This window comes from Diabrotica virgifera, chromosome 5, assembly GCF_917563875.1.
Source record: "Diabrotica virgifera virgifera chromosome 5, PGI_DIABVI_V3a".
Lineage (NCBI taxonomy): Eukaryota > Metazoa > Arthropoda > Insecta > Coleoptera > Chrysomelidae > Diabrotica > Diabrotica virgifera.
This window is the reverse complement of record NC_065447.1, coordinates 123,523,701-123,595,789: the sequence shown is the minus strand read 5'-3', so window position 1 is coordinate 123,595,789 and position 72,089 is coordinate 123,523,701. Positions and strand designations below refer to the sequence as shown.

General features: G+C 32.4%; 3 protein-coding genes and 1 long non-coding RNA gene across 5 annotated transcripts; 3 read left to right on the top strand and 1 right to left on the bottom strand.

Moving 5' to 3' along the window:
- The first annotated feature begins 20,432 nt into the window (after positions 1–20,432).
- LOC126884368 (uncharacterized) lies at positions 20,433–29,880 on the top strand. Its single transcript, XR_007697987.1, has 4 exons — positions 20,433–20,645; positions 20,805–21,289; positions 25,430–29,345; positions 29,455–29,880. It is a non-coding gene; the product is annotated as an uncharacterized LOC126884368 (long non-coding RNA).
- On the top strand, positions 22,825–25,417 carry LOC126884362 (uncharacterized). The gene is made up of 2 exons (XM_050650292.1): positions 22,825–24,595; positions 24,677–25,417. The coding sequence occupies exons 1-2, from the start codon at positions 22,825–22,827 to the stop codon at positions 25,102–25,104; spliced, it is 2,199 nt and encodes a 732-aa protein (XP_050506249.1). The 3' UTR covers positions 25,105–25,417.
- A 27,321-nt stretch (positions 29,881–57,201) lies between the features above and the next one.
- On the top strand, positions 57,202–61,195 carry LOC126884363 (uncharacterized). Of its 2 annotated transcripts, XM_050650294.1 has the most exons (4): positions 57,202–57,868; positions 57,952–59,134; positions 59,931–60,003; positions 60,057–61,195. In XM_050650294.1, exons 2-4 carry the CDS (start codon positions 58,236–58,238, stop codon positions 61,167–61,169), a joined length of 2,085 nt encoding a protein of 694 aa, XP_050506251.1. In that variant the 5' UTR covers positions 57,202–57,868; positions 57,952–58,235; the 3' UTR covers positions 61,170–61,195. The 2 variants fall into 2 exon arrangements, with proteins under 2 accessions (XP_050506251.1, XP_050506250.1); XM_050650293.1 differs by having other exon boundaries at positions 57,202–59,134.
- A 6,082-nt stretch (positions 61,196–67,277) lies between these two features.
- Positions 67,278–68,657, bottom strand: LOC126885462 (matrix metalloproteinase-16-like). The gene has a single exon (XM_050652034.1). It carries the CDS (start codon positions 68,655–68,657, stop codon positions 67,278–67,280), a length of 1,380 nt encoding a protein of 459 aa, XP_050507991.1.
- Positions 68,658–72,089: the final 3,432 nt, after the last annotated feature.

Here is a 72,089-nt window from a genome sequence, read left to right as displayed (position 1 = left end):
AAATGTCACTTACGTTACTTTGCCAAAAATGTATCGATATGAGGATGTGTCCACAAATGTGTTAATACAATACATATTTACAATAAAATTATATTATAGAATATTTACAATATTCTATATATAATTTTAATTAAAATATATAATAATTAAATTTTACCTGGAAAGTAGTTCTGGACATACGAAAATGTCCTCTAAATTGGATATTGAATTATGGTTTATATATATTTAAAGTAATTTTAATTCCTTGTTATTATTTCATGTCATCCTTCTGGAATAATTTGAGGTAGGTACATCGGCTAAATGTATAACGGCATTTGCAAATTTCGGGAGGGATAATTTCGTCCCCAAACAAAAATTCTTCAAGAATATTATCCATTTTGATTCAGACACAGTTTTATGGATTTGTTGAAAAACGTCAAATAGCGAATAGTTGACAGTTTTTACTTTTTGATAAAAAAACCTCATCAAACCTAATTTAATTTGAAAATAGTTGTTAAATTTGTTAATTTTTTATTTAACGCTGATAAGAAGTCGAGGTCCGCTGGGATGAACAGCCTCGGCTTCTTTTCGCAGTGAATTATCTCTTGTGATTTTTGTTGTGTTTGACGTTTGATTTTTTGGAAGAAAACTTGAAATAGACAAATCTGTGACTATCGTTCGAGGTGAACGGACGACTTTTGAAACTCATCCAAAGGGTAAGGGCCAAAACTACCTATATTTTCCTGTTAATTTCTAATTTGCATCGCCTAGTATAGATTTTAAATTCGTCAATCCGCCGCATAAGATGGAAGAAGAAGTTTCTCCCGATCCTCCTCCACCACCTGACCCTCCTAATAAAATCAACCAATATGAATGTCAATCTCAACGTTTAAGTATTCAAAAAAGTCTTACAATAAAAAAACAAATACTATATTCGGAGACCGACATAGGTCCTTACGAAGTGTTTGTCCAAGGTCAGAATAGCAATATTGGAGATTATCACGTGTTAAGCATAGCTAAATCTATTTCTGTTTTAAAAATTAAAGACATCACGAAAATCAGTAGAAAGGGTAAAAACAGGTTAGGTGTATTATTTGCTACTAGAAAAGCAGCCAACGATTTCGTTGTGAGAAAAGATTGGGAAGCCCTAGGGTATGAGGTGTTCATTCCATTTCATCAGGTTTCTTGTAGGGGTATAGTAAGGGGAGTTAATAAAAAATTCACAGAGGAAGAAATAAAGGAGGCATCAGAAACAAACTTGGCTTTATGTAAGATATTAAGTGTTAAGCGAATGAATCGAAGAGTACAAGTAGATTCAAAGATTGAATTTGTCTCCACGGGAACTATTAGCATAACTTTTTCAGGAAAAACTATTCCTAAAGAAATTTCCATATATCAACTACCAATGAGGGTCACACCATTCATCAGCCCTGTTCTTCAATGTGGGAATTGCTTACTTTATGGCCATTCTACGAACCAATGTAGAGGAAAAAAGAAATGTGCTAGATGCGGAACTTCTCATGAGGATTCTTCATCTAATACGTGTACAAAATATTGCATTTTCTGCAAATCTTCTGACCATGAATCAAGTAGTCGTAATTGTAGAGAGAGAGTCAGACAAAAAGATATTAAGGATCTAATGTCCTTTTCTAATCTATCTTTTTATGAGGCAAGTCAGCAGGTTCCTAGGATCTCTAATATTTCATCTTTCAACATAAACGATTTCCCCCCTTACATAACGAACAGAATAATTCTAATGGCATCTTACCACAGGAGAGGAGGTCTGCAGCCTCAGCTCAATATTCAAAACCTTTTAGTCAAGTTACTCAATCTCCACAAAAAAGAAGAAGACCTTCAATACAAGAAAATACAGGTTATGATAAAATCTCCCACCAAGGACTACTTATTAATCCATCAGGTAGAAGAATAAATGAGCCATCAACTTCAAAATTCAATCCTGCTCATGATTCTCAAATCACTAACTCACAATTTTTATCCCAACTTCATTTGGATTTCAATCAGGCCATGTCTATGCTGAACCAATCTCACAGGGAGCTCGTCATGACCTTCATTGGGGACTTAATAAACTCAAAATCATACTCCATTCCTTACAATATGGTAGATCTAAAGACCAGCATAACTAAAAATGTATCACCTTTCAATACAAATGTAAAACAGAGTCGGAGGGGAATAGAGGATCTCGAGCCTGAGGATTCGAGATCTTCTGACTCCTTGGTCTAGCAAACATACTCTATATAATGAATCCTAACACTCCGATAACTATTATTCAGTGGAATATACGTTCATATAACACTAATTCTGACAATCTAAAAATCCTTATAAAAAATCTTAACCCAGATATAATCCTTATTAGCGAATCTTGGCTCTTAAACCAACATGTTATAAGATGTAGAGGGTATCAAATAATCAGAAAAGATCGAGAGGATGGCTATGGCGGATTAATTACTCTTATCAAAAACAATATTGATTATAGGGAAATTCAAATTGCCAATCCAGGCTTCAATCATGATGTCCAATTCCAACTCACATTTTTCCCTAACTTTAATTTGAATATTCTTAATACATATGTCCACAAGACAACTCTATCTCCAAATCCAACTGGTCTTCCCTTGTGAAATCACTTAATAAGCCATTTTTAATCATGGGTGATCTAAATTGTAATCATAAGGCATGGGGTAGTTCTAGAGACAGTCACAATGGTAGGATTATTTTTGATTCTTTGGAGGAACTTGAGCTAGTATTTCTCAATGATGGGTCTCCAACTAGATTGGTGGCCCCAGGAGGCAGTAAGTCGGTAGTAGATCTAACAATGGCATCAGTCGATGTGGCAGCCAGGGTGGGCAAGTGGTCCACTATTTCAGATACTGGAACTAGTGACCACTTCCCCATAATATGTCAGTTAGGTGTATGTCCTCAATCTCCCCCGCATTCATGTAAAAGAAGAAATCTAAAGAAAGCTGATTGGTCTATTTATCACAACAATTTAAACAGCATTTTCTCAGCTTCTCCCAGGGAAGATTACGAATTTTTTACTAACTCCATATCATCGGTAGCTGATGAAACAATTCCTTGGCTTCACCCTGCTAATAATTCCAAATACCACATTCCATGGTGGGATGACTCATGTGCTGAAGTCTCTGCGAGAGTGTCTGCCTTAAAAAAATTTAAAAATATCCCCTCAATGGAAGACTATATCGAGGCTAAAAAGAATATAGCCAAATCAAGAAAATTCCTAAAATCAAAACGTAAAAATAGTTTCAGGCTATTTTGCAGTAAATTAAATAGAAACACTCCTCTAAAAGTTGTGTGGGAGAAAATTAATAAGGTATCGGCTTCGAAACCTTGAATATATACTCAATTGCCTTCTACTCCTATATCCCACGAAATTCTATGTTGCTTAATCCCTCTTTCCGCTGTCAATAAAGTATTGGTTAGATCTCCTCAAGCCCTAGAACCGCCATTTGCTCTCGACGAGTATCAGAACTCCCTCTCAATTAAATCTGACTCGGCTCCTGGTTTGGATCAGATTTCCTACTCCATGTTAAAAAATCTTCCCGTTGTTGGATCTTTGTTATTAATTCAACTTTTCAATGAAAGTCTTAGAACGGGTATAGTTCCTGTTCAGTGAAAACAATCAGTAATTTTACCTATAATCAAAAAAGATAAAGATTGTAATAATCCGTTAAACTTTAGACCAATAGCTCTTTCTTCATGTGTAGGCAAAATGCTCGAAACTCTTATAAAGAATAGAATAGAGTGGACTGTGGAACAAAATAAGATTTTTAATCCACTACAACTAGGATTTAGAAGGGGTAGAGGTTGTACGGAATGCCTTACATACCTCACCTCAACAATTCAAATAGGCTTCGCTCTAAACCAATACACTATTGGCATCTTTCTAGATATCTCTTCTGCTTATGATAATGTCAATATATCACTCCTGTATTCCAAATTATTAAAGTATATCATTCCAACCCAACTGGCTAATTTGATTTTCTGCCTTCTAAATGACAGAGAGCTATTTGTCAAAGACAAACTGGGACAAACCCATGGCCCAAGAAAATCAAGTCTGGGACTACCGCAAGGTTCCCCATTAAGCCCTATCCTCTTCAACCTATATTGTCTTTCCCTGTATAATATAATCCCCTCTTCATGCAAACTAATTCAGTATGCAGACGATTTAGTTCTTCTTATTAGAGGGAGTGATATTAATGAATTGGTAATTAATGTAAATAAATTCTTGATTCAGATGGAATCATGGTTGCTAGACCACAATTTAAATCTATCTCAGAACAAATCTTCTGCAATATTATTTACAAAAGGAAACACGAACATCTCTCCCCCCAACGTAATATTTTGTAACCAGAATATTGGTTGGGTGGATTCAGTCAAATACCTGGGGGTAAATATTCAAAAAAACTTAAAGTGGAATTCATATGTAAACTCAATAGAACTAAAAGTAAATCGTGGCCTGAATGTGATGAGAGCTCTTTGTGGGACTTATTGGGGAAGTGATCCAAAAACCTTACAAATTGTACACAATGGTCTGATTCAGAGCCATCTGGACTATGGCTGCCAGGTAATTTTTAATTGCCCAACTTCCTTAATTAAAAGATTGGAGAAACTAAAATACAAAAGTATCCGAATTATAACTGGATGCATGAAATCTACCCCAATCCATGCTCTCTTAAGTGAAAGTGGTCAGATCTCGCTTAAATCTAGATGGGAATGGCTTAGCTCTAAATTTATATTAAAAAATTTAATGTTAATTGGCAACCCAATTATTTCCGCTCTCGACCTGTTAGACTTGGCAATTCAAAAGAACCAAAATCATTGGAAAAACAGAAATATTCCATTTCTAGTGCTTTTAAAAAACAAATTTAAAAGTACTTATCCCAACTTATATTTAAGTGACTTATACCCATGCCATAACTTTGAACTAGACCATCAATTATCAACAATTCCAATCATAAATATCTAATCTAATCGTTCAGATGAACTTGCCTCAGTTCAACTCCAAAAAATAATTCTAAATAAACCTAGTCACATCAAATTCTTCACGGATGGCTCGGTTGATGGTGAAGGATCAGCAGGCTTTGGTGTCTTTAGCCCAGAGATCAACTATTCTTATACCAGTAAACTACCTAAGTATACCCAAATATGTACGGCTGAGATTGTCGCAATTAATCATGCCCTCCAAATTATTTTGAAAAATGGGATTAAACAAGCAATCATCTGCTCGGACTCTAAAAGTGCCATACAGAAAATAGTCAGATCAACCTATTCTATGGAAACAGAACACTCATCGTTCATGACCAAAAGAGGCATCATTGAAGCGAAAGAAAATAACATTAATATTAGTCTGGCATGGATTCCAGGACACTCGAATATTAAAGGGAACATGGTGGCTGATAAACTAGCTAATATAGGTAGAACCTTAAATGTAGCTGCTGGTATCACTCTTCACTATTCCAACTTTCTACCAGACATCAAGCATTCCATCTGGAATCGGTGGAAGCAAGAATGGCAGGGGAAAAATCGAAATAATTCATTTTACTCTAAAATTGTAGGTCAGATAGATAAACTCCCCTGGTACCACAATTTTGCATACCAAGACAGAAGACATAATATGTATATAACCACCATTATTAGAATGAGGACAGGTCATTGTGCTACTCCAGTTCACCTATTCAGGATAGGAGTAAAAGACAACCCATATTGTGACTGTGGCCGGGTTGGGTCCTTGAATCAACTGATTTTTGAGTGCCCTATAAATATGTCACCCAATTTTGACCTATATAAAGAATTAGCTAAAACAAATATCCCTACCCCCATTGAAATTTGCCTACTTATGTCCAACCTTAATCCCCGTAGGATTAACTTGATCCTTAAATTCCTTAACTTAGCTAAACTTAACTTATAAATTAATCAATTCCCAACTTTGAATTAAAAAAATTAAGAAGATAAAGATATAAAAAGATATTAGACCTCCAAACGATAATAGTTGTAACCCTTATGTTATAATATTGACTTTCCTGTAGGGACTGTCTGGCCCTATAAGAAGATGTTTCTACTTATATTTAAAAAAATTGAGGCTTTAGCATATATATAGTATTTTTACTACAACTACAAAAGCGATATTACCTAGGTCAAAATTTTTGACGTAAGAGAACTGTCAAAACATGTGACTTTTCATTATTGCCATGGTTATTAATAAACATATTGGGGGCTATGATGTATCTTTACATAAGCTGATTACCATAGATGAGGGGGTGGGGTAGATAGGGAACTCTATAGGCCAAATTGGTCCCGTATTCCAACGCCGTCGATATTTTTGGAAGCCAACTAAGCTTTTACAGTTGGAAGATTTCTGTAACGATTTGGAAGATCTCTGTAACATTTTGGAAGATATCTGTACCGTTTTGGAAGCTTCGCTAGGCATACCAAATTCTATAATGTGCACGTTATTAATTTTTAGTTTTTGCAATAAAAATATTTTTATTACAGAAACCATAAAAATAAAAATAATTATTGCAAAAACAAAAAATTAATAACATACACAAACATAGAATTTAGCATGAGCAGCGATTATATTTAAAAAATGATAAGTATGTATGTAAGAACAATAATGAAACCAACAAATGACAGTAATAATTATTATTTATATAAATTTTGACATGAATTCATTGTTTTCATAACATATAATGTAAAATAATTGTCTTTCTACCTTAGGAATTATTAACATTACCTGGAAACAACTAGGTACAGTTGAGGGAAGAAAAATAATTTATACACTGAAAAAATGTCTATTAATAACTAAAATATGAAACATTCACTTCACTAATCACTTGGGTACGGGATAAAAACTTAATACACAAATATAAAATTAATATAAAACGCATACACAACACAACAATTACAAAATGACGCACTCAATTCAATACAAGACAACGTTGCCGTATTTTATTTAGGAAATATATTGCATGTTTGGCTAAAATCTACTAAATCAAGAATTAAAACTTTATTAACTTATTTGAATATAATATAATTTAGGTTTTTTTTATAATAAAAACAGCAGCTAACTTAACTAGAAATAAATAAGTATAACGTGAATGTAAAAAAACCAAACTTTTTTTACATTTTAACAGGGAAACAAAATGACCTAGGCACTTAATTAATTTTTATCAGTTTTATATTTAATATTTTTATATAATATTTTGTCATCCATTGATTTTAACATATGCATGTCTGGATCAAATTTGGTACAATTCCCAACCTCATTCATACCTTCTTTGACAAATAATCATGAAAATACATTTTTTTCTACAACCGTGTTAAAAATGCAATTTTTAGCACTCCATACGAGCGTTAAAAATGCTACTTCAAGAAACTAGTGCTTTAAAAAATTTAAGGCACTGCAGTTCGTATTGACCGTATAGGCAATTTGATGTAATGTCAAAAAAATATAAAAATGGAATGTCAGTCAAGTGCAAGTAAAAGTTTTTGTAGATATTGTCCTGTAATTATGTTTGTAGAAAAAATATTGTATGATATGCGTGTTAAAAAGTACATGTTTAAGGCACTCATGTGAATTTGCAGAACTCGCTTCGCTCATTCTGCAAACTTTCACATGCGTGCCTTAAACGTGTACTTTTAACACTTATATAATAAATAACTATTTATTCAAAAGTTTATTGCAATCATCAGTTGTAATACGATTAAAACCGGAAAAAAATCTTTCTCATTTTACGTTAATAGAAACGGGTAAACATATTATTTTTGCAAAGTTACATTTTACATACATATTTTAGTTTTCCGTCGTTAGCGTAATTTTAATAGCCTCACCGATTGTCAAAACTCTTCGTTATATAAATATTATCCGAAACACTACTGCACTGCTGCTTGAAAGGGAGAGATTAAATATCCAGCACGCAACCGCGCTGTTGCCAGATTTACATAGCGGGAATTTTAAAATTTCTAATGCGAATTGGTTTAAAATTTGACATCCGAATCTTAACCTTACTTTTGTGATTATTTATTTACAAATATTATGTAAATAAATTGAAACAAGTATTGTATGTACTGTGTTATAATTTAAAACGCTTAATTATGTTAGTCTTAAAAAAATTAAGCTCAAAAGAGATATACTTGTTTACAGTGCAAATTAATGGCAATAGGGATTTACGATTTCATTTGCAGGAAAAACATGGGCAACCTACCCAGTTGGTAAAATTTCAATTCAAAAACTCTTTAGGTAGGTATGGAATAACTTCCACATTATTATTTATTTTTTAAGTATTAAGGTTGATGTTGATATCAAAGGTAGTTTTATGTAGGTAGATACTAGATAAAAGTAAGCTATAAGTAGTATAACCACAGTATAGGAGGAATTCCTCCTATACTGTGATATAACCAAGGAATATAGACTGGTATAACTTCCCATGTAATAATCTGTTGTTTTTGTAGATTTTACTGTGTGGATGGCACAGGAAGAGAAACAAAATAATATTCAGTACTGCAGTCACAGGAGTACAAAAACATGAAGCATCTTATTATGTATGTATGCCATTCTCAAACAATAATTATTGTACAAAACAAGATAAAGATAGAGACACAGCTTTAAAATCCCAAGGATCCTGCGAAAAGAAAAGTGAAAATGTTGTCTCAATTAATGTAGTATAGATAGACATTTTTCTTTATTTTAGTATTAAATAATTATTTAAAATATTAGTATGTAATAGTTTTAATAGTATTAATATGTATTGTATGAATAATTCCCATCATGTATCTGCTAGCTACAGCAACAAAATAAATAAAAATGAAAAAACATTTCAGTGACGTAGCACCTTTACTTTACCTGGCGGCGAGGTGAGTTATTAGGTAAATTCTATTTTCTTACATAATATACTTAAAAATTAATGGTGGTATTATTATGGTTTATATTGAAAGCCAAAGCAATTAAAATAATTTTTTGTGTTAATTATTTAACACATTCACAGACACGACTGCATATTAAGTCATTTACTCCATAAGAAGACGTGGCTACAGGCGAAGCGTGTCCGTAAAGGTGTTAATAATAATATTTTTACATCTATTGTGTTACACATACATTTTACTATTAAAGACAATTATGAAAATGTCAAAAACGCCCACAAAGTGGCTTTAAGTTTTATTACACAGTATGTGGACTTCAAATAGGACGATTATGTTAAGTATGAGCAGAACAAAGACTAACAATTAATGTTTTATTGTCATAGGTTGTCTTTTTTCATTATATTTAATGCATCTTTCTTTAAAATTCAGTAATCTATATATTTCAAATCCTCTAACTGACCAGCCAACAGAGTGAAGTCTAAATGACATGTTTTTTTTTAGTCTTAATTGGTAGGAGACGTAAACATGACCAAAATATGATGTCAGGTTTAATGACCAATTTGCCATCAATACATCACATCTAACTTGAATGACATTAAATTGAGCAATTAGTGACAACGTTTTATTGTGGTAATTTTGTGACGTAAGACATATAAATGACGTCTTTAGGATGACATTTTGAACATAGAAAGACATCTTTATGACATGTATTTACGTCATATTCAATTGACATCTGTATTACATCAAGCTAGTTTTTGGGTGTACACAACTAAACAACAGTTTTTTGATTGATAGGTTTATTTCGTTAAATCAAAACTTAAATGAATATAATTAAAATAAGATAAGAATAACAAATATGATTTGCTACCTACAAATGTGTTAGGGTTAAAAAATACGTAAAACATGACATTACACACTTTGACCTAAATCTAAACTAAGAAGTTATTATTGTTATAATCGGACTTAAAAATATAGTAACAAAATTTATGAACAGGTTTAAGACTGTTCAATAAAGTAATTCCTAGCTATAAAAATAGTTTTTACTTATTATATATCGATACATTTTTGGCAAAGTAACGTAAGTGACATTTTTGGGGAAAAACATGTTTTTCCATTAAACTAACACTATTATTGTTTAGAAGTTACTGCCAAAGTGTAGTAGGCCTAGAATTACTTTAAACATAATATATATGTATAGGCTTACTACACTTTGGCAGTACCTTCTGAACAATAATAGCGTTAGTTTAATGGAAAAACATGATTTTCAAAAATGTCACTTACGCTACTTTGCCAAAAATGTATCGATATGTCGTATACAAAAGAAGTAATTAAATTCTTATAAATATATTTCCGAAAACATTTGTATCCTGTGCCGCATATGGTTGATTTATTAATTTTCATTATAAAAATAAAATAAGTACATAATTAAGATATTTAATACAAACAAGACAGTTCGAGAATTAATTACTAGACTAGATTACCTAGAGAAAGAGGAGAGAAATATGATTATGTCATCATAACAGGTTTGGATATAGACACTGAGGAACCGGAAGTGTTAAAATTGTCTATGGGAAAAATGATAAACTTTACAGATACAAGTAGAGATTAAATCAGCTCTTAAGATAGAAGAGAGAACATCTCTGCATTTCGTGTACTAATCAAATACATACTAATATATCTAAAAATATTTAAACTGATTGTTGTGCAGGAATATTACAATACATACAAGTAAAATATTTTAAAACACATTATGGGCATATTCAAAAATGTAAGTAAAATATTTACATATATACAATATAATTTAAAACAAAAATGTTACCACTAATCCATTTTTTAAATATTATTGAGAGTTGATTTACTTACAAGAAAAGAAAACACGATCATTAAACACTCCTATGACGTTGATTTGAAAGATGAAGTGAATGCTTACAGACCGGGTTATGTCCAATATTATTTTACAAACAACGGGGCATACTAATTGAATCGTTTATTTCAGAAAGAGGTCAAGTGACAAATCTTGACAAAATGATTGCAAAAAATTAATTTTTTTTCTTAAACAATTTAACAAGATACATTTTTAAAAAATACAACATTTTTTGACAAATACTCCAGGTTGCTAGGTAGAATTTTTATTTTATAAAGTGATTGTTTGTTGAATGTAAACAGTGTGTAAACTTGATTTTCTCAAAAGTGGATACTTGTGACTTGACCCCTTTCTGAAATAAACGATTCAATTATTGATAATCCTCCCGAATTAAACAATAATGATTTTTGTCTTATGTGTTTCCATGAATGCTGTGCAAAAGGAAATATTAATTAAGTTTGGTAAATCGCTTATCGCAATTGATGAAACTCATGGGCTCATTTCTTATGACATTGAACTTATGATAGTATGGATTTCCCATTGCTTTCTTATGTTCAAATACAAAAGATACTTTTATTTACCAACTTTTTTTGAAAAAATACATGAGTGTGCTGGTATTATATAGTCAAATGTTTTCATATCAGACATAACTAACACTTTTTACAATGCCTGAATGTAATGGGTTCTGTTCCTAATAGACTGTTATGTCCCTGGTACATAGACAGGGCATGGCAAGTAAATCTTAATGAAATATCTGATTCTGAAAAAATCCTATGTATACCAGACATTGAAAGAGCTGCAATACATGTTAGATTTAGATATGAGTATTAATAGGTGTTTGGGTAAAATTCTAAATGATGCAGATACATACAATTTTGGTAAGTATTGTAATACTGTAATAACTTCCAACAATGCACCTATTGTTATAGGAAGGGTTATGGAATTAAAATACCAATAATATGGCCATTGAAAATCAGTTGTTATTGTTTTTAAGGAATAAAACTGTTGAAAGGGTTATAAAGCTTAAAAAAGGTAAACCTGTTGAATGCTCCATAACATCTAGATACCGAGCTGTATTAGCTTGCTATTTTACAAGATAATAATGTGTTTATACTAAAAGAAAAAAAACTGAATACCTTGTTCAAACACAAAAATACTTGCTGCTCTAAAAAACTAAATGCAATGTCTGCAATATATGTATACATTCATTTAGTTGTTCCTGTATAGATTATTCAATAAAAAATAGCATATATAAACACATTCATTATATAGCAATGCAAGATACTGCAGATCGCATTCAACCTAAAGACTTTTCATTTTCTAAAAACTAAACGATGTCAGGTGATGTTGAACAGCTGTTTTCTTATATCTCTACTATGTACTCCTGTGACTGCAGTACTGAATATTATTTTGTGTCTCTTCCTGTGCCATCCAGACAGTAAAATCTACAAAAACATAACAGGTGACTACATGGGAAGTTATACTACTCATAGCTTACTTGTATGCGCCATTCCACAAATATACGTCTGTTCCAGACCATCGCAACAACGAATATTTTAATGTGCAACATAAGAAGTATGAAGGTAAATGGCTCTAAAAATTATTCCAATAAACAAGAATGGAATTTGCAATTTAGTTTAGTACTTCTTATGTTGCACACTAAAATATTCGTTGTCGTGATGGTCTGGAACAGACGTATGTTCGTGGAATGGCCTCTATCTAGTATCTACCTACATAAAACTACCTTTGAAATCTAACTTTTTGATATCAACATCAACCTTAATACTTAAAAAATAAATAATAATGCGGAAGTTACCCATACTTGCCTAAAGAGTTTCTGAATTGCAATTTTACCAACTGGGTAGGTTGCCCATGTTTTTCCTGCAAATGAAATCCTAAATCCCTATTTCCATTAAAAAAATCATTTGCACTGTAAACAAGTGTATTTTTTGAGCTTAATTTTTTTTAAAGACTAACATAATTAAGAGTTTTAAATTATAGCACAGTAGGTACATACAATACTTGTTTGAATTTATTTACATATTTGTAAATAAATAATCACAAAAGTAAGGTTAAGATTCGGATTCGAGAAAACACAACTATCAAATTTTAAACCAACTCGCATTAGAAATTTTAAAATTCCCGCTAAAAGAAAAGATGTAAATCTGGCAACAGCGCGGTTGCGTGCTGGATATTTAATCTCTCCCTGCTTGAAACAAGAAAGTTTGGTATCAGACTCCAGTTTCATTTCTCTAATCTCTGTATTCATACCTACGTCCTGAATCTTATTTTCGGTAATGACATTAGGAAATTGTAACAAAATGTCAAATGTAAATACTATTAAAGAGTTAATTTCATTTTAGTCATAATGCATAGCACAGAAAATGTTGATATACAGTGATGAGCGCGCTAATAACCGGCAAAATAGCTCAAAAGAGGGAAAACATAATACATTGCGAAACAAAAAGAGATGAAACTAGTGGAGGTGGAAATTATCGTTATAAACGTCTAAAATACCATTACATTACATAGTTTCCCACCTTTAGACGTATCAGAGGTATGACAACTGTCACTGTGAGAGTAGAATTTTATAAAATACTCCTGTCACAGACGTCTACAGGTGGAAAACTATGTAATGTAATGTTAATTAATACGTTTATAACGATAATTTCCACCTCCACTAGTTTCATCTCTTTTTGTTTCGCAATGTATTATGTTTTCCATCTTTTGAGCTTTTTTGCCGGTTATTAGCGTGCTCGTCACTATATACCAAAAACCTACTAAAAAATATTGCCTACTAGAATTAAAAAAAAAATATATCAAAAATCTATCCAAAAAGTAGAAATCTGCTGAATGTGGCAACGCTGTTACAAAATAAACACAACTGTCCAACTCAAAATTCAATTAAAATATAAAGGAAAAGATTCCTCTCATTGGCTGTATACCATAATAAAAACTTACTAATGAAGTAAAAACCTCAAATGTAGGTAGGTGGTATATAATTTATTAAAAATTTTTTTCTAAAAATGATCCAAGATGGATAAAATCACAAACGTTTTCGGACCAATCAGTCCATCATCAGGTGGTAGAAACCTAAAATAAGCAAACCACTGTATTAAAAAAGCCAAGATGAAATTTGACTGTCTGAAAGTTAGGAAAATTACAACATGTGGTTACTTACTTCAGATCCAAAGTAGTTGGAACTAGCTACATATTTAGGTCAAAAGACCTTAATGTAATAATAATTATGCCATAAAAATGTATACCATTTTTATTCAGTTGCAATGCGAAGGTAAAACAATCTTACTTTTCAATTAGAATACGGAGTGCAGTCCAGTCCCTTGAATCGCGATTTTCGGCTCTTATTGGAGCCTTCATCGGAAAGAACGTAGGCACTGTTCTCCATATTTTAACTGATTCGCATCGAGAGGTTCTCCCACCCATTGCAACTGAAGTGATGATAGTAGGTGGCTAGCGCCATCTGGCATTGAAAGACTAAGTAGTTTTCAATCCAATAGTAAATTATTAATATTGAAAATATTAAAAATATTACTAAAAGATTTTTAAATTGAAAACTTATATAAATAATTATGCCATTTAGGCTACAAAAATGTCGACAATAAGTCGATGTCACAAGAAATTAAATTGCAACGGTATTACAAAGGCGAGATTTCAGTTTCTCCAGGACTTGTGTTATGGAAGAATTTGGACCAATCACGGGTCACAGATTTTCGATTTGACACTTGACAGTTCGATCAACTTTTGAAAATATATCCATTTACCACAATAAAAACAAATTTGTTTTTAATACTGTGTGTTTACCTCTTTAATTTTGTTATTTTAGGTGAATTGGATTTTAGGTGAAGTATAATATTGGATTTACATTTATCAAAATGTAGTGAACTGGAAAAATGAATTCAAATTCAGAAGATGTAGTAATGATATGTAGATAATTAATATTAATGATAATAATTTTAATTCTATGAAGATGTAAAATAAATACACCTTAAATATAAATACAAGTGTTTTAATTTATTACCAAAACAAATTTTAAATAGTAATAGTAAATTTAAATAGTACACTTTTGTTAGATCCAAACCCCCAAAAATAGAAAAGTTACAATCAAAGAAATAAAATGATTGGGGTTTTTTAATTTCCTAATATGTAGGTATGTATTTTACCTTTCATTATAAGACTTTTTCTATGCTTGGAGTCACACAAAATAATAAGATAAATACTTGTGGATTTTCTATATTTTTTTTTATAGAAAAACAGCCAATATCATCTTGTTCTTATGGTATTCCCTACAGTACATCTATACTTATACAATACTTTTGCTTATATACCTATGCTTATATAAATAAAATATATAAAACTATAATGTAACCAAAAGTGCATTTATACTTTTAAATACATATACCTATACAATTTTATTTTAAGTATAATCATACAATCATACACATTACCCATTAAACTGTTAAACGTACACACAGTTAAAAAATGGACAGGAAAAAACCTACAATGAAATAAACACATAAGTAGGTATCATTCTAAAATTCTTTACCCAAATCCAAATTATTTATTAAGCTAGATTTATAGTTTGACGGACTGTAGACATAGACACTCTGAAAAAAGATCAACATAGAAGTTTGTGTACTCTTGTTTATAAAGCTTGCCACTTGCCACGCATGGGGAGCTATACTATAATAATATATATTATATCATATCGCTCACTATAACGATTCCTAACTAGGAACCTAATTAGTTTAGAAACTAATGGTTCCATGTGTGCAGGTTCACTCATCATTAGATACTATAGTATCGTATTGCTCACTACAGCGATTCCTAACTAGGAACGAATGGTTACATGTGTGCAGGCTCATTTATTTACTATAGTGAGCGATGTGATATATTATATGTAGTATAGCTCCCCGTGCGTGACAAGCTGTATAATCAAGAGTACACAAACTTCTATGTTTGACTTTTTCTGGCTATTTTTTAAATGTGTGTATGTTTAATGGGTAATGTGTGTTATTATATATCGTCGCTGATTTGCAAAAAGAGGCCAAGTAACATTTTTATATTTTTACTAAGTGGAACTTTAGCTCCCTTTTACACAACCAGTTTAAAACAAAATGTTACTTGGTATCAAAAATTATGAGGCTATCTCAACAACAATAAGTAATACACTTGGCCCCTTTTTACAGAATAGGTAGAACCTTCGTACCTACTTATACAATACTTTTGCTTATATATGCTTATATAAATAAAATATATAAAACTATAATGTAACCAAAAGTGCGTTTATACTTTTAAATACATACCTATACAATTTTACTTTAAGTATATAATCATACACATTACCCATTAAACTGTTGAAATGTGCACACAGTTAAAAAATGGACAGGAAAAAACCTAAAATGAAATAAACACAATATAAGTATCATTCTAAAATTCTTTACCAAAATCCAAATTATTTATTAAGCTGGATTTATAGTTTGACGGACTGTAGACATAGACACTGAAAAAAGATCAACATATAAGTTTGTGTACTCTTGTTTATAAAGCTTGCCACGCATGGGGAGCTATACTATAATATATTATATCATATCGCTCACTATAACGATTTTTAACTAGGAACCTAATTAGTTAGGAACTAATGGTCCCATGCGTGCAGATTCACTCATCATTACTATAGTATCATATCGCTCACTACAGCGATTCCTAACTAGGAACAAATGGTTAGGTGCGTGCAGGCTCACTCATTTACTATAGTGAGCGATATGATATAGTATAGCTCCCCGTACGTGATAAGCTTTATAATCAAGAGTACACAAACTTCTATGTTGATCTTTTTCTAGTACGTCTTCCTCTACAGTCCGTCAAACTATAAATCCAGCTTAATAATTAATTTGGATTTGGGTAAAGAATTTAGAATGGTACTTAATGTGTTTATTTCATTTTAGGCTTTTTCTGGCTATTTTTTAAATGTTTGTACGTTTAATGGGTAATGTGTGTGATTATATATTATTTAAAATAAAATTGTATATGCATTATGTATTTAAAAGTATCAAGGCACTTTTGATTACATTATAGTTTTATATATTTTAATTATATAAGCAAAAGTATTGTATAAGTTATAAGTAGATGTACTATGTACTGTAGTGAATACCATAAGAACAAGATGACATTGGTTGTTTTTGTATAAAGAAATTATAGAACATTCAAAAATATTTACCTTATTATTTTGTGTGACTCCAGCATAGAAAAAGTCTTATAATGAAAGGTAAAATACATACATACTATTTTTTTTATAGAAAATTAAAAAATCCCAGACATTTTATTTCTTTGATTGTACCTTGTCTAATTTTTACTGGTTTGGATCTATAATAACAAAAATATCTCATTTACTATTTAAAATTTGTTTTGGTAATAAATTAAAACACTTGTATTTATATTTAAGGTGTATTTTATTTTACATTTTCATAGTATTAAAATTATTATTATTATTTATCTACATATAATTACACTTACATCTTCTGATTTTGAATTCATTTTTAGAGTGCACTTTGATAAATACAAGTAAGTAAATCCAATTAAACTTTTAAATCATCCAATTAACCTACAAAGATCAATAAAAGTACAGAATACTACAGAACAAAATAAAAATGGATAAAAATAAAATTAAAGAGGTAAACACACAATTATTAAAAACAAATTTGTTTTTAGTTTTATTGTGGTAAATGGATCTATTTTCATTTTCGAAAGTTGACAATCGAACTGTCAAGTGTCAAAAAATCGAAAATCTGTGACTCGTGATTGGTCCAAATTCTCCCATAACACAAGTCCTGGAGAAACTGAAATCTCGCATTACAAAGTGGTCTTCATCTTGACCTCAAACTGACAGACTAAAATATGACATTGAACGGATATTGACAAGACCTAGGGAATTTTATGTGTATGTAGTTATATTGTATTTTAGAAATGCAAAAAATATAAAAAATATTTTTACTTAACTGAATGAATTTAATTAGATATTAAATAAATGAGTAAGAATAAACAATTTAAATTAATAGTCACATGAAATTATTTATGAAAATTTCATGGCGGTGAAAGCGAAAATTTTGCCAACAGGTAATGACGTCACTTGGTAAAAAGAAGAACAAAAAGAAAAATAAACTGAAGAAAAATAAAATAAAAAGAAAATTATTAGATAATAATTATAAGGTAAAAGAATTAGTGAATAAATCTGGAATTTGGCTATAATGAAATGTGATATAGTTGATATTCTTTTTCTCATGATCATCTTTCAGTGCGTCACAGTTTTTCGATTTCTCTCTAACGCATTAAATTGTATGTGACAGAAAAAAAGGCACGTCTGGGAATACTTCGGTAATTATTCTAGTTCGGTGATTATTCTAGTTGTCGATAGATGGCGCCATAATCAAAAAAGAATTATTTATTAAATAAAATAATAATATTATCAATATAATCTGTACAATTTATAAGACTATACAAATGAAAGAAAATACCATTTTATAAATGCAATAGACACAATTGATTTGGTTTTATTCCAAATTGAAAATAAAATTTGACAACTGTCAGATTTAACTAAAATGTCACGTTAGAATAAATGTCATAAATGTGTATTATCACGGACTTACCTTTTTTTCTATAATTTGTGACGCACTGAAAAATGTTCATGAAAAGGAGAATAGTCATAATGTAACAGTATAACTGGTTGTCTAATTTCAAGTAGATGTAATAGGGTGAATAAAACACAACTAAGTAAAATACTATGGTTTAACGGAATTGAGATTAAAGTACTAAATGGATGTATTATTTAAGAGAAAGTACTGTGAACTGTAAATAAGAAAACGATAAGTGAAAGTTAATATGGTGTGAAGTACATAATGATATGATGCCAAATTATTGTTTGAAAATTATGTGAAAATAAAATTAAAATTAAAAATAAAAATATAGAGGGAATAAAACGAGGGTGAAAATAAGGTAGAAATGATGCATTATAAAATAAAACAAAAATTGTAGGCCTTGAATTAATGGTTGTCTAACTTGAAGAGAGATTGAAAATAAAATTAGGTAAAGAAATTAAATTAAAGTTAAAAAGAAAATTAACATTTTATGTGGTTACTGGACCAACAGAGACATGAAAACCTAAGCCTACCTCCACAAAGGATAGGAGACACGCAAAGGCACACACATATCCGTCAGCTCAATGATCACATAATAATCATGACAAATTGGCAAAATAGTTCTCAGATTAACATTGTAGGTAATGGTGTGATAAATGTATAGTAAAAAGTAGAGGAAGGTCTTGCTTGTTGAATATAACAAAGCTAATAGAAAGCAAAATGAAAATGTTTGTGGTCAACAAACTGACAAGAGACAAACAGTCTTCTTATTTACAGTTCACAGTACTTTCTCTTAAATAATACATCCATTTAGTACTTTAATCTCAATTCCGTTAAACCATAGTATTTTACTTAGTTGTGTTTTATTCACCCTATTACATCTACTTGAAATTAGACAACCAGTTATACTGCCCTAATAGCACACGACGTCCTTTGGACGTCCAAAATAGGTCCATTTTTGGTCCTTACGTCCATGGACTATAAACGGACGTCCTTTGGACGTCCCATGTTGGACGTCCTTCGGAAGGAATAAATATGGACGTCCTTTGGACGTCCGACGTTGGACGTCCTTCGGACGGAATAAATATGGACGTCCGACGTTGAACGTCCTTTGGACGTCCATACTGGACGAAATACGGACGTTTTATGAACGCTTATATATTATATTGGACACATTATACCAATTACGGGATCAAATAGCAAAATAATTCAATAAAATATTAACTTACGCGTTAACTTTACGTTAATGAAATACAGTCAAACCTGTCAGTAACGGCCACTAAAATGAAAGAACTATTGGCCGATATAGAAAGGTGGCCGTTATTGCCAGTTTTTGTAGTCTAGATATACAGTAAAACTTGTGTTACTGGCCACCTGATAAAATCGGCCACCTGTACTAACGGCCGGTTTAAATATTCCCCAAACCAATTATATCTGGACTACAAAAACTGGCAATACCGGTCACCTTTCCATATCGGCCAATAGCTTTTTCATTTTTAGTGGCCGTTACTGACAGGTTTTACTGTAATTGGTTTGGGGAATTTTTAAACTGACCGTTAGTACAGGTGGCCGGTGTTTGCAGGGGGCCGGTAACACAGGTTTTACTGTAGTTTAAATCGAAAAGATTAAATCTTAATTCAAAATTGTATATACAATTATTACAATTATAAACAAACTATATAGTTTAATGTCCAAAACATGTTTTTGATTTTATGTAATGTAATGAAAATCTTATTTGTAAATTATTGGTTACAATGTTTAACAATAGGAAATATTCAAGAATAAATAAAATAAAAGTTTAATCCTAACAACACAAAACATTCCAGGAATATAGGTACTACCGTTCTATTCCGTGAACATCTATCTGATTAAATTATGGGTGGAAAGTTACCACAAGATATTCTATGAACATAGTACAATGTCTTCCTGGAGGGGTAAAATTTTCCATTACAAGATTTTAAGAGAGGCCATTTACTGTTCAATTTGCGTTCATTTTCAAATTTGCCGCGCGAGTATCTATGTAGCGTCGCGAGTATCTATGTTGGTCATCACATTTCATTTTCATAAGATAACCGATAACCTAAAAATTTAGTAAAAATTTTGATTGGAAAAAAATGCATCGATAAGGGGGTGTGGGAAATGGAAATTAGTGGCTTTTCTGCTGTACTGTCTGCTAGTCAAATCACACAACACTTTTTTCTATGCTGCTAGTTTTTGCTCTGGGCTCTGGCTGGATCTCTTGTTTAAACAATTTTGTAAGTATTATAAAATCCGTTTTCAATTTTCTTTATTCTTTATGAAACGAATCATTTATGCATGCATATTATTACCTGTAAATAGTACCTATTTCCTATTTCTTTTGATTTTTAATTGTAAAGAATAGAAAAATTACCCTTCATTTTAATTTTTTTTAGAATCAGCTGAAAGTGGCCTACAAAAAAAAAAAACAAGAAGGAAATGTATAGCCTTGTGGCTATGAAAGGCAAAAGAGAGATATAAAAAGTGTATTGGCTAGTTGGAAGAAAGTCCACATTGTCCATGCATAATAAGTTATTACTTTATCAACAAATATCAAGAAGATAGCAGGGTCACGAGCAACAACTTCATAAGTTCAAGAATATCGAGGAAATCCAGCTCCTCGATACTACTGGGCAAACTAGAAGATTGAAGAGGACAAAGCCTTTTGAACTAGTTTGAGTGATAGGTGATAGTGAAAAACGGAGCATAGTGCTTGTGTGCTGTGCCTGTGTATGTTAGAATAGTGCACGATCTTGTTAGATTAGATAAGAGACGCTATGGGGTAAGCTCTTCATTTTAAGAAACAGTAGTAATTTAGGTTAAATTAAAATTGCTCATTGGTCAGTTATGACCAGATTGGTTTTTTATGTTTGGCAAAAGGGTCATTGCTACCAAAATGTACATTTTGATGTCCTTTAAGCAAAAATAAGGTTTAATAAGAAAAAATAATTAGCATAATATTACACTCAAATAAAGTGCATTAGAACTTAACTTCCTATGATTATTTAAATCCCACAAATAAAACCAATCCTATATTTTTTTGAAATTAAAGGAGTCAATTCTCACTTTCGTTAATGTCCCCACCTTGCTAATATAAGCTTTGAAACAAAAAAAAACGGCATTTTAATATATTATGTAAAATAAATAATTACAGAGAATGATAAAATAGCTGACATTATTTCTTAGTTTTATGATCCCCTATAAGAAATACTTTATTTTATAGTTTAAAATCAGATTTTTATAGGTGTCCTCGTCATTCATTCTCACTTTCGTTAATAGACTTATTATTTCACATAAATTCAGTTAGATGGCGCTGATAGTGTGACATTAAGTGCTTGGACAAGTCTTCTTTTTAGTTGAATAAAAGCCTTGAGAGAGGTAGTTTGTTCTGTGAAATTTAACAAATATTAATAGAAAAACGGAGTTAAAACCATCAAACGGTAAGCATAATGTTTCACTTTTGTTAATAAGAATATTTTGTGAAAAATTGTTAATTAGTAATGTTTGTAAGCTGTATATGCTAGGAAATTAAGCAAAGTAATTATTCTTAAAATGGCGTCAAAATCCAAACAATTTATTAGGGATTTGGCGGGAAGTTTAAAATAAAACCTCACTTTCGTTAATCTCACTTGCGTTAATTTATGTGTTAACGAAAGTGAGACAGAGTTAACATAAATGAGATTTGATTAAATTGTTACAAAATATTATTATTTTTTTGCTTAAATCATTGCTTAAAGCTTATTTTTAAAAAATAAACATACATTAATACATTTTTTTAATAATATAGTACTGACAGTTTGTAGAAATGGCAAAGTCGGCGAAAAACAAGGAAAAAAAGGAGAGTGTTCTTAGGGAAAGATCAAAAAATGCGATGCGTAAGTTAAGAGAAAAAATAAAAAATAATCCGGCATTGCATGAAGAAGAAAAACGGAAGGCTAGAGAGCGATATAGAGCTAGAAAAGAAGCCGGTAAAGTAAAGACAATTGATGAATTATCAGAACGAGAGCAAAGGAAGATTAGAAAATGTTGGCGAGAAAAAAGTAAAAAATCGTACTATGCTAAAAAAGGAAGAGAAAGACTTTTAGCTCAGCTTAATGAAATAACCCAACCATCCACTCCAGTCCCTGAGGAATTTGCAGGAGATATTACACCTCAACAAAATCCACAGCCTGGTTCATCACGACAGTCCTTAAAAGGAAAACAAATAGTACGAAGAAATAGGGAAAGAATGAAAAGAGAAATAGAGGTTTTAAAAGCCAAATTAGAAAGGACATGTCAGAAGGTTTCAAAATACAAAAAAAGGTATTATCTAATTATTAAATAATTTTAATCTTAACAAAAATAATAGAGTCAATAAACACCATATTTATAATTTGAATTACAAAGGGTTTAGTATTGAAATTAAAAACTATAATAATGTTTTTATGTAGGTTTGAAATACTTTTTTGTAGGTATGAAAGATTAAAGAAAAAAGGGCCTAACACTCCAAATAAAAATGTTCGAGAAATGCTTATTGGACAGAAGGTTACTCCAGAAGTAAAACGAAAACTTGTAATTGGGGAAGTGCTTCAGCAACAACTAAAGGAAAACTACAAAGAACAAAGAACATTTAAAGACAAGCAGAGATTTGTTCATTATATTTCTGGAGATATAGTCAAAAAATATAGGTGTGAAAATTTGGTAAGATTGGTTAGTTCAAGAAGAATCATAAAAAATAAAAATTCTGGGCAAGTGTTGAAAAGGAGAAGGTTAGCCTTTTTAAGATTAAAGAAAATCATCTCAAGCTTTTTTGAAAAAGATGAAGTAAGTCGGCTATGTCCTGGAAAAAAGGACACTGTTACTTATAGGAAAATCAAAAAGCAAAAGAGGTACCTAAATGATTCCCTAAAAAATATTTTTATTCTATTTAAGACTCAGCATCCTGAAGTTAAAGTAAGCTATTTTAGATTTTGTCGATTTCGACCTTTTTGGGTATTGTTTCCTACAGAAAAAAACAGAGAAACGTGTCTTTGTATAACTCATGAGAATTTCACTTTACTTGTAAGCAAATTAAAGTCATTAAATATTATAAATGCTGCTAATTCAACAGAAGTAGTGAAGGAAATATGTTGTGATTTTAATGATGAAGACTGTCTAGGGCGTTTATGTTTAGCTTGCAGTAATAGAGAAATACAGTTCTTGAATGTTGATGACAGCATAATAGTTTATAAAAAATGGACTTCAAAAAAAGTTGAAATAATTGTTAAGGGCGAGAAAAAAATGTGTCAAAAGACAATTAAGGAAGAGGTTGAAAGCACAAAAGAAAATATTGTAAGTGTCTTTAAAGAAAAACTGCCCCATTTTTTAAAACATTTACTTACTATTAAACACCAATATAAATGTATCGACACAATTAAGAATAACCTAAAGGAAGATGAGGTTCTTATACATATGGACTTCTCTGAAAATTATATATGTAAATATGGACGAGAAATCCAATCCGCCCATTTTGGTGGTTCCAAACCACAGATAAGTTTGCACACTGTAATGGTTTATACCAAAAACAAAAAAACTTCAATGTGTACATTTTCCGAGAATCTTCGTCATGATCCTTTTGCTATATGTGCCCATTTGAAACCCATTGCAGAATATGTGAAAACCCTAGTTTCCAATATATCTATGGTACATTTCCTGAGTGATGGACCGTCCACACAATATAAAAATAAAAGTATGTTTTTTTTAATAGTGGCATATATTTCGAAGCTTTTTACCTGCCAAGCTATAAGATGGCATTACAGTGAGTCTGGACACGGGAAAGGGGCACCAGATGGTATTGGGGGATGTTTGAAAAGGACAGCAGATAATTTGGTAGCCCAAGGAAAGGATTTAGATAACTTTAACAGTTTAATTAAAGAACTTCAAGAAAACTGTAAGGGGATTTCATGTCACACAGTATCTGGTTCAGAAATTCAAAAAATTGAAAGTGAACTATCTACTGCAGATTTAAGACCATTTAAAGGTACAATGACCATAAGAGAAGTTGTTTGGACAAACACCTCCTATAATTTACTGGAGGCAAGGAACTTATCATGCTTGACATGTGGAGTTCAAGAATGTTGCCATTATAAAATTGGTACCATTAACATTCCACATTTAAATTTGTCGCAAAATAAGAATGATCATCACCCACAGATGCAATCAACTGAATGTATCCTTTCATACTTTGTTTTTACCTTTAGAATTGTTTCTTTTTGCTTTATTTTTACATTTTTCTTAACAGCATTTATAGTATTACCTGGTACATCTAGAAAACAAAATAAAAAAATAGAAGTAAATATGGCAGAACAAAACCGAATACACTACAAAGATGTATACTCATCAGACTCAGATAGTGAAGAAATGACCCTGGATGAGCTTAGGACACCAAAAATAAAATATTCCATTAGTCCAAAAGTTAATAATTTTATTGTGGTTAAGTTGTCTTCCAAAAAGCAGAGTAAATATTTTATTGGATTGGTAATAAATATTGACCGTGATTATAATTACACGGTGAAGTTTTTAAAAAAAATTCATGAATACAAATTCGTCTTTCCTGAAAAGGATGATGTGTCCACCATTTCATTGGACGAAGTTGTTTGTGTTTTAGCATCACCTGATCTAAATAAACGGGAACAATATATTTTTAATTCTTTGCCGGATAATGTTTATATTTCATAAGTGTTTTTGTTTTTACAGTATTTTTATATAATTTCACATTGCATTTTTGTAACACAATAAAATTTTTATTTTGACACTTGTTATATTAATATAGAATCCTGTTTTCTCACTTTCGTTAATTACTATCTCACTTGCGTTAACCAAAACATTACAAAATCTAAAAATATAAGCAATATAAAAAAATTTAAGCTTTACCTGTTATTAGAGTATTAATATTTACATTTTCTTGTTCTATGAAGGTCTTTCATAGTTGGCTTTTTAAATTTTTAATTTATAATTTTTTTATAATTGAAAATGTACATTTTGGTAGCAATGACCCAAAAAGGACTTAAGTCAGAATTGCACATTGATAATGTTTTGATGATTTCTGGACCAGAAAAAAACTGTTGTAGATGTAAACTGTATGTACAGTAGAATCTACTACAGTACTGTAGAAATCATCAAAACATTATCGATGTGCAATTCTGACTTAAGCCCTTTTTCCCAAACATCAGAGAATTGTAATGTACAATAATTCTCCTATTTGCTTTTTCATGAATTTTGTAGGAGATGAAAAACCATTTTTAGGATCATCTGCTTTCACATGTAAATTTTGACATGTTTTGTAGTAAATAGATAGTTGAATTTACTACAAAACATGTCAAAAAATATATGAAAACAGGAGGTGACTATAAAAAAAGTTTTTAGTCTCTCTTACAAAACTCATGAAAAAACAAATCGGAGGTATGTCACATCAGTGACTATATCCAGGGAATGTCTAAAAAATATACTTTGATGTCCCAAGAACCAAATATAACCTACAGTCCATCTAATTTACTTACTGTTGCAGGTCATTATCTACGCCAGAGATCTAAGTTGACATAGTTGCCAAAGTATAAAAAGATCCTGAATCCATTTTAAATCAAATATATCACATAATTATTGTAAACGTGGATTATACAACAAAACAAATTAATATTCAATGTAAATAAGTAAAAACTTAAGAAATAGAGAACAAGAATTAAGTTATAATCTTTTAAGATTTGCAGTGCAAGAGTTTTTGCACTGCATTGTTAATAATTAAAAAACGGCTCCGAACTCTTGGCAAAAAGCTGGTAGGTTTCTTTGTATAAGTTTGTCTACAATAACAACTAAAAAAGTTGTCAGATACCTCGATTATTCCAAGTCGTTATAAAATTAGGTGAAATTTATATTTTTATAGTAGAGGATCTTTTTATAGTAAAGTAAATAATAAAAACAGTAAATATAATAAATAAAACAGATACTTATAGTAAAGAATATAAACAAATATGAAGTGTCATCACCGTAACTGTCAAATAATGTCACCTTCGTTCGATTACAGTTACAGTGTGATCCGAACAAATCTGCTTAACATTAATAGAAATCTTCAAATATTATTTCTACGCGTATATAATAAAATATGTCTAGTGGCTGTAATTCCATTGTACTCGGCAAAGTGATTCTAAAAAAGAACACACCTACCGCCTAAATATTTCAGTTAAAATAAATAACAGTTAGTAAATTAGACGAAGTATGTAGATATATACAGGGTGTAACAAAAATACAGGTCATAAATTTAATCACATATTCTGGGACCAAAAATAGTTTGATTGGACCTAACTTACCTTAGTACAAATGTGCACACAAGAAAAGTTACAGCCCTTTGAAGTTATATATATATATATATATATATATATATATATATATATATATATATATATATATATATATATATATATATATAGACTTTAGTTTTTTATTGAGGTTGCAGTCATTTATTTCTAAGGGGCAGGGTAAGAGAAACTCTGTTTTAGATATTTTATGTTTTGTAGAAATGTCAAATTAAGGAACAAGCCTCACGTTGTAAGTTTTTGTACTAATTTTTATGCAGTGTTCTTTCATTTCGTTGTATTTATTTATAACTATATAATAATTTTAGCTAATCCTGACGAAGCAAATAAATTTTGCGAAAGCTTGATTATAACACAGAGTTTCTCTTACCCTGCCCCTTAGAAATAAATGACTGCAACCTCAATAAAAAACTAAAGTCTACATATTGTCAGTCAATAATACCAAACTTCTTTATATATATATATATATATATATATATATATATATATATATATATATATATATATATATATATATATATATATATATATATAATAGCACTAAGGGCCTTAGAGGCCCATGGCTTGAAAAGTTTGTTTTTTTCTTCATTTTCACGTTTCTTTATGTACTGAGATCTTCTCTGGCTTGATATGTGATTTTTCTCCATTCCTTCCTGTTATTCATTTTTCTTTTCTGACCCTGTAGCACCATTCTTTCCAAATCTTTTTCGACCTCTTGCTTCCATCTATTTTTCGGCCTTCCTCTTCTCTTTCTTGAAGCTGTAGTGTAGTTTAGTACCATTTTTGGAGTCCTCGTGTTTGGCATCCTTTCAATGTGACCTCGCCATCTAAGTCTCTGTGCCTTTATCACTCATATATATCGAAAACTATTAGAGATTTTTTATTGAAAATGGACATGTGGCATTATTATGGCAGCAGTATCTTACGAAAAAACTATAGTAAAATTTGGACACCCCATAAAAATATTTTGGGGGTTTTGTTCCTTTAAACCCCCCCAAACTTTTGTGCACGTTTCAATTTAATTATTATTGTAGTACCATTTAAACACAACGTTTTAAAAACTTTTTTGCCTCTTATTGCTTTTTCGAAAAGTCAATTTTTATCGAAATATTTTGAATATTTGTCAAATCCACCACATATTTGTATATGGTTAAGTACGATTATGGAGACTTGGTAATAATATGCAGACTTATTTATGCTTTACATTTTTAGGTATATTTTGAACCATATTAAAAAAGAAGCCAGATCTCGATAAAATGTGCCTTATCGAAAAAATACAAAGAGGCAAAAAAGTTTTAAAAACATTCTGTTTAACTAATGGTACCTCAGTAATAGTTTAATTGGAACGTACACAAACATTTGGGGGGTTTAAAGGAACAAAACCCCCATAAAATTTTTATGTAGACATGTTAAAAAAGAAGTCGCAACTCGATAAAAACTGCCTTATCTGAAAAATACTAAGAAACAAAAATATTGAATTTAACTAATGGTACCACAATAATAAAATTGAATTGGAACGTACACAAAAGTTTGGGATGATCTAAGGGATCAAGACCCCCATAAAATTTTTATGTGGTGCACAAATTTCACCATAATTTTTCTTTAAGATATTCCTGCCATAATACTGCCACATGTCCATTTTCAATAAAAAATCGCTAATAGTTTTCGATATAATCGAAAAAATCGATTTTCATTTTGTAATTTCAAAGGGCTGTAACTTTTTTTATGTGCATATTTGTACTAAGGTAAGTTAGGTTCATTCGAACTATTTTTGGTCCCAGAATATGTGATTTAATTTATGACGTGTATTTTTGTTACACCCTGTATATACAACCGATTATGCACCACCTTAAAAATTGGGCATTTTTGATGTCTCGAATTTCCTAAACCTGTTGTTGCATCTAAGTGATTTTTTTATAATATTCTAGCCTAGGCCCTAGGCTATAGGTTAAGTACCTCCTTATGCTTGTCATGCACGGGGAGCTATACTGTAATATATATTATATCACATCGCACTCTATAGTAATGAGTGAGCCTGCACATACGGAACCATTTGTTTCCTGTCTGCAGGCTCACTCATTACTATAGAGAGTGATATGATATAATGTACATATATTACAGCATAGCTCCCTGTGCATGACAAGCTTAAGGAGGTAACCTATAGCCTAGGCTATAATATTATAAAAAAATCACTTAGATGAAACAACAGGTTTAGGAAATACGAGACATCAAAAATACCCCATATTTAAGGTGGTGCGTTAATTTCTTGGAGAAGTGTATTGTAATTTAATGTAAATAATGTAATATCCAATAATTGTAATTTAATATAAGATGTAATATAAGTTCCTTAAAAAATATATTTTTTATTTCCCACGACATTAGATGGATGTTCGGCAGCAAGACATTGGACCAAACTGGGACGTCCTATGAAGGCCAATTGACGTCCACCGAACGTCCCTTCGGATGTTAAGTGGACCTCCATTGGGCGTTTGGCAACGTGGCATTTGGATCAAAATTGGACGTCCTGTTAAGGTCCAATTCACGTCCTCTAGAACATCCGGTTAAGGTCCAATTTACTTCCGATTAAGGTCCAATTTACGTCCGATTAAGGTCCCCTTTACGTCCGATTAAGGTCCAATTTACGTCCTATTAAGGTCCAATTTACGTCCGATAAGGTCCAATTTACGTCCGATTAAGGTCCAATTTACGTCCGATTAAGGTCCCATTTACGTCCGATTAAGGTCCAATTTACGTCCTATTAAGGTCCAATTTACGTCCGGTTAAGGTCCAATTTACGTCCGATTAAGGTCCCATTAAGGTCCAATTTACGTCCTATTAAGGTCCAATTTACGTCCGATTAAGGTCCAATTTACGTCCGATTAAGGTCCAATTTACGTCCGATTAAGGTCCAATTTACGTCCGATTAAGGTCCAATTTACGTCCCCTAGGACGTCCGATCAAGGTCCAAATTACGTCCGATTAAGGTCCAATATACGTCCCCTCGGACCTTAGATGGACGTCCAATGGACGTTCGGTAGCGCGACATTTGGACCAAAATAGGACGTATAAAGGACATTCCTCGGACGAAAACGGACGTCCAATGGACGTCCCTAAAGTCCGTGAAGGACGTCCAATGGACGTCCTTGTGCTATTAGGGTGTTACATTATGACTATCAACTGTATCACATTTCATTATAGCCAAATTCCAGATTTATTCACTAATTCTTTTATCTTATAATTATTATCTAATAATTTTCTTTTTATTTTATTTTTATTTTTCTTCAGTTTATTTTTCTTTTTGTTCTTCTTTTTACCAAGTGACGTCATTACCTGTTGGCAAAATTTTCGCTTTCACCGCCATGAAATTTTCATAAATAATTTCATGTGACTATTAATTTAAATTGTTTATTCTTACTCATTTATTTAATATCTAATTAAATTCATTCAGTTAAGTAAAAATATTTTTTATATTTTTTGCATTTCTAAAATACAATATAACTACATACACATAAAATTCCCTAGAAGGTCTTGTCCGTTCAATGTCATATTTTAGTCTGTCAGTTTGAGGCCAAGATGAAAGGAGCGCCTAAAGATAACGAGAAGCTAATTCGCACACTTGATCCAACGTTGCCAAGTCACTAAAATCTCAATATTTGACAATTGACAGATTATCTTGTAAATAAATAAATCTAAATAGTTATCCTAACATGATCCTAACAAAACAAAGTCGGGAACAATGGATAAAAGCCAGAAGGAGAACAAAACTAAAATTAAAATATGAAAGAATATGCAATAAACATTGTGTAAGTGGTAAGTTTAATGTAATTCAATTAATAAGGTTTTTAAAAAATGTCTACAATAATGATAAAGATGTACCTAAGTAATAATTCAAACTTAATTATTAGAAAAGCTAGCCACTTTAAAAAGATATTCTAAACCAAAACATGAGTTACCAAAGCAGGCAATAAAAAGAAAAGGTGATCTAGAATGCAAGAAAAGAGCTGATGAAAGAAGTAAATGTAAAGAAAATAATGCGGAGACTTCTCTCCACCATGTAAGTATAAGATATAGTTTATTACAATATGGTTAGATGCAAAGCTCACAATGTTTGAATGCATATAGCCTAAACTGTCCTTCAATCTTTTTTCTAATGGTGCTACAACCCTTTGTGAGTCTTGGTGTGCATAACAACATTCTTCCATTCTGCCCTGCCGGATACTTTTCTGATGTTCATGGTTTTAAGATCCCCCTCTACATCGTCTATCCATCTTTTAATTTTATGGGCCCTTCCTCTTGTTCTATTACTTGCACAGCTCGATTATCTGGCATTCTTTCTGAGTGACCAAGCCAATTTAGTCTTTGAGATTTTACAATTCCAACAATATCTGCGCTCTGCATTAGTACTATCCACCTCGTGGTTCATTTTAATTCTCCACAAACCATCACTGCAATGTGTAGATTTGTTTTGTAGATTCTACGCTTAGACTTAGTAACTTACTTTTCGTTAAATCTTTGTATGCATAAAATCACTTATTGCTGCTAAGAATCCATGCTTTTCTTGACTAGTGTTGTTGTTGTCATTTATTATTGAGCCTGGGTAGTGAAAATGGGAGGCATATTCATAGGTATGGTTGTCTACCTTAAGATTTTTATGTTAATTTGACTTTGTGCACTCTATATATTTTGTTTTACTTTGATTTATATATAGACTAAACGTAGTAGGTTCCCATTTAAGATCTATAGCTTTTTCTTTTAATACCTTTTTGTTGTGGCTTATTATGGCAAGTGCCCTTATATAAAACTAACTAAACTAATCTAAACCTTATATAACTGTCCTAATATTAAAATACAGTTGTCCCTTGATAGCCCAACAGGTATAGGACCAAAAGGTCGGACTACCGAGCATGTTGGAGTACCAAGTGTGTACTGTACTTTTGTGGTACTTTCCACATTTGTATGATTTTTATGGTACTTATGTTTTTGTTTTTAGGAACAAACACCAGATATTTTATATATGTAGAAAAAGGAAAAACTGCTGGAACTTTAATTTAAAGGCTTTTGACTAGTGAAGATTTGGATAAACAACAGGAGTTACTTTAGGCTATAGCTACGTGCAAATTTATTTTCTTGTGGCTTCCTATGTTTATTCTTATTAACTATACACTTTGATATGTTTTTAGTCGCATGAAGATTTTTTAGTTTATTATTTTATGTATATTGTTATATTTGTGTTGAATAAACATTATTATTATTATTACCTTAATTTCCATTAAATAAATTAACTGTAATCAATAAATTGTTTTTAATGTTAATAAATAAATTATCAATAATGATTCCCAAATATTTTATTTGTTTGACAACTTCTATGGGTTGATTGTGAGATTAATATTGATGATATTAATATTTCGTAGTAATAATCAATGCTTTGGTTTAAGAAATAGACAACTTAGAATAGAAATATGCTTTATTGTCATGGAAAATTGTACAATTTTATAGACAATGCTTATAGAGTCATAAAAAATACAAAACAATAACAAACACAAAAATCAATAACAAGTTTAACTTGAATTGGTGTGCTACACTACAAGGATATTAGTGAGTGAAAAACACTTTCAAACCCAATGATAACAAAAACTTTCCATAGAAGGCCACAATTTTTAAATCGATCATATTTTCTTTTAATTGTAAACGGCGATCATATTCTACTTATTATTTTTTCTGTTATAACACCCTGTATAGCATATATTCAAGTATTGTTATACTTTGTATTAGAGGAATTTTTTTAAACTGTGTAATTGTTTGATTGCTCTTGACCAACTTCATGTTTGCAAAATAAATTGGGTACGACTATATATGTTCATTTTATTGTAAGCCTTAAGATATTGCTTAGTTTGAAAAACACTATTTTTATCACTAGGCAAATACAATTTAGGTATGTAAATTTTATATCAACTTTTACTTTTAGAAATTGATATGGTAACGACACATCACTGCCTATTGATTTCAAAGCGGGGATTTAGAGGCAAACGCTAAATAAACAGCACATATGTGTCTGAAGTAATATTTTAAAGCTCGCTGAGTTAGGCTATCTTTAGCTTATTCTTTCCATTTCACTCCTGTAATAAATGTTGTTGCTAGTAAGTTAGTACTTGGTTCTGAATTTACCTGGTATTTACATTTGACCCAGTATCTTACCAAATTCTTTCCCCACTCGGGCCGACAATTTAAAGTGACCCTCTGTTGGGGCCCAACAGAACAGGCCATGTCTAAAGTTACCCCTACGAAGCAATCTTAATTGCCGCTACGAAGCGATCTGTTTGTTTTTTCTTCGTTAGTAACTTTCATAAAATTTCCAGTTCTTGTACATATATGTATAGCTTAAACGCTTGAATAAACTTATTTTAGCTTGAGCTTTATCATGTATATTAGTAAGACATACATTAAACTTGAAAATATAATCTGTATGACGCACGCCATTGACTGACTATCTTTAATGATTAAATTAATATATTACTAATCATTATATTATGATTGTGTGCTGGCACAATGCATCGTCTTTTTTAAATTTACCGCGCATTGACTGTTACACGTACAATTGGCAACGTTGGATCAAGTGTGCGAATACGAACGTCTCGGCGTAACATGGATTTTGGCTGCGGGCCGCCGACATCTGTCATTTTGTTCTTTGTTGTCAGTCTTATGGTTTTGTTTGTTTACCTTATTGTCAATTTATTGAGTAACATTTGAATTTGAATATTTTGTTCTTTGAATGTCATTGAAAAGTATTATTGTATAATAAATATAAAATAATTGTATTATTGTATTCTATTCACTTATTATTTATATTGTATATCGATGGCTTAGTGTGAAAACCTTTTATCTCATTTTTTTCGAAAATGACATTTTGGTGGTTTTAGTCTGGTAATACTATTGGTTTTAGTTTGAAAACCTTGTATCTCACGATTTACAACTGTTAGAAAAAATCCAAATACACCAGACTATTTTCTACAGCCGAAAAAAGAAACCATGTATATCAATTGCTCTCTTGATTTAGTGTGAATACCACATATATTTATAACCAAGAATTTGGTACTTAATTTTGAGTGTTTGTTTAAGAAATTCGAGTTGGAGAAATGTTTTTTTGTGAACAACAAAAGGTAGTCCGGTATATAGAAACATTTTATAAACCTTAAATCAAAAGATTTGTACTCTATCAACCTAGTATTTGGAGGTCGATCGACCAATAACTATTCATTGCTTTATTTTGTTGTTGGTGAAACCGGACCTAAGAATATTAAAATATTTATAGAATAATACATTTTTTTACTCTTTCCATCACTATTCAGCCATTTTACAGTACCTATCTATAGAGTATTGAATGGGTATAGACATGGTATACAGTGATGAGCGCACTAATAACGCAGAAGATGGAAAACAATACATTGTGAAATAATAAGAGATGAAACTAGTAGAGGTGGAAAATATCAATATAAACGTATAAATTAACATTGCATTACATAATTTCCCACCTTTAGACGTCTGTGACAGAAGTATTTTATAAAATTCTCCTATCACAGTGACAGTTCTCATAGTCCTCCGATACGTCTAAAGGCGAGGAACTGTGTAATGTAGTAATTTCCACCTTTACTAGTTTCATCTCTTTTTACCTCACAATGTATTATGTTTTTCACCTTTTGCTTTATTTTGCCATTATTAGTGTGCTCATCACTATATCATGATAGTAACATTCACCAATTGGCCAATAAATGACATACACAGGTTTGACACTTTTAATTAACTACAATGGCAGAATTCTAGGTATGTAGTTCAACTAACTTAAAATAAGCAGATTAAGAATTGAAGTAAAACTGTCTACATTATTTACAACAGGCCTCAAACAGGAAGATGCCTTATCTCCACTACTCTTCAACATTGCTTTGGAGAGTATTGTATTCCTCTTTAGAAAAAAAGGGCCTTACATTATACTGGCTGCCGCTGATGATATAGATATAGTAGGAAAGAGAATGATAAATATCAAGGAAGACTAAGAAAACAAATATGCCTCAGAATAAATGAGGATAAAACAAAATATATGGCTACAATATGAATGGAATATTTAGAAAGAATAGGGCAAAACATTACAATAGGCCAGTACAACTTTGAAAGGGCTCATCAGTTTAAATATTTGGGATCACCTCTGACAACATTACTAACATAATAGAAAGTACCAAATTGTTGGTTTGCATTAGAAAAAATAATTGTATACAAAAATGTATCCTGCAGTATCAAAATAGGAATCTACCATTCAGTAATAAGACATATACCTGTGAAACAATGACCAAAAAAGGGGGACCGCTCAAAAATTGCAGAAGGAAGAATCGTTAGAGCAACATATGGACCAGTTAAGTACGCCAACAGAGAACTTTACAGAGTGAGAAACAACGAAGAATTATATAACCAACCAGATATAGCTAAGTCAGAAATATTAAGATGGGCCGGACATGAGCAGCATGTCGTAAAGCTAGTCTGGGAAGAAAATCCGACAGGAAAGCAACCACTGGGGGATCAAGAATGTGGTGGACAAGTAATATTTCATCAGATTTATCCATTCTAAATATTGAACAACCAGAGGAATTAATGATGAACCGCTGCAAGTGGAGGCGGATAGATATTTTTTTTTCATGTAGGATGAGTTCTTTAAAGCATTAGATATACAGGGTGTCCCGAAAAGATTGGTCATAAATTATACCACACATTCTGGGGTTAAAAATAGTTCGATTGAACCTAACTTACCTTAGTACAAATGTGCTCATAAAAAAAGTTACAGCCCTTTGAAGTTACAAAATGAAAATCGATTTTTTTCAATATATCGAAAACTATTAGAAATTTTTTATTGAAAATGGACATGTATCGTTCTTATGGCAGGAACATCTCAAAACAAAATTATAGTGAACCTTGTCCACCCCATAAAAATTTTATGGAGGTTTTGTTCCTTTAAACCCCCCAAACTTTTGTGTACGTTCTAATTAGTTCATTATTGTAGTACCATTATTTAAACACGTTTTTAAAACTTTCTTGACTCTTAGTATTTTTTCGATAAGCCAGTTTTTATTGAGATGCGGCTTCTTTTTTAATATATTTACATAAAATGTTTAGTTCCTTTAACCCCCCAAATGTTTGTGTACGTTCCAATAATAATTGTCGTACCATTAGGTAAACACAGTGATTTTAAAACAGTTTTGCTTCAGTCTTTTTTTGATAAGTCACCTTTTATCGAGATATGACTTCTTTTTCAAAATATACCTAAAAATGTAAATTATAAATAAATTTTCAGATTATTAACAGGTCTCTATAATCGTACTTAACCATATACAAATATGTGGTGGATTGGACAAATATTCAAAATATCTCGATAAACACTAGCTTATCGAAAAAGTAATAAGAGGTAAAAAGTTTTTAAAATGTTGTGTTTAACTAATGGTGTCACAATAATAATTTAATTGCAACGTACATAAAAGTTTGGGGTGTTTAAGGGAATAAAACCCCCATTAAATTTTTATGGGGTGCACAAATTTCACATTAATTTTTTTTTAAGATGTTGCTGCCATAATAATGGCACATGTCCATTTTCAATAAAAAATCTCCTAAAAAAGTTTTCAATATATATGAAAAAATATCCATTTTCATTTTGTACTTCAAAGGGCTGTAACTTTTTTTGTGTGCACTATTGTATATAGGTAAGTGAGGTTCAATCAACCTATTTTTGACACAAGAATCTACAGGTCGAGCAAGTCTCGTAAATTTCACGATTGCGAGCCACGCTTCACGCAACCGTGTTTGCGTACTTGTGTTTCGAGTTGCGTGGTCGTGCAGAGTTATATTTACCAATTCGCGCAATCGTACTTGAGACGCTGTGTCAGGTGAGGTGTTTGAAAATTTGTGTAACTTGATTGCTTGATTCTGTGGTGTGAAGGTGGTTAAACTTTTGTTTTATTTTTTTTTGTTTTGTTTGTTTTTGTTGTTGCGAATATATCGCAGAAAGTTTTTAGATGAAGTAATTGTATGATGAAGATAACACAGAAAATACAAGAGGGCAGCATACTTTGCAAAACAACTGTTACAATTTGAAATCAACAATTTGTTAAGTTGTTGTCTTGCAGAGGAATATTTATAATCAATGCTTGCAGGTAAAAAAAGTGACTTTTTAAAAAATTATATCTTGGAAACTAAAAATTATTTTTATTTATAATTGAAACATGTAAAAGTATAGTACTCTCAAAAAAATTTCAGCCAAAAATATTCATTTTTGTAGAGTTGACTGCAATTTTTCGACAACAGCCCTTTTTTGCCGTGAGCAGCATAACAAGTCCAGTCTCATCTGAAATCAAAGTTTCTTGTAGTTTATACCTCTGGCTAGTGAATCAACAAAGGATTTTTTATTAGATGAGGTCATTTTTGTTTTATAAAAAAAACTACTTTAAAAATGAGAAAAATTGGGGTCAAAAATGTGTTTAAACTTATGTAAAATCTTCAAATTTCATTTTTTTTAATTCCTTCGTTCATATTCTAGCCAGAGGTATAAACTACAAGAAACTTTTTGATTTCAGATGAGACTGGACTTAGTTATGCTGCCAACGCAAAAAAACTTAAACTCTACAAAAATGAATATTTTTGGCTGAAACTTTTTTTGAGACTACCTTAAGTACTATACTTTTACATGTTCCAATTATAAATAAAAATAAATTTTAGTTTTCGAGATATAATTTTTTTAAAAAGTCACTTTTTTTACCCACAAGACCCCTTAAAAAAATGTTTGGAAGAATATGTTTGATGGCCAAGATGCATACATATATTTAGAAGGAAAGTTCCTGATTTCTGTAGTATAATACATAATACCGAAGAGGAAGTAGCCCTAAGCGCCGGACTCCACTTGCGATTTGTAGTTGTGAAGATTGAACACATTCTTTCAAATAGAAGTCAATCCATGATTATTTAGTCACAAATGGATTGACTTGTATTTGAAACAATGTGTTCAATCTTCCTGATTACAAATCGCAAGTGGAGTGCGGCGGTAATAACACCAAAATATTCCATATAGGTCCATAGAAGGTACACAGACATTGAAAAATTCCTGGAATATCCCCGAAAACATGTTCCCTGAGAACATCCCAGGAAAATCCTGTGTCAGCAAACATTACCTGAGTGTTTAAACATTACCTGAATGTCTTATTGGAACATTCCATGAATGTCCACGAATGTTCTCTGGACATTCAAAATATATTTTGTAGACATTCCCTGGATATACCAGAAATACAGTGATGAGCGCTCTAATAACCGGCAAAATAGCACAAAAGATGTATTAAGTAGTGAGATAAAAAGACATGAAACTAGTCGAGCTGGGAAATTTAGCGATATTAACTTATACATTTAGATTGTATTGATTGTGTACCACCTTCAGACGTATCAGACGAGTTTGGAAACTACCACTGTCACAGTGACAGTTTTAGTTGACATACTCCTCCGATATGTGTAAAGGTGGGATCAATATAACGTAAATTTAAAGGTTAATTTCGCTAAATTTCCCAGCTCGACTAGTTTCATTTCTTTTTATCTCACAACTAAATATTTTGCCGGTTATTAGGGCACTCATCACTCTACATCCTTGCTGATGTGACAATACCTCCTATCTGTTTTTTCATGAGTTTTGTATGAGAGATGGAAAAACATGTTTTAAGGTCACCTCCTGTGTTCATATGTAAGTTTTGACTTGTTTTGTAGTTCATAGATAGTTTAATTTACTACAAAACAAGTCAAAAAATATCATATGAAAACAGGAGGTGACCCTAAGACAAGTTTTTAGTCTCTCTTACAAAACTCATGAAAAAACAGATAGGATGTATTATTACATCACTGACGATATGTGGCCATACCAAATAATACATCCTTGATAAATATAAACATTTTTATTGAACAAAATCTTTTCATACATTTTTTTAATGCAATTTACTGATATTCCTAAATATTTCAAAAAAATGTGTCACATTTGCTTTGTAAACCTTTCTTTTGCCTTTCGTAGCCACATATTCCGTTTCCTTCCTGGTTTTTTTGTAGACCACTTCTCTCAGCTGATTCTAAAAAAAATAAAATAAATGGTAATTTTTCTATCCTTTACAATTAACAATCAGAAGAAATATTATTTACAGATAATGATATGTATAATAATAATAGGTTTGTTCTAGCATCAGTTTGAAACCATCAGCGAATAGTGGACCAGCGCGAGTAGAGGGGATCGCACTGGTGACTGTATTATGTTCTTTTACTGACCAACTGTTTGCTGATGGTTTTTGACTAGTTTGACCGTTTGCTAGAACAAACCTAATAATAATGAATATTTTGTATTTTGACAATGACATCTGATGTGGAAGTCAAAACATTAATAAAATTATTTTTTCAAGTTAACTTTCACATGCGCGTCTTAAAATTTAATACTTATATCATAAATAACTATTAAAACTATCTTAAGAGGAAACAGTATAGATCAACAGGTAGCGAAAATGTGTTCCAAGATTGCGGCTGTAATTTTGAATATTTTTTCAAGATATTTGGCACACATATTCGTAATATAATAAAGAATGGCGGTACAGAGCCCAATTTGAAAAATATATTAATATGTGGAAATTACTCTGTAATTAAATACAATATAAAAAAAACGAGCTTGTACCGCCATTAAGAAGAACAAAAAAATACACTTTTTTCAAATACAACTTTTTTATCCGATTTTGTGTTATTTTGGAACTACTAAAATTTTTTATTTCATTAGTAGTTCCAAAATTACACAAAATCTAGGCATCGGATAAAAAAGTTTATTTGAAGAAAGTGTATTTTTTTGTTCTTCTTAATGGCGGTACAGGCTCATTTTTTAAATATTGTATAATTACAGAGTAATTTCCACATATTAATATATTTTTCAAATTGGGCTCTGTACCGCCATTCTTTATTATTTTACGAATACGTGTGCCAAATGCCTCGAAAAAATATTCAAAATTACAGTGACAATCTTGGAACACGTTTAGGCTACCTGTTTATCGCTACTGTATTACCTTAAAACATTGCAATTTGCTAAACCAGTATATTTTACTCTACTACTACTCTACTAGCTACCTCATTTTCCACTGTTTCTAAAGACTTGTTTACATGGGTAGAGTTTTGAGGAGAGTAGAGTAGTGGTAGTACTCTACCAAAAATGGCTTGATACCATTCACGTGAGGAGAGTACAAGTATAGTACTGATGCTAGTATAGTGAAACCGATTTTTGTATTTTTAAACACTCTTGATTATAAGTGCACCTTAAATTCTTAATTTTTTGCTTAAGCTTGTTTACTCCAAAGCCCCCTTTGCCATTCTTTCGACGATTTCATCCTCCGCAGCTTGCTGCAAACTTTTATTTCTGTAGTATACACTACCTAAATTCCATAAACACTGGTATTCGCCGTATTATAGCTCTACAAGTTTTAAAGTTTCATCTTCGGTGAACTTCATTTTCACTATTTACACAAAACACAATTCCAGCCAGAATGACAGCGCCCCCATGTACTCTCCTACCTACTCTATTCTGCCATAATTGAGCGTGTTCCATGGGTAGAGTGTGCAGCCGAGTAGACATTTTGGCAGTAGTGGTGGTCATAGAGTAGTTACTTTGCCATAGGTTGCTAGTCACTCTACTTTAACTCCAACTATACACTCTACCAGCTATTCTACTGTGCTGAGCATTTTTACAGGTAGAGTTACTCTACTCTATCAAGTACTTGCATCATTACTCTACCCGTGTAAACAAGTCTTAAATCTACTGAATGAAAATCTACTTAATCTTAATCTACTCTTAATGAAAAATGTCTAAAATCATTTACCCACCTAGTATTATTGTAGAATTTAAGACAGTCCAGTGCCTTATAAATAATTTCAATATGAATATTTTTCCCTTTAATTCTCCTTTGATACCACTCCATTTTAGATTTTGGGGAACTTATTTCATTGTGTTTATAGACCATATTTATTGAAGGAACCCAATCTGGAGATTGTTATTATCTATTAAGTCGGCTGGTTTTCCTATAAGATTAAAATGTTAACATCTTCAAAAATCGTTACTGTTGTAATTGTAACTTACCAGATATAAAATGATTACAGCAGACAGGACAGGAAAATTTTCATTTCGCTAGTAAAACCTGTACATTGTATTGCATTTAACCATTGTTGTCTCTCAGATACCTTATTTAGTTCAGTTTAAAAGTGAACTTTATCTTGACTTTATCACATTTCACACTTCAAAACACAACACCAATGAAGCATATTATCTTTCTAAATTAATACTTCCAGAGAAAATGTTAAATTAATCTTTGTACAACACAAAATTACAAAGAAATACAACTAAAATTATCTAAAACTCATTAAGAACAGATAGAATAAGATTTATCTTTTACACCCAGTAGCCATATTGACATATTGATTTAATTTTGAAAACGATTATATTTAAATTTGGTAAATATAACTCCGTACGACCACGCAACTTGAAACACAAGTACGCAAACACGGTTGCGTGAAGCGTGGCTCGCAATCGTGAAATTTACGAGACTTGCTCGACCTGTAGATTCTTGTATTTTTGACCCCTGAATCTGTGGTATAATTTATAACCAATCTTTTCCGGACACCCTGTATAATACGTACAATGTAAATGTTAGCACATTTCACTATATTTATAGATGATTCAATCTACTTATTCTCATTTAGATCCTTTTTTATTATCTCTAATCTAATTATTTTACATAGGTTTATTTTGGAAGTATAAGTAGTCAAGTCTGTCATTTCAAAACATTCAAAATATAAATATAAAAGCAAAATGAAAGTGACAATGACAGACGTCAATGGCGACGGCCGGCAGCCAAAATCGATGTTTGCACGAGCACGAGACGCACGTGTGCGAATTAGCTTCTCGTCTAAAGCATTCTAAAGATTGCTAAAGATACAGTGCGGCTCCCTACTTTGCCCATGCGTCAAAATATTTACAACGTTGTCATGTTGTTTACACATTGACATCGCCGGGAAATTCAAAATGCTAGCTCCTTGCAAGGAATCTTTTATTTTGACAAATGACATAATATTTTTGTAATGTAAATATAAAAATAACCTATAAAAATAAAATTTTATTTTGTTTTACCCGTTTTACCTGTACCTGTAAAAGGGTATTGTAGCGTGATTAGTGTAATTACTTCTAATTACAATAAAACTAGCGGTTCGTAATTTATATACGACTTTATTTATATAAGTTACAGACGAATTTATCTTATACACTAAACTTATTTACAAAATATGCCCGTATTTATACCCAGTTGTTATTCTGGAACAATCGACTCCCATCTCGAGCTATCGGCTTGTTCCGCCTACGTGACGTACCTTCCAGAATTCTCCGGCGAGGCCTAGCACATCCGATTACGTCATTCTCGAGGTGTTTACTGTTATACGGGGATCGGCCAAGATTTCTCTTCCGCTACACTGCTCCCCTCTTAAGATCTGAGCGTCTCGATCAGCAACTCTAAATGAAGGCCCAGGATGGCGGAATCTACACGACTCTCCAGCTCTGCATACACCCTTCAAGAAGAAATAACAGTCTACTGTCTTTGAAGGGTACGACATCTTCGGGTTCATGCAACACACAGTGATTTGTACACCAGTTCCTCTGAAGACCACTTCAAGCATGCTTCTCACAATCTTCCAATCCAGATTTTCTACTGCATGGCCTATTTTTGGTAAAGCCAAATTTTTGATGTTATAATTACACACGATTTTCTTCAAATTAGTTAGAGCACGCCATATGTTCTCGTAGCTTGGCGTGTCCGTATAAGACTTTCTGGTCACCATATACAGCAAAGATCGAGGACCATCTTCCAATCGCAGTACTCTTCCAATTTTAGGCTGCTGATTTCTTAACTCGTCCAGGCGGCCGAACTTTCTATTGAATACGGACGATATTCCTTTAGTCATCTCGAGGTCTTGGGCAACACAGTGGGCCAGAGAGACGTTTTCTGGAACACCAAACAGATCTTGCTGAACTTCTGTGGTCACGCCGAATCTAGCACTCTTTCTCGCTGCGTAATTTGACATAAATTGATTAAAACTTGGCTGTGCGACATCTTTCATCTCCTGTTGGAGGACTCGTGCTTCTTCTGTTTCATTTGAGCCAGCATATGGTGCAAGACGATTTATGTGAATAACTTTTGGTTTACCGTTTGGCAACTTCTTAATTCTATATATTACGTCATTTATTGTCTTCTTAACTTCATATGGACCTTCCCATTGTCTTTGCAGTTTAGGACATAAGCCTCGACGACGTTGCGGATTATAAAGCCAGACAAGATCACCTACTTCGAAGCTTTCATTCTTGCATCGAGAATCATATTGATCTTTCATTCTGTCACTGGCTATCTGGATGTGTTGTCGGGCAAGTTCATGAATGTTGTTCATTCGTAATTTCAGGCGGTCAACGTAGTCTTCGCCTGCAACATGTTCCTCGGAAGGTCCGCAGCCAAACTCTAGGTCGCAGGGCAACCGAACTTCACGACCCAACATCAGGCAGGTTGGTGTTTGACCTGTAGTTTCATTTACGGCCGAGCGGTAGGCCATCAGGAATAAATGAATGTGTTGGTCCCAATCTCGCTGATGTTCAGATACAACTTTGGACAAGTGTTTACCCATCGTTCGGTTCATCCTCTCGACCATCCCATCTGATTGAGGATGCAGGGGTGTTGTTCTGGTCTTATTGGCACCAATCAGTTTACAAACGTTTTGGAAAAGAGCTGACTCAAAGTTTCGCCCTTGGTCGGAGTGGATCTCCAAGGGAACACCAAATCGGCTAAAGAATTCTTTAACAAGTACCTCTGCAACGGTAGCAGCTTCTTGATTTGGTAATGCATAGGCCTCAGTCCATTTTGTAAAATAATCCATGGCTACCAGGATGTATTTATTTCCAGCATCGGTTTCTGGAAATGGACCTGCAATGTCGATAGCTACTCTTTCCATAGGACTTCCAACATTGTACTGCTCATGGGTGCTCTCTTTTTACCAACCGGACCATTACCGGATGCACACAGTTCACATTTTCGGCACCATCTTCTTACATCATCTTTACAGTTCACCCAATAGAACCGTTCTCGAACCTTTTGCAGAGTCTTCGTAATACCAAAGTGTCCACCTGATGTACCGTCATGCAACTGACGCAATACTTCTGACACTTTACTTTTAGGTACAATTAACTGAAGCTTAGATTCTGTACCATCATCGTTCTCAAAGGTTCTGTACAGAAGATCATCTTTTAGTACCAGGCAATTCCATTGGCTCCAGTAGGCCTTGACTTCTGGACTACATGCACATACATGGTCGTCTCGAAAGGGCATCAGCATTTGAGTGAACTCTTCCGGCCCTGTGTTCTATCTCGTAATCATATTCTTGTAATCGTTCTAACCATCTTGCCATCTGGCCCTCTGGATTACGGAATTGTATGAGCCATTTTAGAGTAGCGTGATCGGTGCGAAGAAGGAACTTTCTGCCATACAAGTATTTATGGAAATGTTCGCAAGCCTTCACTACACCCAGCAGTTCTCTTCTGGTAACGCAATAGTTTCTTTCCGGTTTCGACAGGACTTTGCTGAAATAAGCGATGACTTTTTCCTGTCCGTCCTGGATTTGGGAGAGAACAGCTCCTATAGCACTGTTGCTAGCATCGGTATCCAAAATAAATTTTCCTGCCTGTCCCGGGTAGCTTAATATCGGTGCACTGATCAGAGCCATTTGTAGTTGTTCGAAAGCTTTTTGGCACTCTTCACTCCATGTATATTCTTTGCCCTCCTCCGTCAACTTTGTTAGGGGCTTGGAGATATTGGCAAATCCTTTGACAAATCGTCGGTAATATGTACATAGGCCAAGGAAACTTCTAATTTCATGTTTATCTTTTGGTACTGGCCAATCTTTAATTGCATCAATCTTTTCAGGATCAGCTGTTACACCATTACTCGATACAATATGTCCTAAGTACTTAACTTCTCGTCGAAACATGTGACATTTCTTCGGACTTAACTTCAAGTTCGCTGCCCTCAATCGTTGAAAGACGTCTATTAGATTCTTGGCATGTTCATCAAAGGACCTTCCAACCACAATTACATCATCCAAGTAAACCAGGCATGTTTTCCATGTTAGACCTCTTAAAACGGCCTCCATTAATCTTTCAAATGTGGCAGGGGCATTACATAAACCAAACGGCATAGCCGTGAACTGCCAAAGCCCTGATCCGATCGAAAATGCGGTTTTCTCCCGATCGGCTGGCTCCATGTCTACTTGCCAATATCCACTTTTTAAATCGAGTGTGGAAAACCAACGAGAACCGGAGAGAGTATCCAATGTATCGTCTATTCTGGGCAAAGGATAACTATATTTTTTTGTTACCGCATTGAGCTGGCGGTAGTCGATACAAAAACGCGTTGAACCATCTTTCTTCTTTACCAGAACTACTGGTGATGTCCATGGACTGTTCGATGGTTCAATTACTCCTTGTTTGTCCATATCCTTGATAATCTCTTCGGCCTCATCTCTTTTCGCAAATGGAAGTCGTCTAGGCCGTTGTCTGATTTTCTGAGCGTCTCCGGTATTTATTTTATGCGTTACTATGCTTGTTTTGCCCTTATCCTTCTTATCAATAGCAAAAACATCTTGATACTCTATCAGCATAGACCTTACTTTTTCCGTTCGTTCATAGTCAAGATCTTGGCATCTTTCAATGATCATCTCGACAAGGTCTTTTGGATACTTTGACTTTGATGATTTCTTATTGGTATTCATAGAGCAAATTGAAGCCACGGGAACACACTGTCCGATCAAAGCTCCTCTACTTAACTTAATAGCAGTTTCCCTTAAATTCATAACTCTTACAGGGATGACATCTCGAACTTTTACCAAAGTTTTCGCCGTTAGGAACTCGACATTTTCTACATCTTCGACCATCCTTAAACTTCCCTCTCGGCAGTGTCCATCAAGCATGGTCATCAGAATTTTCTCACTATTACCGGGTATGGTTACGTCGCATGTAGTTAGTAAGCGGATGACATCTTCTTTGTCGTCGTGAAAGGGCAACTCTTCACCGTTGATCCTGAGAACTCCATTTTGAACATCCAATATTGCCCCCACTTTTCGTAGTACGTCCATCCCCAATATGAACTCGTCGGAGATCTCGGCAATTAATACTTGATGTTCAACTGTGGTCTGGCCAATGGATACTGACATATTAGCCTCGCCATATGTATTAATTAGCTCACCAGTTGCTGTTCTAAGCTTTACTGTTGCAGGTGATAATTTATTATGGTCTCGTACTACATCTGGACGTGCGATAGTTCTCGTTGCACCTGTATCCACCAAAAATGATCTACATCTATTATTGATACGACCTTCGATGTATAAGTTGTGGATTCCACCGGAGGACGTAAGGTTGACAGTTACTATGGGGGCTTTAGTTCTCGTGGTCGGCAGTTGCCCCTTGGTGTCGACCCGCTCTAGTTTTCCGACGGCTGTACGATCTTCTTACAATTACGTCGAATGTGGCCTACGTCTCCGCAATTCCAACATCTAGGCTCGCGTCTCTTTGGCATCTGATTACTCAATACTCTCCGTATCATTTCCTCCAGACGTTCATCGTTGTGTTCGTCACTTTCTTCAATGGTTCTTACTCTATGGCTTCGTGAAGTTTGACTAGCCGTTTCGTGTTCCAATGCAATAGCAAGTGCTTCATCTAAAACTTTCGGTCTTGCTAGTCGTAAAGCTTTCTGTAGTTCACTATCTTTCAGCCCATTGACAAAGGTATCTACCGCAATTTCTTCTAAAACGCTGTCTGGCACCTCCGGATAAGCCAACCGCACCACACGAGCCACATCTGCTTCAAATTCTTGCAGATTCTCACTTGCTCGTTGACTTCTATTTCTCAGTTGTGCTTTGTATACTTGTTGTAGATGGGCATCTCCATAGCGTTTTTCTAGACGAGTGAACAAGGTCTGGTAACATTTTTCTTGACCCTTAGGAATTGATCTTAATATATCTGCAGCATCACCTCGCAAAGCAGCAGTCAAGGAAACAGCCTTTTCTTGTTCGGTCCAATGGTTGGAGGTCGCAATAGCTTCGAATTGTCTAAGGTATATGGACCAAGAGGACTTCCCATCGAATTGTGGTAATTTAAATCTCATATGATGCGATGTTTCGTCTCTCGGTGTTTTATCCTTCACTACAAGATCTAAAGCTACTGCATTAACTGATGGTTGTACTTTTGTATCAGTTATCATGCTCTCTAGTTGTTTGATCTTCTCTTCTAGCATTTCTTTATTGTCGTCTACATTTTTCTGTATCTTATCGAATGTTCTGGAAACTTCTTCAAATTTCTCGTCGGTCTGTCTACAAACGTCTTTTATTACTTGAGAAACACTTTCAAATTTCTCATCGCTTTTTCTAGAAGTTTCATCGATCTTTTGAGAAATGGTTTCGAATTTCTCATTGTTTTTTTTACTAACTTCTTCAAGTTTCTCGTCGCTTTTTCTAGAAGTTTCATCGATCTTTTGAGAAACACTTTCAAATTTCTCGTTGTTCTGTCTAGAAGTTTCATCGATCTTTTGAGAAACACTTTCAAATTTCTCGTTGCTTATCTTAGAAGTATCATCAATCGTTTCAGAAACAGTTTTTAATTTCGATAAGATTGCTTGTTCTGCTGACTGGAAGTGGAACGTCTCTGGATCATCTCCGTTCTTCGTTAGGACTTCCTCGAGTCGTGCTTGTAGGACTATCTTGAGCCCACTGCTGTCCAGATCCCGTTCCTCTAGCTGTTCACGGAGCTGTTTTACTGTAAGTTCTCGTAGCAACATCTTTGGTCGGCACACACGTACTTTCCAAAATGTCTTTTAAAAGTCTTTCCGAATACCGAACAATCAACGCACTTTAACTATTCCCGACGAATAAAGTCCAAAAGTCTTTCCGAATACCGAACAATTAACGCACTCCGGTTATTCCCGACGAATAAAGTTCAAAAGTCTTTTAAAGTCTCTCTGTAATTCACTTATTTATATCGCACTAAGTTTACCGAACACCGACACCAACTGTAGCGTGATTAGTGTAATTACTTCTAATTACAATAAAACTAGCGGTTCGTAATTTATATACGACTTTATTTATATAAGTTACAGACGAATTTATCTTATACACTAAACTTATTTACAAAATATGCCCGTATTTATACCCAGTTGTTATTCTGGAACAATCGACTCCCATCTCGAGCTATCGGCTTGTTCCGCCTACGTGACGTACCTTCCAGAATTCTCCGGCGAGGCCTAGCACATCCGATTACGTCATTCTCGAGGTGTTTACTGTTATACGGGGATCGGCCAAGATTTCTCTTCCGCTACAGTATTAAGAAAATATAAGATCATTGAAAAGAATAAAACGTTGAATTTAATTATTTTGACAGTTAAAGAACAACATAACCATCATACAATATGGAAGTGCTATTTTAGGTTTAGAAGTTTTTAAATACTTTTGCATATTATGGGTAGGTATATCAAATGACACCATTGCAGAATCTTCAGTCAGACAGTAGTTGAAATGCTGTATAATCAATCACAAATTGCCTCAAGAATTGTTATAGAAAGAATATTTGGTAAGCTGTGGCAGTACCTACATTTTCAACCAGGAGCAAATCTAGTGTAACTAAATGTTGTGTGTGTTTGTTTTAAAAGATTATTCTCCATTTAACTCAAGCCTAAATGGTTCTCACATAACAATTTCATGTTCTTGGTAGATTCGATATTCAATATTCGATAAATATATTGATTATGTATTTTAGAAAGGAACTACAACGTTAACGGGGTTTTATTGTTTCATATAGTCAATGGACTTTTAAATATGAAAAACCCGCGGAGTGCACCATTTAAAGGGGTGAATTTTTGAGAAAGGGGTGTATTAATCCCTAGGCACAGGACGAATTAGGGTGAGTTCTATGCACTTTTGGTACAAACACATCTGCAGGAAAATTGTTCCAGGTTAAATTTACTATTGAAACATTACATTTTAAAGTTAAAAATATTATTTTTTACAAAAATATATTCAAAAGAAAAGCAAGAAAAAAAACTTCCATCCTTACTCTTTAAAATGACGTTTAGTAGCAAGGGCGGATCCAGGACCGATTTTCGGGAGGGGCCATGAACTTTTTTTGGGGCGGGGAGCAGAGGTACCGGGGATAATTTTTAAAAATTAAGGTTACAATGATGAGTTTTAAGTTTTAAGGCACTTTTCACATACTTTTACCATGTGTGAGAAGTGCCTTAAAACTTACCATTCCTGCCGTAGTACCGATTCCTACACATTTCTTCGGATCCAAGTACAGTTCTTTCAACAAGTTTAATACTATTTTCCCAATGCTTCTCCTGTTAGGCCTTGTTCTTTCCCTCTTTCTTGATTTTCACTAATTATTTTTAGGTTCTCGTAAACGTCAATGAATTTGACAAATTATTCACGAATGTTGTTATTGTCTATGTATCTCATATTTACAAAAAGCTGTTCCTCGTGGGATACTTCGGTTGTTTCGTCAAACATGACAGAGTAATAATTTGTATTTTGAACGTGACTCATTATTTGTTCAATTATTTCTTCACCACAACATGTTATTAATTGATTTTGACTGGTGCTAATAATGTATGTATGTTGCTCAGGAAGATGCTGTGAATAGGTGTTATTTAAGAGACTTATCTCCTGATGCTATTTTGAACCTTAACAGTTCCCCTCATTGCTATGTCCAGCATCTTCGTCCAGAAGCAGAAGGCCATCATCACGGTGGTCTCTTAGAGGAATATTTTGTCGACCTAAGAACGCTATAGATAGACCCTACTATTGGTCGTAATCTTTCTTTATTTTTTTGTATCTGTTTAGACCTCTGAGAGTCTATCTAGTTAATGACTAACTTTTGGGGAATGCGATTTGCGATAACTTTGTAGAAAATTCAGCACAACCTAAACGCACTCCTTGTGGTATGATGTTTTTTCATGGGTTTGTGTGGCTCCGTCTTTTCTCATGAGTTTGGCGAAAGATGTTAAAGGTTTCGTGACAAGGCTTTGAGCTGTCATCCCTTTATTGTGACTATATTTTCCATTAGAAAAATAAAACGCAATACTTGTAAAACAATTCCTTCTGACTGTGCAAAAATACCAACCAACTCCATTGTTCTAAGTGCTGATGACCCAAGTAACGCTTCATTTCTTTTTTATTATTGGTGTGTATAGAATATGGAAATTGATGCGACTTTGGCGGCTGTCAAGGTCGTTATAACGATTGGCAGTTTGTAAAATTATCAACATTTTGATTTATAAAACATCCTATGTCATTTTTGAAGCTTCCGTTACTGCCTTTTTCAATTCTATTTTTTGTTTTTTAACCAAGAGAAGTGATTCAAATTTACCGCGCCGTAATGCTTGTTTCTAATTGGTCCAACCGCAGGCAAGTTTACTCCACTGTTATTAAATTTTGACACTAATGACATTTATCAAATTTTGGCACTTCTGTCATTTTATAGGTTAATTAAGTATATCGGTGATTTTTTGTGTTTTCTGCATTATTCCTTTAATTTTTAGATTTTTAGTCTACTTTTATATAAAAAACAGTTGTTTTTAGAACTCTTTAGCGATGTGTCAGTATAATATAATATGTATGGATTATCAACGAAAGCTGATATGCTCAACAAAAAAAGAAGATGAATTTGGTGACTTTTCTAGTAGCTTTCTTGGGTGTGAATCTGTCTTTTTAGTTTGCTCCTCTTGGTTAAAAAATCAACTATAGTTCAGAAAACATATTTATCCCCTGTTTTGTACATATGTGTTTGAAATTAAAAACATTTGAACTGCAAATATTTAAATTTATATTTTTTTAAATTCTCGGAGGGGGCCATGGCCCCCATGGCCCCCTCCCTGGATCCGCCCTTGTTTAGTAGAAGTCTCTATGATTTCCAAAATATGATTTTTCAAAGTTTGCCACTCACAGCGATTTTGGCCCATTTTCCTTGTTACTTCTCAAACATTGTTCTGTAACTTTTTTCTACGTAGCTTTAGGTATATGCAAAGTTACATTTATTAGGAAAAAAGGTCAATTACCTTTAAAAAGTTTTATACTCTTAATGATTTTTGATATATTTTACGATTATTTTTAAATTTCTCATTATAACTTTTTTTATTGTATATGTAGGTATATAATTGGTAGGTATATTATTGTCTAATAAAAAAGAAAGCTTATTTTATTTACTTTAAAATGGTGTATCGTAAAAAATTCTGGGACTATTTTTAAACAAGATTGGAACCCTATGGAAAACTTTTTTATTATTAACTTTATGAAAAAAAAAAATTATGATATAATATGCAATCATATTTTTCTAATTGAAAAAAATAAAAAAAATTAAAATTTTTCTCAAATTACGGATACTCTTGGATATCCTACGGATATCGTGTTTAAAAATTGTCCAAGAATTTTTTGCAATACACCATTTTAAAGTAAAGAAAATAAGCTTTTTTTATCCCACAATGTATATACTTAAACGTACAAGAAAAAAAGTCATAATGAGAAATTTGAAAAAGCATAACTTGCTTAGAAAGAGCTGTATAAATAACCTTATACAATAGACTATTTTAAAGGTAATTAATTTCTCTTTCTACTATTGCATATACGTAGAAATGCGCACGAAATAGTTACAGAACAATGTTTGCGAAATAATGGGGAAAATTGCCCAAAAATGCTGTGTGCGGCAAACTTAGAAAAATCCTATTTCGGAAACTATAAATCTTAGAGAATTTTACCAAACTTCATTTTAAAGAGGAAGGATGGAAGTTATTTTTCGCTAAAGCAATGCCTATACCTATATCCCTGTGGAAAATATTTATGGGGCTAAAAACAAAATTGCTTTCTTTCGTGTTTTTTTTTTGCTTTTATTTTGAATATATCGAGGGGTTCGAGCGAAAACCCGATAACTAAAAATAACATTGTTTCAAAATAATCGCGATTAAAGATTTTAGGAAGTTTGAAGATTTCAAATCGTCATAGGAAGTTCAATCAAATCGTCATCAAACTTTCTATGATGATTTGAAAACTTCTTCAAACTTCCTAAAATCTTTAATCGCGATTATCTCGAAACAATGTTAATTTTAGTTATCGGGTTTTCGCTCAAACCCCTCGATATTTTTGTAAAAAAAAATATTTTTGACTTTAAAATGTGATGTTTGAATAGTAAATTTAACCTGGAACAATTTTCCTGTAGATCCCTAACAACACACAACATTCCAGGAATGTACTACCAAAGTTCTATCAATATTTGAATGTCCTGGACATTTAGGGAACATTCGGTGAACATCTATTTAAATTATTCCTGGAATGTTACCATAAGACATTCTGTGAACATACTACCAATGTTCCTATATTTTAAGTTGCGAAATAATACATACGTGTAAGAGATACAACATTACTTATAACATACCAGACAAACTAAGTGACATTTTAGGCCTACAGTGCAATAATATGTCAAATTTAAAGAGTTTCCCAAGATTATAAACATACAAATGTAATAAAAATTATTGTTCGCGAATATTCAATTTGGAATGCGATTTTGTTAATAAAAAAAATACTTATAACTTATGCAAAACCCAAGAGAGGCATTTATATTTATTTCTTTTGCGTTCATTTTCAAATTCGCCGTGCATATATTTTTGTGCATGGCGCTTGAGAGGGCATCACGTGACTAAAAACGACCAACCAACGACCTCGCTTCGGCCATCTTGGCATCTTCATCTTGGCGACCTTGCCTTGCCGTGGATTGTTTTTAGTTGTTTGTATTATTTGTGCTTTTTAAGAATATTTTTTTAATTCGGATACTTTTATAATAGCTTTAATAGTATTATTGGACAACATAAAGTTTAGGGCAACGGCCATGCAACAGCATGAATTTTGTGAACAGTGTTGCCATATCTGTTTATAATTTAGACATATGAATTTAGACCTCGTTTAAAATGTTTTTTTTTTATAATTTAGATGTTTATTTCATAGGATAGTTAATTCATTTAAGTTAGTTTCTTTTTATTACTATTTAGTATTTTAGATATTTTATTAGTTAGAGTTTACAGTCTACAGTTTAAGTTAGTTTCTTTTTATTACTATTTAGTATTTTAGATATTTTATTAGTTACAGTTTAGAAATCTTCACATTGTTTAGTGTTTCTATTAACTATTGCCACTATTGATTTTTATATAATTTTAATGCTTTTAATATATTTTCTGATTTATATCTAATGTCCACTTTACATCAACAATAAATTGAACAAGAAATTGACAAAGTTATTCAAGGCCAAATTTAACGTGTACAAAATGTATGGTTTGTAAAAGAAAATAAAGGAATTTGATGAAATAGAACAATTGGATATGTTTTATTTTGTCAAATTTCTTTATTTTCTTTTTATTCACGGCAAAATTGGGTGTTTTGTATAAGTCAAATTTGACCTTGAATAACTTTGTCAATTTCTTGTTCAATTTATTGTTGATGTAAAGTGCACTTTACATTTGTTTTCGATTTTTATATATTGTGTTGTATTCAATTTTGAATTTTAGATGTTACAGTAAGAAATATTTTACAACATGGCAACACTGTCAGTGTTTTTAGATTACCTCAAATGTCAACTACAAATTGGTTATGTTTGGTTGCCCTAAACTTGATGTTGTCCAACCAGGGTTGCCAGATTGGGGGAATTTCCCCCAAATTTGGGGTATTTTTTCTTGTTTGGGGGATTTTTTGGGGGTATGCACTGAATGGGGGATTTTTTGGAGGAAAATTTTTTCGCATTGGGGTTTTTTGGGGTATAATTTTAAGCACACATTCCATTGCTTGGCCGATTTTGAATTTCAAGTTATAAACTGTGATTCACAAAAATCTTTGAATATAAATTCATTTACAGTCGATTCTGCCATCTAGTACAAACTACTTAACTTATTTTGTAAAGCATTACAGTTTTCTTCAATAGCGACACAACAAAATTTGGTTTTTGGGCGCTTGATGGTGTATTTAAATATTCATAATGGTACCTATGTGAAACACAGAAAATTGTATCTTCAAGTTTAACTTTATTTACTATTCTAGAATTAACTTTGAAGAAGGTTATATTTCTGGTGTGTTCAATAATACGCATAATTAATTTAAATTAGTGTTTGTAGACGTGTTAATCTAAAAATTTGCCTAAAGAAAAGGAGTATACCCGAAAATACCGACTTGCTTGGGAATCGGATGCGGAACTTAAAGAAAGGTAATCTGTTTAATAGAATTTTAATGGTGTGGGTCATTAATAATTAATTATTCTATGTATGATGGATTGGTCCTGTATCAGAAGATGACACAAAATCATTTTGTGATATGTAAATGGCAGATTTACAATATATTGTATAAAATCTACTAAAATTTACACTGGTACAATGACACTTGACAGCCAAAAAAGAAGAAAAAATGACAGATGACAGCCCAAAAAGAAGAAGAAATGACAGATGACAGCTCATAAAAAAGAAGAAGAAATGGCAGATGAATTTTGGGGGATTTTTTTAAAAAAATGTCATTTTTGGGGGAATTTGTAGTTCAGGTTGGGGGAATTGTATAAATCGGTCTGGCAACCCTGTGTCCAACTGTTTTAAATTCCAAATGTCAATGCTATTTGTGGATATTGATATTACCCCACTAAAAATGACAAAATAGTGTGATATTACTTTATTTTTGTTGGGGAGTAATGGGTACTAATCAAATATTCAAAGAACATTGAGAAAACACTAGGAGATACCCTTTATTTCTCACTGAAAGGAAGGAAAAACTTTGGTGCTTCATAGTATGTACCTACCGTTTTATTAGGTTTGTTCTAGCATCAGTTTCAAACGGTTTAAAACCATCAGCGAATAGTGGACCAGCGTGAGTAGAGGGGATAGCACTGGTGACTATTATGTTTTCTCACTGGCCAACTGTTTGCTGGTGGTTTCTGACTAGTTTGACTGTTTGCTAGAACAAACCTATAATGGTGTCAGCTTTCTTCTGTTTATATACTTCATCAGACCATAGGCGTAACCAGGGGGGTTGTAACCCCCCCCCCCATTGGGATGTACTTTGAGCTCTATACGCTTAACACCATAGCCCTCAGAGACCTTCCAGTAGTTGTAACCCCCCCCCCCTTCAGGTAGTTGTAACCCCCCCCTTAGGATCATCCTGGTTACGCCTATGCATCAGACTTAACACTACAAAACAAAGAACTAACGAACAAACCATGACATTGGAACATAATATAAAATGCAATTTACAATTTCCGTGGGAATAAGTCACAATTTAAGTTTGAAATTAAATTTATTTGATGTTTAAATTTTACAAATCACATGCTATGATTTTTCTGATGGATATTCTTAAGTTAAATTTGATTTTATGTAACCGAATGAACTATCTTTCAATAAAATCGTCCCTTGTCAATATGAATGAGTCAGATAAATTTAAATTATTAGAAGGATTTTGTACCAAGCAAAACAATATTGATATAAAATATTAACAATCTTACCCAAATAACAGCACAAAAGTATATATTTGTGAATATTACCCCAGTATAACAAAATACTGTGATATTACTTTATTCTTGGTGGGGAGTAATGGGTACTAATGAAATATTATTCAAAGTATGTACATAGAGAAAACACTGGGAAATCTCCTTTATTTCTTACTGAGCAAATAAAACTCTGGTGCCTAAATCCACTAAAAATTTCTTACAATACTTTTCTTTTCTAGATGTCTACTTTCATTTCATCTTTCTTATTTATTGTCCAATTGTCACAATCATACGCAGCCACTGGTCAAATGCCTGTTTCATATACCTACATATTTGAATTATAGCTGCCCTACATACATTTTTGACTTCAATCTTATACCATTGTTCTGCTTCCTTTTCTTCTTATTGTGCTGTCTTCTAACGAAGGTTGGCAATCACTTCTTTAAACAGTTCTCTATCTTTTGCAATATGAAATATCTCTTCAACGCTGAGGTTAGTTAAATCTCTGATATTCCTCAGCTATGCTTCCTTTTAGAAGTATGTTTTATATTTCTTCTTCCTTCTTCTATATTTATCAATTATTGTCACTCCCAAACACTTGAATTGAAATGCCAAATACTGGAATTTTCAATTCTGCACCTCAGAGGTAAACTACACTATGTTGACATGGTGTTATTTTAAACAAGTTCCTTTAATCCACTTATTTTATTAGTTGGATTATACAAATTGGTAATGTATTATCATTAAAATATGGTCATATTGACTTTCAACCAATTATGGGATATATCAGATCTTTATTAACATTCTAAGTGCTCTAAACTTTGTTGCAACACAGTTGCTCGAAATGACATAGTGTAGTTTACCTCAGAGGTCCAGAATTGTGTATCCCTTTGTTCCTGTTTTTAGTGTGACAAATTTATTCTATTTTATCTCTCCACACATTTCAATATAATATTTTGTTCTGGTTTCGTTTGTAGACATGCATTTTCTTTCTTCACCTTTCAAGTTCCTAACAAACTTCAGTTTTTTCTTATTAAGACAACAATGTCATCTGCATAAATAATATGGGCCATTCCACGAACATACACCTGTTTTGGATTACTTCGACAACGAATATTTTACTGTGCAACATAAGAAGTATGAAAGTAAATGGCGCTAATAATTATTCCAATAAACAACAATGTAATTTGCAATTTACTTTCGTTCTTCTTATTTTGTACAGTAAAATATTCTTTGTCGAAGTAATCCAAAACAGGCGTATGTTCTTGGAATAGGGTATATATTGCTGTTTACATGCATAATTAACTTTATAATTGGTAAGGAAAGGTTTAACACTTATTTAAAAGGAGGGAAACTCATACTCATTTATTTTAAAATAAAATATAAAAATACATATTGAGAAATAAAATAAAAAGAATGTAAGTATCTAACATAATACAAGGATTCAATAATATATTCTCAGAATAAATAAACAAATTCCAGTTGAATGTAGAACAAGAGAAAGACACAAAATTACTTTCCAGTTTAGCTCTTGGATCTGCTAATGAACTTGGATCAAATATTAAGATGTCTTGATAAGTGTTCTTGAAAAACAATATACATAATCTCCCTTCGAGAACCTGTACATTAGGAAAATGGGCAACCTCATAAAAACTGGTTATATTCCTCTAAGTAGCATACAATCTTTGTTGTTAAGTTAATGCTCTGATGAAATTCAATATTAAAACTCCATTGGATTTTAGATATAATTTTATCACGAATTTGTCCGGGCGATTTTCTTCTTCAACACAATCAATAAACTCTAAAAATTCTTCAACTTCTTCATACATTTTTTATTGTAATTAGAAAAACGAAAAATATGGATTGGAAGTCGAACTGAATTGGAAAAAATTAATATTCAATCGAGATTCAAACATAAACAAACAAAGTTAGGTTAGAAACGCATACTTAAGGTAGGTCTATCGACGACTTGAGACTCAGCTGTCATTAGTGTCATTTTTTGGCTCTTCAAGACCGCATTTCACGTTGAGTACGGTTTATGAAACACAAATTTGTTCAAGGTCGACCTTAAGCATCGACGATGACTTGAGTACCGACTATGAATACGGGCCTAAATCTACATATTATTTTAAAACTATTTCGGCTAAAATAGGAATATATAATGGAACATATATGCACGGAGTGTACGCTCACATTCTCAAAACATTCTAATTTAAGAAGTCACCTGAAAATGTTTCATCCTGGTAAGTTGTTTTTGATTAATAACAATCCACTGGATATCTATGCAATCTACAAACTTGATGACTTCTCGTTGTTATATCTACAATTTGATGATTCCTAATTCTTGTAATTTTAGATAAACTGGACATAATTGCACCCAACAAAACATTTAAGTCTATTGTACTTTGTAACAAATGTCCCAAAAGGTTCTCTAAATATTCCAATTTAAAAAGGCATGTCACTAAGTTTCATCCAGGTGAGGACAAAACTTCTATTTAGTGCTTTTTGGCTATTATTGTATACAGGAATCAATAGCGAACATATTTTATTTTATTTCAGAAAATATCAACGAGCTGACTTCATCTAAGATTTGCCCATATCAATGCAGTGAATGCCAGAAAAAGTTTTCACATTTACAAAATCTTAGAAAACATAAAAAAATTCATGCAAAAGACAGTGATATTGGAAAAAAGCAACAAAACTTCAAGTGCAGTTTGTGTAACTACGAAAATTCTATAAAATCCAATTTAATTCTTCATTTCGAAGAATATCATGCCATTAAAATAGAGCAACAAGATCTTCACTTTTCTAGTGAACTAGAATTTCAAAAATGGAAAACTGACATGGAAAGAAAAGAATTTTCTTCATATGTCACATACAGTCATCCATATACGACTGCAGAGGGCATTAAGAAACAGAGTTATATTTGCCATCGTTCAGGTTTTTATGTGAAAAAGGGTAAGGATATGCGATATTTAAAAACCAAAGGAAGCAGAAAAATTAATGGAATATGTCCTTCTCAATTGAAAGTTTGTATTTTACCAGAAAATGGCAATGTTAAAATTAATTTTATACAAACTCACATTGGTCATGACAATGACTTGGGTCATTTGAATATTACTAAAAATGAAAAAATAGAAATAGCTAGTAAAATTGCTTCGAAAATTCCTCTTGTTTCCATATTAGATGAGATTAGAGATTCTGTAACTAATAATAAGTTGGAAAGGATGCATATCTTAACAAGAAAAGATCTTCATAATATATCACAAACTTTTAATTTAAATTCTGATGGAATTCGCCATAAAAATGAAGTTATAAGTATTGAATCCTGGATTGAAGAAGCCAAGAATAGTGGAATAATTTTATATTACAAGCCACAAGGGGCTTTATGTAATGATTTTCCTTGTTTAAAAAATGAAGATTTTCTTTTAATTGTTATGCATCCTGGTCAACTGGAAGTGTTAGACAAATACTCAGAAGATGTAATTTGTATCGACGGAACACATGGGCTTAATGCTCATGATTTTGATCTTACTACATTGTTAATATTGGATGATATGAGGGAGGGATTTCCTTGTTGTTTTATGATTGGAAATCGGTCTGATGAGGAAATAATGACTATTTTTTTCATGAAGATAAAAGAAAATTTAGGAAGAGTAATCAAACCCATGGTTTTCATGTCAGACATGGCCCAATATTACTATAATGCATGGCTCCAAATTATGACTCCAGCTAAATTCAGGTAGAAAACTATGCAATATATTCTTATTTTTAAACGCATTTATTTAGTTCAATAGTTTTCGTCAAATCTTTAGACGTTAATTTGACTGTCTTTTCTCCAATGCAAATGAATGAAAATTTGCAGACATATGCATTTGCGGGAACAATACACGAATAGTCAATAAAAAATTTTTTTGTTTATTAATTGTTTAAATAAAAAAAACGATTTTAATGGAAAATACTTAAATTCTCTTGTTTTTTACGATGTAAAAACTTGGAACTTTTACGGATTGTAGCTAATGATATGAACCATACATAATTTCACTTTTTGCGTTAATTGTTTACATTATGCTTCATAAATAAACAACAAAGTTTCAAATTTTTTGCCCATTCCAACTACTTTTCATGTTAGTAGATACATCATATGTTTTATACATATTTTAATAAACATGACAATATATTTTAATGTTTGAAAAGTGTAAGACTAAAAAGTACAAAATAAAAAAATTGAAAAAAAATTTTTAAGAAACGCTTTTCTTTAGTTACGAGTGACTAAAATTAAATATATAAAAAAATCAACTAAAAAGCAAAAAATAAAAATGAAAAAATCTAACACATTCGTTAAATAAATGCGTGGGGCGAAAACCATTTATTCGATGAAGACGTGCCATGCTTTTTTTGACGAATGTGTTAGATTTTTTTCAATTTTTTTTTGTTGATTTTTTATAATATTTTTAATTTTAGTCACTCGTTATTAAAGAAAAGCGTTTCTTAAAAAATTTTTTTATTAAATCTATATTATGGATATTAAATTTTAGGCTATTTTGTTCCTGGCACGTAGATAAAGCGTGGCGGAAAAATCTAAATAAAATTGATGGTCAAGAGCAAAAGGTAACTTAAATATTTAATTTTTTTGCCCACTCATCATATCATTCGTCTTTTAGGTTATCGTATACAAACAGTTACGTACCTTATTACAAGAGACCGATGTTACTTCATTTAGGGATATGATACAAAATTTTCAAATTTCTCTTCTATCTTCTGGTAATACCCAAGAATTTGGTCAATATTTTCAAAAATGTTATCTGCACAATATGGAATCCTGGGCGTACTGTTATCGCTTGCATGCAGGAATAAATACAAATATGAGCATAGAACGAATGCATCAAACGATTAAATATTTGTATTTAAATGGAAGACAAGTACGAAGGCTGGATAAAACTATCAATATCTTGATTAAATTAATTAAAGACAAATTGTTTGAACGGCTTATTACGTTGAATAAAGGTAAAATATCCAGCAAATTACGAGAGTTACGGAAAAGGCACAAAACAAGTCTTAATTTAGATATGGACACCATTGTCATGTCTGAAATGGGCTGGGAGATACCATCAAGTTCAACCAATGATATCTATTTAGTTCAGAAAAACAAACCCAGTTGTGACTGCCGATTAGTCTGTGATTTGTGCCAATCCTGTCTACATTCATATTCCTGTACATGCTTGGATAACAGTATAAGATGGAATATGTGCAAACACATACATCTTGTGTGTCAATTTATGAAAGGCCATCAAATTCAAGATACTAATGCAGATGAAGAACATATAATAAATACAGATGAGGTAAAAATTAAACAAGCTACAGAGCAAGCTAAATTTGTGGAATTTGTGAGTAAGTCTTGTAATATCAATCAAGAAAAAACGTCCAAACAACTGGAAGTTGAAAAACAGAAATTGATAGAAATACAAACCCAAATAATTCAAAATATAACAACTTTTGAACAACTTGAGGCATTTAAAAGTATTACAGCACCCTTGGTGCCTACATTAAGGACATTAGCAGAACATTCTGGAAATGAACTTAATATTGTGGCACTATCTCATGGCACACAAAACATTCCACACAATAAAAAAGTAGTTGCTCAAAAACGTTTATTTTCCACCAAGAAAAAAACTACAAAGTCAAAAAAAAAGCTGTTATCAAAACCTGATGCTGAAGAAACAAATTTGATAGCAAATCAATTAATGCTACAAGTAAATAATGTGCTGTTTAATTAGAATAAAATCTTTATTTGTATACATTATTAATTTGTTTGATTTTCTCACCTATTCTAATTCATTTTTTTTTTAATTCATATTGAAAATATTGTAGGCATTAATACTTTAAAAACATTTACTAACGTACCTACTCTGAAAGCAATTTATGATATTATGTCTGTCTTGTAACATTAATTCGTAATTTCATCAGCACCAATAATATTTATTAATACATAATATAATAATTTGAAATTCAAATAAAAATAAAACATAACCTTATAATATTATTGTTTGCATTTTTATTTGACATTTCAATCGAATGACCTTGAGAAAGCCAAGGAGCAAAAATATTTTATAATTTCTAGACGCGAGTTAGGAATTCCAGATGGTCGAGTACGGAATACTCCTGTGAATTCCTAAAACACGAACTTTTTGATGTACACTAAATTGTTTTTTGATTCTGTGGACTTTTAAAGAAAATATTTCTGTCTGTACAAAACAAAACAAGGATACTTTTGTAGGTTAGGAAAGGAGAGGTTTTAGGTTAGGGTTATGTTATTTATGGGCTTGAGACAAAATAAAATAGCTGTCATTTCATGTAAAGTTAATTAAATTTTGATTTTGTTATAAGCCAGGAATTTGATTAAAAATCTGCTAATTTCCAAGTTTATATTGGAGAGTATTGTGTTTATATTACAAGGATATTCGAAACCTTCTCTTTTTATGAATTTATATAGATCCATTCTCGGAATTTTGTTAATGGGACATTCCAAGAATATATGATTTAGAGATTCTGTTTGCCCGCATTCGCAATAGGGATTGTCTTTAATTCCGATTCTGTGTAGGTGTTCTCCAGTTAGGCAGTGTCCAGTACGCATCCTAGTGATCATGGTTATGTGTCTTCTATCAATATATGGTAGTTTGTTGAACCAGTTAGTTTGAGGAAACTTGTCTTGTATTGTTGCATATTGTTTTCCCTTTTGTTTTAGTGACTCCTTCCATGATTGTTGGAATTCTTCTATGGTCTTGTTTTTGACGATGTTAAAGATCTCTTGTGCATCAATTTTAATATCTTTTGGTACATTTAAGGTTCTGCCTAGATTTGCTAATGTGTCTGCCTCTTCATTCCCTGGAATACCTGCATGCCCTGGTATCCAGGCGATCAGGATATTGTTGTTATTATTGTTGGCGTCTAGTATTAGTCTTTTTGTCATAATAGTTATATAGTCCTCTGAATTGATTATACCAGTTTTTGTCAGTTTTGTTACAGCACTTTTTGAATCTGTAAGTATTACCGCGTTTTTTAGGTCTTTCCTTAGAATGGTTGATATTCCTTCATTTATGGCTGCCATTTCCGCTGTTGTGATGCATACTTCATTTGGCAGTCTAGATGAGAATCTGTATTGGATTGATGGAATGTATATGCCAAAGCCTACCCGATCTTTGGTTTTAGATGCATTTGTATATACAAAAGTATATGTTGGTTTCAGCTTTTCTGTGGCCACAAGAAAATTCTGTTTTATATTTGGAGTGGATTTGGCTATTTTTAAATCCAATATATCAACGGGGGACATAATATAGTTATATTCCAAGTCATAGCTTGGAGGAATTTTGGCTTTATGTATTTTTTCTAAGAATGGTGTATATTTGTCAAATGCTGAAATAAGATATGGCATATTGGTGAATCCCTGTGGGTCCATTGTTTGTTTATGTATGGTGTGTGTTTTGCTTAAGATTTGTATTAGAGGGTGGTTAATGCTTGAGAGAGGTTTAATTAAAAAATTGCTCGCTAATATATTTCTTCTGGTTTCCAGATCTATTAATGAGCCTTCTGCCAATAGGACGTTTTTAGGAGTGGATCTCATACACCCCAGACAAACCCTGATTCCTTCATAAAAAATTGTATTTATTTTTTCTAGGTTATTTTTTGATGTGGGTTTAATGAATATTGATCCCACATCTAGGTGGGATCTCACCAATGCGTTGAAGATGTTTAAGAGTATTTTAGGATCTGCACCCCACCATACTCTACTAATATATTTAATACATTAAGAGCTTTTTTTGCTTTGTTTGTAATAAGTTCTATGTGTTGATCCCATTTTAAGTTTGTATGTAGGATTGCTCCTAGGTATTTGACATTGTTACTGTATGGGATAGTGTTATTGTCTATGTTAATGTTTATGGGTATGGTTTTCCTTCTCCCCTTAGTAAACCATACTGCTTTGGATTTTTCATTGCATAGAGATAGGTTGTTTTCGTTTAGCCATGCTTTTAATTTTATTAGGCTTTTATTTATTTTTTCTGTTAGATTTGTTATATTGTTACCTTTACATACTAACACCAGGTCATCTGCATATCCTATTATTTTAGGGTTCTCATTTATAGTTCTGAAGAGATCATATACATAGATGTTGAACAATATTGTGCTAAGAGGAGAACCCTGTGGAATTCCTGTTGTGGCTACCTCTGGTCCAATAAAAGAACCATCAGTTTTTCTGGTGTATAATAACCTGTTTTCTAGAATTTTGAATGTGAGGTTTGCTAGGTCACTAGGTATGGAGAGATCTATCAGTTTGTTATAGAGACTATATATGTTGATTCCATCATATGCAGATTTGATGTCCATAAACACCGCCAGAACAGATTCATTTTCTCGAAAAGCAAGTTGAATAAGAGATGTGAGGTAAGCTAAATTATTTTGGATCCCCAATCCTTTACGGAAACCTGTCTGAAAGTCGCTGAATACACTATTTTTTTCTAGTAAGTAGTCTAACCGGTTCTTTATCATTATTTCTAGTGTTTTTACATAACAAGATGATAGTACAATGGGTCTGTAATTATCTAGGTTTTCAGCGTTTTTTCCTGGTTTTAAAATTGGGATTACATTGTATTTTTTTCATAGACTTGGGAGGGGTTCACCATAGAGGCCTTGATTGTATATGTGTAGTAACACTGTTTTGGCATCGTCTGTAAGATTTTTAATCATGGAATATGACAGGTCGTCCATACCTGGTGCGGAATTATTTTTGTCTTTAAGGCTTATGTTAAGTTCTTCCATTGTGAATGATGGACTGATGTAATTTATTGTAAAGCTAAAGTCTGGAATGATATTAACTATTGTCATATTTTTCAAGAATTGTTGTCGTTTCAAGTCATCGATTTTTAATGCGTTGTATTTTTTCCTTTGGTGGGAGAATTTTTTAATTTTTTTCCATACATATGATAGGTTTGAATCTCTATTTAGAGTTGCACAAAATTCGATAAACTTATTTTTTTTCTTGACTTTTAAGGAAAGTTTTGCTTTTGCTATCTGTTGTTTTGCTATTATATAGTTGTCTATCGTTGGTGAACAATTAAAGTTGTTTATTGCTACTTTTCTTTCTCTTATAATATTTGTACATTCATCATCCCACCAGGGGTTACTTATCTTATTTTGTTTATTATGAGTCTTGTTTGGGATACTTGTTTCTGCTGCTATGTTAATTATGCTGTTTAGTTCTTCGAAAGTTTCTATCTTCTTGTTGGTGTTCATTTCTTTTGAGATCTTTTCCTGATATTCCTCCCAGTCAGCTTTGAGGAAGTTCCTTGATTCAAATGTGTGCTGTTTGTAGTTCTCTATGCTATGTTGACTACTTTTTTTATTAATGTTTAGCATCGTTGGAAAGTGGTTGCTGTTTCCACAATCAGGGATTACTTCCCAGCTAGAAGCAGCAGAAAGTTTGGAACCTACTATTGTGATGTCCACCGCACTGACATTGTTGTTCGGAGATTGTAATAAGGTGCCTGTTCCATCATTCATTAATATTATATCATTATTTAAAAGATAGTTGCTAATAGCTCTGCCTCCTGCATTAGTATTTACTTTGTCCCATAATGGGTGGTGTGAATTTAGATCACCCATGAGAATTGTGGTATTAGTTGGTAGATTGTTATAAATTTGGTCTAGGACTTCAGTTGTAATTTTACCGGTTGGACTTGCATATATGTTTATCAGATGTATATTTGTGATCTTAATAATAGTGTATTGGATGTATTCATTGTTAAAGTCTTTGATATGCGTGAATAGGATATTATTTTTTATGCATGTTGCAATTCCTCCATATCCGTCTTCTCGATCTTGTCTTAAGATGTAATAGTTATTTAGGTGCAACTGATACCTATTTTTTAGCCATGTTTCGTTTAAAAAGATAATGTCTGGATCATATTTCCTTATTAGTGATATTAGATTTGATCTGTTAGAATTCACACTTCGAATATTCCACTGAAGTATTTTTAGTTTGTTTTTTGTATCACTCATGTTTGTTTTATATGATATAACTTTGGATATGTAAATTGTTGATCCATTTTTTGGTATACTATATTTTAAAGAGAAAAAAAAAACCTGTTTGGAAGAGAAGATAGCAGAGTAAATTCGTAGTGAAGTATAATGGTGTATAGTTGTTAAAACTTAATTGTTTTGTGGATTATCTAAATCCATGTAGGAATCTGTGTATAGGTTAGAGTTTATAAAATTTTTTATATAATTTTGGTTTTGGTTTGATAAGGTTCTGAAGTGATCAAAGAAAATTTTTACAAATTGTGATTCATCTTTAATAGGTGAATCGTTGTCTGTTGAGGATTGCTTAAAGGCACTAGTAGGCAAATCGAAATGTGTTTCTTGTGATTTGGAAGTTGAAGGTAGCTGAGTTATTGGAGAATTCTTTTGTGAACCCCTTTCTGGTCTGGAGTTGGGTGATAGAAGGCAAGCATTGTGTTCTTCTATGTTGTATCTTTGTTGGGTAGGAGTAGATGATCTAAACGGGTGTCACTACAGATATAGGGAATTCTGTGTGTTAGAGAGAGAGGTATGTGATGTCACAGCTGATATAGGAAAGTATGTGTGTTAGAGAGAGAAACATGGTATCTCTGCTGCTATTGGTCCGATTTAAACGTACGACGGCTCGTTGGAATGGGCGGGAGATAACGAATACAAAAAAACATGGCGGCATAGTGTCAAAAGGGCGCTTTCCGATGTGACGACGTCCGATGGGGCGCGTTCCGGCGTTCTAGCGCTGATCGATCGGTGCGCGATACCAGATGTGCGATCGGTACCTTAATTTTTCGCGGAACGCGAAGCAGATGCGCGGTCGGTACCTTTTTCGCGGATCTCGTAGATACGAAGCGCGCGGTAATTTTGGAATTTAAATAAAACAACAACATAATGCAATTTTTTTTATTAAAAGAACTTAAAAGGAACACAGCGGCGCAGCGGTGCGCGATACCAGATGTGCGATCGGTACCTTAATTTTTCGCGGAACGCGAAGCAGATGCGCGGTCGGTACCTTTTTCGCGGATCTCGTAGATACGAAGCGCGCGGTAATTGTGGAATTTAAATAAAACAACAACATAATGCAATTTTTTTATTAAAAGAACTTAAAAGGAACACAGCGGCGCAGCGGTGCGCGATACCAGATGTGCGATCGGTACCTTAATTTTTCGCGGAACGCGAAGCAGATGCGCGGTCGGTACCTTAAGTTTTTCGCGAATCTCGTAGATACGAAGCGCGCGGCTGGTAATTTTGGAATTTAAATAAAATAAAAAAACATAATGCAATTTTTTTATTAAAAGAACTTAAAAGGAACACAGCACGTCAACGCGTCACGTAAAAACGTCACATCAAAACGTCACGTAGGCTTGTGAAATGTCACGTGAAAACGTCACGTCAAAGCACGTCACGTAAAACGTCACGTCAAAGCACGTGAAAACGTCACGTCAAAGCACGTCACGTAAAACGTCACGTCAAAGCACGTCACGTAAAACGTCACGTCAAAGCACGTAAAAACGTCACGTCAAAACGTCACGTGGGCTCGTGAAATGTCGCGTAGGCCTTATTGTCATGGTTGAATCATCATGTAATATAAGACTTGATCAATAAATAAGGCGTTTAAATAAAAAACCCATAACTTTAAAAGTGCGATCGGTACCTTAATTTTTCGCTTTGCGCGAACCAGAGGCGCGGTCGGTACCTTAATTTTTTCGAGGAAGGATCTCGTAGATATGAAGCGCGCGGCTGGTAATTTTGTAATTTAAATAAAACAACAACATAATACAATTTTTTATTAAAAGAACTTAAAAGGAACACAGCAATCTTTATTCGTATATAGTTACAATTTTGTTTAACAAAGTTTTTAATTGTTTTAATAGACCGTCTTCAGGGCAGGGTATCCCAAAAAGCCCCCAACTGAACGTTCCTGCTGCTACAACTTTACGTGTGTATTCGCTGTACTTATAATAGGTATTGTTTTGAAAAAAGTAAATAAACCCATCCGTGTACCGGAATGCTGATGTTATTTTATTTGGTATTCCGGGGAAGAGATCATTTATTGGGCCGCGGTTTAAGACATCTCCAGCTTCATTAAATTCAATGTATGAATTATCATTGTACAATAAATATGTTTGACCGCTGTTTGTTTGAAATAAGGCATTTATTTTGGTTCTCGTAGGTATAGAAGGAAACATAAAACTTTTTTGAAGTTGTAAATTAGGGAAAGATGCGTCGTAATACCGATTATTGCTTACAGTTATTAAGTGTCCCTCGGAATTCTGAAAAACATGTGAAACTTGCGTAAACCTCAACTCTTTAGGGAGATAATCAGTAATTAATTCTGGATGTTGTGGAAGACGCATCTCATTTAAATCAAACTTCCATAAATATTTGTCAGACCCAACGTACATGCGATAATTTGGAAACTGTGGAGATGTAGCTAGAAACATGAAATCGGGATACTGAAGTAGACAGATGTTTTTTATTGCAGGTGTTGTCGGCAAATAGATCCTATTTTTCGAAAGTGTTGTTTGCGTAACTGGGGCTGTTGACATCGATGTGGGGGCTTCTGTTTGTCCATATAGCCTGCTCATTGCCTTTTTATCATCATCACCAAAACTTGTCACATCTTGTTGATACCAAGGATACATAATAGACGAATCGCTATTACTATGTTCTAGTCCAAGGGTATGACCAATTTCATGCAGTAGGACAGCCAAAAAATTGGCTTCACCATCAGGAGCTCTGCCATTTCCTGCATACCACCGTTCATTGGCATCAAGATGGATTTCGATGCAATCGTTTACGCCAGGATAGTATGCGTGAGCTAATACTTTTCCAGGACCATCGAAATTAAATGGGCATTTAGAGGTTCCTTGACAACTTGCTCGAAAACTATGATTATTTGACACCACAGTTATAGTAATATCCGGCTTTGAAGAAGGTATTATTACTCGTTTAAACTTTAAATTAGATATTTTCTCCCATCTAACGAAAGCGTCTTCAGCAAGATGTATATAAACTGGATTACTAACAGCTTGAGGAAAATACCAACTTAATGTCGTTTTATTCCACTTCGAATGAATTGCATAGTTATTGTCGCCAACAGAACATCGAGGCTTATTCATCATCATATTCATAGTATCATTATTTAATGTTCCGGTCACCGGAAGATTGTATCTTTCTTGAAATTCAACTAAGGCCATATCTATACTAGAAATAGCATTACTTGATGTATTTAGATATCCAAATCGTTTAAGAAAAGAACTAGCATACTCCAGAGTGCTATTCTCTGCATACACAGATACAGAGAGCAACAATAAGACATGTAAACAGACAAGCATCTCGATTTATACTAAACCCAAAATTTTTTGGTAAAGTTATTTAAGAAAATATTTGAAGTAAAAATCGTTGAAAATAATTAAAATTGATAATTCACATATCGCATAGGAAATAGCGGTTGAAGGTCTAATCACATTACTATGCAATTCTTCGTTATCATACCGCATTTTGTTATTGAGCTATATTTCTTATCATGTGCAGAGAAAATGTTGGAATTTTTCAATGATTTTACAATGATAAAACTGAATATAATTTTGCGCACGCAAACATTCTACAACACGTCATAGGGTGAGGCACGCAACCATATAAATTTCAAAATGCACCTCAGGACGGTATATTCCATAGTCTATTCCCTACTGTTAGTGTGCGCTCGTTGTGGTTCAACTAGTTTTCAAAGGTAAGTGTTCTCTTAATTATTCTTTATTAAATATTTTCGATGTTTCTTGTTTGATTTTGAATAAAACTTAATGTTTTCTGCTCCGCCATTTATAAAATCTCTTCATTCCAGCTGAGATTTATTATTTCGACATTAAATAATTGTCTAACTATCGTCATTTTGAATGACATTTATTTTTTATTTTCTCGTAATTATTCGTTTTTAAATCTTTTCGGTTTTTCAAGTTTTTGGTCAGCTATTTATAAAATTCCTTCATTCCAGATGAGATTTATTATTTTAGCACCTGATTGTCTACAAAAAGACCTCATGCCAACATGACAATTAATCTTTTTTATTTTCTCATAATTATTCTTTGTTAAATCTGTTCGGTTTTTCTTGTTTGTTTTTATTAATGTTTTCTGCTCTGCTATTTATCCCTTCATTCCAGATGGGATTTATTATTTCGACATTTGATTTTCTACAAAAAAAAAAAAAAAAACCCTTGATGTTAGCATGCTGAATGCCAAGTATTCGTCATTCTTTGTAATTATTCTTTGTTAATTTTTAGTCATGGATGCGTGTGGTAGAAAAGTACTCGATGTCGTTGAAGCAATTAGAAACCTGAAATGGGTTTTTATTGACAATGCGGATAAGTTTGAGTACGAAGCCGAGCGAGCTGTTATAAGAACAAGAAGGTACACGGTAGAAGAGTGTAACGAAGAAGCTACCAAATACCACAAGGGAGCAAGAATATGTGAAGACTATCTCTCTGACGTAATATGCATGTGTTGCTTTTTAAAAAAAATAAAAAATCTAGGGCTGACTGATTTCTTAAATGACCTAAAAGATGTTCTACCTACTGAAGATGAAGGGGTAGATACTGTAAATACATGTAGATATAATTAATAAATAATATATTTTATTTTGTAGTTTTCATTTCAAAACAACATATCGTTAAAATTGGAGGAATTTATGAAAAAGATCAAGGAACTAAAGGAAAAAATAAAACAATTTGAAGATAAACAAATAATGTTTAAGTCTTTTAGTAAACTGCACTTAAGGACACCCATAAGTAAACCGTACACTATGTAATTGTTGTTTTAATAAATTATTATAATACTAATTGACTCTTTTATTTATTTATAATTAAGAAATAAAACAAAAAATAATATAATATATTTTTATTTTTGCATTAAAAAAGTATCATACAACCAAAATACATTAGATAAAGCACAAATACATTTTTCACTATTATGATAAAAACAAGCAGGTTCCTTAACTTCTAATGTTGGTTGTACATCCAATTCGTATAAAGGAATAGCAATGTATTTTTTTAAATAATTTTTCTTTTCCATGATAAGGATATCGTTCAGAATTAAGGAACATACGAATATTTGTTAAATTGCAGTGATCAAATTTACTCATATCTTTCAGCATTTTTCCTTTTCGACCATCATGGAAAGCTACTACAATATGACGAGGACTTTCTAATTTTATAGTTGTTTTTACTGGCCAAGTATGACGTGTTGAATTATTTAAAGTGAGATATTCAATTAATTCCCAACTTCTAAATTTTATAGGTAGTTCCGTATTATTACGAACTATTTTGTTTAGCCGCAATTGTTCGCTAATATTAGGTAAAATATGAGGTACATTCCAATAAAGTTTATTAATTTCAATTTTTGGTTTTTCTGTTTCATCTGTAGCAATAATAGCATCAATATCATCTTTTTCTCGTATCAAGACTAATTCCTGTCTCATATTAATGATAATTCTTTGAAAATCTTCAACAGGAAACATAGAATAGTAAAACTAGTCAGATCATGGAATGGGCGATATGGTGCTAAAAATTTAATTTCTAGTGCCCGGTTTCATAGCAGAAAAATATTCAATGACAATTTAGTAGCTATAGAACTGATTAAATCAGATCTAGTTTTTAATAAACCCTTGTACATTGGCATGACTGTTTTAGATATATCAAAATTATGTATGTACCAATTTCATTACGACTATATGCTTCCAAAATTGGGCGCAGATAAATGTAATTTAATGTATATGGATACCGATAGCTTTATTTATGAACTGTACTGTCATGATGCATATGAGGAAGTAATAAAACAAGATCTATCAAAATTTGATACATCCGATTACGCTGTAGATAATATCTATAATATTCCTCGAGTAAATAAAAAAGTTTTAGGAGTAATGAAGGATGAAAATAAAGGAGAAATTATGACAAAATTTGTGGGATTACGATCAAAAATGTATACTTTTAAAGTTCAATCTGGTCGAATCACTAAAAAAGCAAAAGGGACTAAATATAATATAGTAAAAAATGTTATAAAATTCGATGATTATGTAAACTGTTTAAATGATTTTAAGGAACAAACTGCTACTCGACACTCCATTCGGTCATATAGCCATAACGTTTATAGTATAGAACAAACAAAAATTGCGCTAAGTCCTTATGACGATAAAAGATATTTAATTCCAAATAGTTTTAGAACCCTACCATTGGGACGTTACAGTATTTTAGAATAGATTTTTTTTGTAGATGAATGTTCCATCATTGACCGACCTGTCTATCAAAAAAATCTGTGAAACAACAGTATCAGCATCATATTTCATCGAGCAGTCCCCCTTGCCGTGGACATTAACAAAAATAATATTAAAAAAATTTCCTTTATATAAATGGGAAACGATGATAAGCAGTGCTAAAAATGATCCTATTCCTTCATATAAAGGAATAGAATTTATTGCTTGCTCTAAACACATACCGTCACATTTAAGAAATGTCGTATTAGGAAAGTCAGATTGGGGGAGTATATTTGAAGATGATGTAGATGAATGTTCCATCATTGACCGACCTGTCTATCAAAAAAATCTGTGAAACAACAGTATCAGCATCATATTTCATCGA

Bases quoted from the DNA above. Each gene is read 5' to 3' on its own strand.
- LOC126884362 (XM_050650292.1), top strand. From the start codon at position 22,825: ATGTTTTTATGTAGGTTTGAAATACTTTTTTGTAGGTATGAAAGATTA. The intron at 24,596-24,676 runs GTATCCTTTCAT...CAGCATTTATAG, and splicing joins ACAGATGCAATCAACTGAAT to TATTACCTGGTACATCTAGA.
- LOC126884363 (XM_050650294.1), top strand. From the start codon at position 58,236: ATGGAAAGAAAAGAATTTTCTTCATATGTCACATACAGTCATCCATAT. The intron at 59,135-59,930 runs GTAGAAAACTAT...ATTAAATTTTAG, and splicing joins ATGACTCCAGCTAAATTCAG to GCTATTTTGTTCCTGGCACG. The intron at 60,004-60,056 runs GTAACTTAAATA...TTCGTCTTTTAG, and splicing joins TTGATGGTCAAGAGCAAAAG to GTTATCGTATACAAACAGTT.
- LOC126885462 (XM_050652034.1), bottom strand. From the start codon at position 68,657: ATGGCCTTAGTTGAATTTCAAGAAAGATACAATCTTCCGGTGACCGGA.